Below are 72,089 nucleotides of genomic sequence, written 5' to 3' on the forward strand. Positions count from 1 at the left end.
GACATAATCCTGCCCCTGTACAAAGCATTGATCACACCACATCTGGAATATGCAGTCCAGTTTTGGGCACCAGTTCACAAAAAGGACATTGTGGAATTGGGGAGAGTGCAGAGAAGGGCAACTAAACTAATAAAAAGAATGGCGCAATGAAGAGGGATTAGCTGAACTGAATCTATTCTCCCTTGAAAAGAGAAATTTAAAGGGGGGGTATGATCACCCTGTATAAATATATAATTGGTCTATACAGAGAACTCTCTTCCAAACAATTTACTTCAAGATCATTACAAAGGACAATAGGGCACTCTTTGGGCCTGATTTAATATCTCTCCAAAACTGGAGGATACACTTTTATCAGTGATCAAAAAAACATGGAATGGATCTGTTCCAGGATTGAAATAATTTTCTAATAAAGAGTAAATTACTGTAACTTCAAGCTTCTCTAATGAGAGTGTATCCTCCCCAGCCTTGGAGAGCTTTATAGATCAGGCCCTTTGTGTCTGGAGGAAATGAAGTTTAAACTTCTATGGGTTTCTTCACTGTAACGTCTGTGAAAATGTGGAATCTGTTCCTCGGGAATTAGTTTCAGCCACTACTATAGACTGCCTTAAGAAAAATCTGGATGCTTTTCTAGAAGCACAGAATATAACTGGGTATTAAAGCTTTAAAGTAAAGATAACAAAGACTGTTGATCCAGGGAAAATCTGATTGCCTTGTGGAAATAGGAAGGATTTTTTCCCTGTTAGAGCAGATTGTACCAGGGTTTTTTGCCTTCCTCTGGATCAATTAAGTCTATATGGTATTATATCTTGAATATGTTTATTTCCCAAGTGGTTGAACTTGATGGTCTTCTTTCAACCTGACTTACTATGTAACTATCTACAGAGCACAAGAATTTATAATCATATTGAAGAACATATTACAAATACCCTTTGGCAGCAGAGCAAACAGAACAATTTCCTTTAGGACATTAACTTAACATAATATTTGATTGGCTGTCCAGGCCTGACAGGGAGGTGAGGGGAAGAAAAAAACCTACACTTTAGGCTACTGGCTAGCTCTTCTAATACTCCGGAATTTAGCATTGTTGAATATGAATGCCCTGCAAAATTAAAAAAAAAACATTGCTTGTGAAGCATGCTCAAGCTCAGGAAAGTTTTTAAATATGTACATAAATAAAGATGTATTAGAGTAGTGCCCAAAAAGACCTATGTAGGAGAAGAAAATTATATTTTTTGGGTTGGGTCCCCAAGTTTAAACTGAAAACAAAAATGCAGTGCATTGCAGACCTAGCTTGACACAACAAAGTTTGGAAAAACTGTTTGGAAAACTCCAATAATTGCAATGACTGTTCCTTAACTGTGGTTATAAAAGTCATTGCATGGCTGCTGTGAAGTATTTGTGTGCACTCTGGAACAAGGCCAAATCAGAACACTTAGGTAATGGTAAGATGTAGGGCAAATAGGAGGCAGCAGCAACAACTGCAAACTACAGGTCACAACAGTTAGTAGTGTGCTAAGTTTGTAGCATAGATATGACTAGCCAGTTAAGGCCAAGTCCAGCCACTACAGCAAATACTAGGGATCATAAGACTATGTCATTTACATGAAACCAAACTAACTAAGCAGTACTGTATACCAGCAGTAAAACTAAATAAATGAAGTATGTCAAAGGAAAACAGGAGCTTATTCAGAAAACACTGGTCACAAAATGCAAGAAAACTTCAAAAGCCCTCTCCCCATCCTTTCCCACCTCAACCCCTCATCCTTTACCCCTTGAACTGTGCTCCACCCTCTCACCTAATCATGCTGTCCCTCCATCGGTTCCTTTTACTCGCCTTGGTCTTTACTACTTATTACTCTTTGCATAAATTTAGCTGGACAGTATAATTGTCCTTTTTGGCCAGTACAACTGTCCAAAATTTAGCAACATGGACAACAAGAGCTGGCAATTAGTAAAAAGTACATGGACAATGGGAACTGCATTCAGCAAAAGCAACAACTGGCATTTAGCAACATAGACAATTGAAGCTTTGCAAAGATGAAATACATTAACTTTGCACAGCACCCCTTGCACGCATCATACTTAAAAAACATCATACTCCAAAAAAAATCAACACGTTAAGCTGAAAAATAAAATACCACTATGTGATTCCAAAAGTGTGCTATGAAGGCAAGACACCAACACATACCAGTTTGTTGAGATGGGATCACAAGCTGCATACAACAAAAAAAAAATATAATACTAAAGCTGGTATGCTGGAAAATGAATGTAAAAGCATAAGAAGTAAAAAAAGGAGCAAATACAGTTGTACTGGCCAACAAAGACATTCATACTGTTCAGCTAAATGTATGCAAAGAATAGTTAGGGGTTAAAGACAAAAGATTTGCCTGAAGCGAGGTGAGTTAAAGAAACTGAACAGAGAGACAGCATGACTAGATAAAGGGGTGGAACACAGTTCAAGGGGTAAAAGAGGGTTTGAGGTGGGGTTCATGCAGATTTCAAATAGGAGGATACAGTAACGAGCGTGGACATGGAGCTGTTCATGGATGTGGCGGGATCAACAGGATATGGGGGCCACTTCCTAGGCAGGTGGAACACAGAACACTGGGCGCCTGAGTGGGAGGCAGAAAAGTTGCTGACTAGTGTTGGTTGAATATCTCACTATTCAATTTGACAGCTATTCGATCGAATGGTGAGATTTTGTTTGGGTGATCGAATGCTGAATTCAAACACCATTGAAGTCAATGGTGGGAGAATTCGGGTTTTTTAGGGACTATTAAGGGCTACAAGAGCAAGCAGATTGCTCTTGCAGCCTTTTACTAGTTGTATGTGTTCTTATATAGAGTTTCTCTATCCAAGAACACAGGACTCCCTGAGAAACTTTATCCAGGAACAAATAATTCAGGACTGCAACAGCGATCCTGATAGCTGTTGCTAGTAGTATGTGTTCTTGGATAGAATTTCTCTATCGAAGAACACAGGGCACTAGATGTGATGAATGGGGAAACTTGTCCCCTTTCAACCTCTAGTGCCTGGAGATCGTCTGCAGTCACAGCTGTGACCACAAAGTTCCCACGATCATGTGACTGTGGGAACTGAACTTCAGATGAACTCTGCAGTTCCACTACGCTCCCCGGTGCACTACAGGTGCAATCATTGAGAAGATGCCCTGCAAGTATCTCTTACTCTGTAACACACTTTCCAGCACAGTAATATGATACATTTGTTACATTTTTCTCACAGTGGATAAAAGAAAAATGTAACAAATGTATCATAACATTTCTGTGCTGGAAAGTGTGTTACAGAGTAACATGTCATTGTAGGATAACCTGTAAAAAAAAAAAGTTAAATAAACACAAACACTTTATAAATTATTTTAACATTAGATTTTATTTTTTAACACATTTTTTTCATCTGAATTTTTGCCGTCGAATCTCGTTTTTGTTTTCAGGTAGGGTCTACCCGAATTCAAACAGCCATATTCAGATCGAATATAAGGACAACCCGAATTCGAACACCAAAACTATTGCTGAGGAACTTGGCACTGTTGGAGGTGTTCCCAATATTGGTGACCCTAGAGCTGTGGGGACCATGGCTGTTGAAAAAGAGAGTTTGATTTTCTTTGTGATAAGCCATCAATCTTTTTTATGCATCTTCACCCGCGGTTATGCGGTTAATGCTTTATTTGGATTTGCAGTGTATGAAGCCGAATATTTTTGTTTGTGATGTTCATATATACAATATCTAAAGCTAGAATTTGACAAGACAAGAAGCTGTATAAGAAAGGACAACAGAGACTGTTGATCCAGGGAACATCCGACTCACAAGATAAGGAAGAGGTTTTTTTTTTCTCCTTAAAAAATCAGGAAGGAATTTGCTCCCCTTCGAGCAAATTGAACCAGGTTTTGTAAGAGTTTTTCTTTTTCCCTTCTTTGGATCATCTATGTCTGTAGGGTTTTTATCAGGGATATGTTTATTTCCCTAGTGGTTGAACTTAATGGACTTTTGTCTTTTTTCAATCTAGTTATGTGACTATGTAATTTTAACATGTTCGAAGATCAGGGAAGTTAAAGAAAAGTAACAACTGCATACTCATTCTGAGTAAAAAGGTCAAAATTTTAGTCAGCATACAAGATTTCCTAAAAGGTAAGTTCAACATAAGCAATCTACATATTTTCACAGCACAGGCCTCCTTTAAGCTTTAAACCAATCAAAGACTTACAAATATAAGTGTTTTTCTGTTTTAATATGTATTAAACACGCTGTGAGCCATATAATAATGTAGAATAAAATTAAAAAATTTAATGATAATGTAATACGGTATAAGTGCATGCTTTATTATGTTATTGAGAGTATTACACATCTGCTCTTCCATTCTTTTCATAGACAAACTTTACAGTTTCAATGTATATCTTGTCTAGACAATACTTTTTAGTGCTGTAAAAATTAATATTATGGAGGAATTATCTGATGCCTAATGCAGCTGTGCTCAATATCAACTCTGAAAATTAAATTTACTCTACTGGGCCACTGACAGCTGGGTCTTTGACACATTTAATGGATTTGATATGGTTCTGTAGTTTGTGCCTGCAAGCAAAAATGATTATTATTTTCATAAAAATAGAGACATCTTTGTTTAAACCTAACATTAAAATGTTCCGTTTTTATGCAGAACCTTACAGAAAATGCAAGAAGAAGCATTTTTTTTTGCTGAATTGGATTATAAGAAAATATATAGCTTTTTCAAAGACTGGTAACATTTTTATTGGTTTAGTATAACAGCATTGTATTTCTGAATATATTTAAATAATAAGGCAATTTACTGTACAAAATACCAGAAGATTTATAGCAGATGATGTTTTGACTATGCATCAAAAGCTAAAATAATCAAGGTTGAAACAGCTTCATTAAGCTTTAGATAAATCAATACTAGTTTTACTACTAAAATGTATACTTGTATGTATCTAGGTATTACATATTTCCCCTTAAGGTTTTAGAAAAGTCTGTTGATCACATTTATATGCTGCATAGTAATAATACACTTACAATAATATTGTTTTGTAATATCTATTAATATACAGTATATTAATATTTTATTTATGCTTCCACATCATTTAAAATAAAATAAGGCAACATTCACGATTATTTCAAGACAATTTATAAACCCCCTCCCCTAGAGATTGTATCTTTCTTTACATTGTAAAGAAAGATATAATCAGCTAATTTTGTCTAGGTCTCTTGCCAGTACTGTTTCTGGGTGCAAGAACCACTAATTCAGTGTTGTAGATGTACCAGTACAGCCTGGTCCCCATATTCCCCTCTGTACTGCATCATTGCTGTGGCCTCCTCTGGATTCCGAAAGACCCAGGTGCTAGAAAGCCAATAGAAAGTGTCCAACACGCAGTGATGTGGACATCCAGAAGAACTTTTCTTCGTGTAAATGGAAAAGTAGAATGGTCAGATTTTGCAAAAGCCTCAACATACTAGCGTAATAATTCAGGTTCTTTGAGCCTTCTAGATACAGAATGTGCAAAATACCTAAGGAACTGTCATGGTTGGGTTTAAAGAAATTTGACATCTTCAGCCTCTAAAAATAACTTGGAGTTTATCAGATGCCAGTGATAAGATCAATAAGGATTTTGAATTGCATGATGTCTGCTCCACCTGAAGAGGATTTAAACAAATACTAAAACTATATCTTCAGCATGAACCTTGGTATTAAGCTGGCTGCTATTCACCATCATAATCCCTAAGAGTGCACATTTTTTTACACACTGCTTCTGTATTTTGACTTAGTCTTTGATAAATAAATAATAGTACAGTGCCATATGTCATTATTGTACATCTGAGATTGTTCTTATTTCATTGTAAAACCAGATGGTTTTTGTATTATGCCCTGATATGAAAACAGTGGGTGTATTTTTTTATGTTTGTAATGTTTTTTACATATAGTAGTAGTAGTACTTTTATAATGTACTACTTTGCACTTTAGTACTCTCATAATACCAAGGGGGACCTGCAGGCCATGGACATAATAACTGATAAAAGGAGGTCCTTTACCTGAAGCACATACAAAGACAAACATTCTGTTCCCCCCAACCCAATAAGCAGATAGCATATTAATTGGAACCATCAAAAAACTTTATTCTCCTAGTTCTTTTTTATACTAGAAAGATAGACAAATATCAGGATATTTTATGGGACAATGTCTAAAATATAAATTTGGAATTTTATTTAGCAACCTGTCTTTTATATGAGCTTGAAGTAGACTAAAAACACAAATTACTGTATAGTAATGTATATATACATTATATGAGCTTGAAGTAGACAAAAAACACAAATTACTGTATAGTAATATATATATATATATATATATATATATATATATATATATAAATATATGTATATATATATATATATTTACACACACACACACAGGTAAACCTGTTTGTAGAGTAGATAGATAGGACAGTTGGCCACTGTTTGTCTATTGAAAGAGACAGCATCTCTTTTGTTTAGAGGCAAACAGGTTTTGGCCAACAGAATAACCTTTTGATATGACTGACCAAGGTGCAAGACTGCCATCTAGAGTTTGCAGATAGGGCTGCTTCCCTGATAGACCAATGTTAAGTTTAAGTGGAGATTTTGTGGACCAACTAGGAGTGATCACAAATTTTCCCTGCCTGTCTGACATGGGACCACTGTGAAGCTTTAACAGACATAGGGCCTGATTATTTAAAGCTCTCCAAGGTTTGAGAGGATATTCTTTCATTTGTGAAGCTAAGTGATCCAAACCTGGAATGGATCTGCTCCAGGATTGAAAACATTTGCTAACTGACATTTAGGAATTCCATTCCAGGTTTGTGTGGTCATTCAGCTTTACTGATGAAAGTGTATCCTCTCCAGTCTTGGAGAGCTTTCATAAATCAAACCTAAAAGCTCAAAAACAAGTGCCCGGTTTGCTGAGGAAAATGTAAAAAGCTATAACCGAAGCAAAAAAACTTTTTACTTTGTCACTTTAAAAAAGAGAAAAGGACTTGACCAGTTTTATTCCAAATCTGGCCCAGGATTAAAAAACATTTGCCAAATAATAGCAAAAAATGTTAGTAAATACTTTCCAAGTTTGTATGATCGCCCAGGTTCACCCATGATAGTCTATATTCTCCAGTCTTGGAGACTTTCAATAAATTAGGCCCTATATAAGAATAGGCATTCATTTTATTTATTTAGCCTCCCCAACTATGTAAATGTTTCTTCATTCCAGTCCAAGTCTTCCTGACAGCAATTGTTTTCCTAAAGACTTACCGAATCTCAATATAGGTCTAAATGAACAAATTAGGGAAAGAAAAGGAATGAAGAACTCATCCATTTCATTTGGTTACCTCTTAATGTCATCTCGAGTTGAGAATGTAAGTGGATTCAGAACCCTATGTATGACTGATGTAATTGGAGTTTTTATATCCATATTCAGTATTCTTTTTTGGTAGGCTTTATTTCTCTGTTTACCTGGTAATCCAGGAAGTAACATGCATGAGATTGTACACACCCACTCTCCCCTCAACCCTCAATGCATATATAAACAATACATAAAATTTTAAACACAAGACACATGAATGTGGAAAAGTTTTAGGAATGCCCCTAATCGTGGTTTAAATAAAATTTAACTTGATCTTTATTAACTCATAAACCATAACCATAAACATTGTATACCCAACAAGCTTAGTCATTACCGACTCAAGCACCATAAATTAAGTAGAATTGACCATCCTAAATCATATGAACCACTGTCCACCCAAGTGGGCCACATTACCCAACAGCCGAGCTTCTCAAAATTCTGGCCCATCCTACCATTGCAGCCAAATACACCACAGACTGCAAATCAAAATGAAAAATATCCAAAATCTGTTCCAATATTTGACCAACAAAATAATTACTATTGTTCCTAATTATTATCATTAAGGGTACATTCAAATGTGGGAACTGTAAACAATGCATTTGGATCAATGAAAATCAAGTATTAAATCTCCCAAATGGCATTGTATTGAAACTCAATTACCATGTGAACTGTCTATCTCAAGGCATCATTTACCTCATTACATGTCAAGTAAGAGGGCCTTCAAAAAAGGTAAATACACACATCTACTCTATTGAAAGTGGAAAAATGATTACTCTAAACAGTTTTCATGTAGGCACGCTACATAGCTTCAATACTAACTGTATTAAATTTGCCGCTCTGGAAAAAGTTCCCCTAATTTAGGGGTGGTGATTTTGACAGAACTCTCTTACAGCGTGAGACCAAATGGATCTTTACGATTGATGCTAACAAATTCCCAGGTCTAAATTATGTTTTTAGCTTCAAACTATTTTTGCAACCTTAGTCCTGTATGTACTTCCACTATTAATCTTTTGAATCAATACATTTTACACCAATTCTATCATCCCTTGTATAACAATTGAATATACCCAATTTATTATTTTATCACACTCTACTGTGTTTATTGGTTAATGTATGAGTCGATATTCGTGTTTATTTCTTATACTATGTTATCTATATATATGACTTGTATATTACCATGTAACTATGTACTTTTCATACTTCTGTATTGTTACAATGATTAGTTATGTCTTCCACTAACAATAATTGTGTAGGATCTTTTATATTTTATTTTATTGTAACTTTATAGGCAATACCTCGAGGTTGACTATTATTCACCTTGCAAGCCGCTTATTATTACCACTGTTCTACATTGAGCACCTCTATACACACAAGGCGTTTATTATCACCACCTGTCTACATTATGTATCTCCATTCTTTTCACACTTACCACACAGTATACCATTTCTCCCCCATTACCTCTTCCCTCCCCCTGTTATATTCATCCTTCTAGGTTTTTCACTTTCTCCTTCCTCCCTCTCCCCTCCTCCCCCACTGTCTGCCTGTTCACATACGGGGGCTATAAGCACCGCCGTCTCCTATCGATCCAACTCATACCCTAGTTTGCAAGTAATCGCGGGTCCTCCACCCTGCAATCCCACTACCATTCCCCGTTACAGGAATATAGACTTGTTGCATCTAAAAATCGTGGAGTTGAAATTATCATGAGAATGGTGACGAAGCAGCCCAGAACTACACGAGGGGAACTTGTCAATGATCCCAGGGCAGCTGGAACCATAGTCACCAAGAAAACAATTGGTAACACACTGCGCCGTGAAGGCCTGAAATCTAGCAGAGCCCACAAGGTCCCCCTGCTCAAGACAGCATATGTACAGGCCTGTCTGCAGTTTGCCAATGAACATCTGAATGATCCAGAGAACTGGGTGAAAGTGTTGTGGTCAGATAAGACCAAAATTGAGCTCTTTGGCAACAACTCAACTCGCCGTGTTTGGAGGATAAATGCTGCCTATGACCCCAAGAACACCATCCCCACCGTCAAACATGGAGGTGGACAAAATTATGCTTTGGATTGTTTTACTGCTAAGGCGGCAGGATACTTTCACCTCATTGAAGGGGCAATTGATGGGGCCATGTACCGTCAAATTTTGGGTGAGCAGCTCCTTCCCTCATCCAGGGCATTGAAAATGGGTCGTGGATGGGTATTCCAGCATGACGATGACCCTAAACACACGGCCAAGGCAACAAAGGAGGGGCTAAAGAAGAAGCACATGAAGGTCCTGGAGTGGCCTAGCCAGTCTCCAGACTGGTTGATAGGGGATCAAATACTTTTTTCACTCATTACAATGCACATCAAGCTCTGACTTTTGTGCACTGGGTTTTTGAGGGTTCTTTTGGTGTTACTCTGTCTCTCACACCTACAATAAACCTACCATTACAATTTTAGACTGGTCATTTCTTTGTCAGAGGGCAAACATACAAAATCAGCAGGGGAACAAATACTTATTTCCCTTTAGCAACATTTAGATTTATCTTTTATTATTTTGGATAAATATTATCTATATTTACCCATTATTGTCTCCTATAATTAATACGGGGTGGTACCCGGCGCTAACAGATGCTCTTTTAGGAGGCACCAAATACATTTGATGGACTGCTGCCCACACATGCACATTAGATGCATCTGGTTCCAGCCATTGCGCAGTTGTGGAACAATGGCAAGTCTCTTGTCACGCTTGAGAAGACAAGGTCACTAGGGGGCACTACAGCTTGCACAGAAATGTATGAGCCCTGAGAAAGGGCTAAGCATAAGAGTCTAAGCAGTAACCAGATCTTTTCCAGAGCCTCTAGTCGTGAGGATGTTGCACTGCTGGTTACTGCCAGGTTGCCTTCCTTGGGCACACCAGGGTGGGCAGGAAGATACACGGTACCAAATCACTAAGCAGAAGAATTTAGAGAATTGTGTTTGGAAGGTAAAAGTTAATTTATGACACCACATCCCTAACTTATTGTAGCAGGTTCAAAAAGGTCCTTTTAGGTCCTCATAAAGTAATATTTACAGCTTATACAGTGAAAATATTTCTATAAAATTTTATTATATTGATACAAAAGATTTTTTAAAAAGATGAGACCATACATAACATTGAAAAAATGTCCATATTTCCTTGCTGGAGTAAATAAATATAATTTTTCAAACATAACAATTTGCATTTTACCGTTTTTGAAGCATTCACCACAAGGGCTTCATCAGAAGGATGTACTGTAGTGGATATACCGATTTATTTGTAACCTTTTCCAGAACAAACTTTTATATATTTCAATCTTTCTTGTGACAAGTGATTTTTATGAAAACCTTTGAGAGACAATCTCGCACATACTTGGTAATTGATGTCAACACCTCCGCCAAAAAAAAGAAAAATTGGATAAAAGCAACAGATTATTTATTAAAGCTGTATGACCTTAATGATCAAACCTGATTGATGTAAATTTTTTTCCGCGTACTCCAAAAATACTATGGATCAGCAGTCTCTATCACCTGCAAATGTATTTATAATATATTAGTACTAAAGAGTTTTGCCATAATAAAATGATTTTATTGGTTTGTATAGTATCAATTATGTTCACTTAATTTAATATGATCATGATTAAGATAATCAACTCTCTATTGTATAATGTTTTTATTTAAATGTCCAATGATCATGATTAACATCACCAGAATTAATAAAGGAGTGCAAGGGGCTAAAATTAACAGCCCCATTGTATGGATCTCATAATAAAAAATTGCATATTGACAAATCTCTGTTATCATTTAAATTTGGTTGCCCACAAATGCTTACTAATTGCGGTTACACTTCATCATATTATATTATTTAGTTAATATAAATCAATGATTCATGTTTTCAGTGCGAATCAAAGCACTCAAAGGTCTTCATTTTGACAAAAAAATTAATAAAATTTTAACAACACAAAATTAAATGAAATTAATGATGGGAAAAAAACATTTTTCCTTTTCCCTCTCCTTCCTCTCACTCCCCCATCCCCTCCCACTTTCCCCTCCTTCTTCATAAGAAGGGCTTAAAATTTACTTTTCTTCCCTTTGTATGAGCATTTTTGTCTGTGTCTACACCTGTTATGTCACGGATATAATTTGTGACAGTTTATGAAAATATTGATGGGTTCAATTTGAAGTGTACAAAGAGAGATAACACAAAGACTTGAATAATTATACTATTTAATAATAAAGACAGATAGATAAAACAATGCAGTTACAAAGAGTACATTTAATGATGGCCTTACAGTCCTTTGCCAGGTGTTCTGTGGAAGCACAGCATCTAAAACAAATTCCAAATTCCTTTAAAAGTTCCTTGCGCTCCTGTAGAGATTTCTTTCTGAAACCGATGCACTTCTTAAGTGGGTGTGGCTTGTTATGTATGGGACAATGGCGATTCGGATCCTCAAGTTTCTTGTTTTGTCCAGTCTTCGGAAGAACCGTAGCAAGTGTGGGTTGCACATCAGTCCTTTTCACTGACACTGGACCTCTGCGGTCTCCGTGCGTTATGCGCGTGTTTGCAAGTCCTGGAGAAGGTGGACTGAAAGGGTTACAGTCGCTGTAGAAGAAATTTGGGTCATTCTTAGAATCAGCGATTTCCTGTATGAAGGTACAGAAGTAGGAAAAGGGAGGAAAGGAAGCTCCATACCTTTTCTTGTAAGTAGATCCTTGACTAACCCATTTTTCTTGGATGCCATATGGTAGCTTAAGAAGAATAGGGTTGATGCCAAGAGGGGTGTCAAGGTAACTAAGTCCGGGTAGGCAGGTGTCAGCTTTCGCTAGTTGAAGCTCTAATAGAAGATCACTAAGTTCTTGAAGCTTTAAATTGTCTTTAGCTGTAATCCTTGGAAAGCCTTGCAACCTTTTGAGTAAGGCATTTTCGATGGCCTCGGAGCTGCCGAAGCTACGTTCAAGTCTGTCCCAAGCAGCGTTGAGACCTGCAGCAGGATTGGAAGTGTAAACTGTTTTAAGTCTCTTAATACGTTCAGCTGACTGAGGACCTAGCCACCTGATGAGTAGATCTAATTCTTCTGCTGCAGTGATATCTAGTTCGTTTATTGTGGCCTTAAAGGTGAATTTCCAGCCTCTGTAATTTTCAGGTTTGTCATCATACATGGTGAGGCCCGTCCTAGTGAGTTCTCTGCGAAGGATGTACCTGGCAAACTGCGACATGTCTGTGTTTTCAGACTTTGGATATACAATTGCAGGCGGGAAGGAGTTAGTGGCAGTAGCTGGTACATTGACGTTGAGTGGCTTCGGCACATAAGATGGTGCTAAGGCGTTTAACACTGGAGCTGGTGTACAGTCCAAAGGTGTGTTGGTTTGTAGCCGTATAATAGTGGATTGGTTGGAGGATGGCGGGTTAGTGCGATAATTGCAAATGACAGACTAATACAGACAGTGATACAGGAGGAGATGACATTATTGTATAATATGTATGACATAATAATTCTGGATTTCGATACCATTGTATGTTATGAATGCAATTAATACATAGTAAAATGAATCTCAAACCTAATGCAGAAAAACCCCTCTTTTTCTTTGTTTTCTTTATTGAATTGCATTTTGGGGAAGGCCTAATGTTGTAATTATCCAATATACCATCTACCTGTTATTTAAGTGAAGGATTCTTCAACTCAAACTAATTCTTGGATTTTCAAAATGTTATCTTAAAAATGTAATATGAAATTAAACACTTTCTCCTGTATCATTGCCGATACCACTGCTCATGCAGTCAGAAGCCTCCTGAGATGCGTGACGTAGGTATTATTTCCCTCCATTTTATATCCCCCCCTCCTATTGTGTAATACTTCCCCCACCTCCTAGATTGTAAGCTCTTCGGGGCAGGTCCTCTCCTTCTCCTGTGTAACTGCAACCCCTGTTTTTTGTACAGCATTATATAATATGTTGGCGCAAATCCTGAAGGGGAGGGGCATCACGTTTTTTTTAAAGAATAAAAAGGTAAAACAATTCATAAAAAATAAATTAATTTTTACTTGACCTTTAATTGGTATAGAATTGGTAAAGAAAATAATCATAAAATGTTTTCTGCTTATATTCTGTGTTCAGGTTCTTTATATAATACAGGTTCTCTTGCTAGAAATAATTGTACCATGAGGATAGTTTGGTCTTTTTGATGAGGCATTGTGGGGCTCTGAAGGTCAGTCAATTTCATACATTGTTCCAAGATAATTGGAACTTGTATCTCTTATTCTGTAATGTACAATGTGCAGTTTGTGCAAATTTTTGTGAATGATAAAACCCCCCTAGCGGTATTCCCGAGTGTGACTGTGGGGTGTCCAAAAACATAAAAAAAACACTTACCTTGTTCTTTTGGCATCCCCCGGCCTCCTGCTCCTCCTTGCAGGTCCTCGGGATACGTCTTCTTCCTCTGATCTTCAGCCGGCGACTGCAGAGAAGTTCTCCGTGGTTTCCCGGTGATGTCATTTTTATGCATTGGCAGGAAATTCAAATTTTGGATTGGATTTTGGATTTAATACAAAATAACACTTAAGATTCCAATACAAAGAAATCTTTATATAATATATATATAATTTTAATATATTATATTATTTTATACATGCTACTGTACATTTATATTACAGGTTTTGGTATTTTTACCCACTGTTGTTTTAACAGATTTTTTTTTTTTTAAAGTTTATTATTATTATTTTTTTTTTAAATTTTGGACATATTTCGGTGCGTTATGCCTAAGAATTATAGGCCTACAATGTAAAATAAATTTTCAATGAAAAAAAAGTAATGTTTTTTACATGAAAATACGGACAGAATTAGAACGCCAGGGTGGTAATATGTCAAGTGTTTATGCCTGGGGGCTTCTGGATGGCACTTGTCCAGCATTTTGGTTTAAATAAACCTTTACTATGGCTATCAAGTTAGATCCTCTATAACCTGCAATTGGGGTCTCCACGCGTGTTAATCTTTTGCTTTTCTATCTCTACTCTTTTACTTTGTAACATTCTCTTCTAAATAAACTTTCAAAACTTTCACTGTGAGCAGAGAATTTTGTTTTCCTTATCAGAATATAAAAATAGATTTCAACCATCCAATTTGAACATCCTGAGCAGGTCCAGCTAGGCAACTTCATTTGCTGCTTTAATTTAAAAGTGCAAAAAACCTTGCCTTATTTAGGCTACATACTGATTCCTTAGTAGCACCTTAAGCTGCAAACACATGTGCAATTATAGTCGTTGGAAAGGATCTTTCATGATCCATTCCAATGACTAAGGACTGCACAATGCATGCATGAGTGCTGTACATACAGCACCGTTCTGCTCTATGGGGAGGGAAGGGGGAGAACAACGGAGCAACACCTCTCCATCATCCGTGGATATGGCCTCTGAGGATAAGTTTCTCTACAGCTTATGAAGTAACTTACCTTTACCATTCCTTACCTTCATCAACTACAGATTAACTAGTGCATTCTTTAATACCCAATCAGACACTAAATAATGCCAAAGAAGTGCCCTGGGAAATTATTTCCTCATTGTTTCCTGTTTTTTGTTGGAGCCTGTTACAATAACAGTCTGTAACTGCTGGTGAGATGAGACATCAGAAATCAGGTTCAGTTCGCTAACACATCAGACACTTATGAACTAGTAAAAGTTGAACTAGTCCCTGAGTCAGTCACCAAGTACTGTGGGATCAGATGGACTGGTTGTGGAAGGCAAGGAAGGCTCAGTCGATATTGCCACAGCCGTGGCACACATGAGGTGACCACATCTGTCCATCTCAGGGTCTAGCATTTAGAATGGTATGCAGGTTCTCCTGCACCCTAGGTGCGCTATGCACAGCCAATACTGCTTCAGTTTGCTGCTTCTTCTGTTTCTGGCTTCTTCTGTTCTCTGTTTGTTCTGTTTTTCGATTTTTCCTTCATGGGGGTAGGTTTGTGAAGGGAGCCTCTGACTTCTTGTTGCTGCTCTGGTAAACTTTCTTCGTAATTTTCAGCAACTACATTTCAGTCCATGGCTTGTTCTATTGCTTAAATCTGCTTGTCCCTAGCAACCTCCGAACCAGACATGTTGTAAAGGTCCCAGATAGAACTCAGACAGCAGATAGGATGTTGTGGGTTCTACATCCCAGACAGAGGGGTGTTATAAAGGATTTGTGATACCAATCTTCTACACCTGAGATGGGGGCAGGCTGTATGTAGCTGCCAGCTCTGTAAATGCCACAGGGCTTAGCGATTAGATGTTGACTTTCTTGCCAAAATATCAGCAATCAATCAGTTGATCAGCTGTGGCTCACTCTGGTTTACAAAGCCTCCCTTCTCAGATTCTCCCCAGCAACTTCAGTCAGACTTCAGCCTAAAAGAGAAAAGAAGAAAGCCAGCAGACCAGTCCAAAATTCTAACTTTCTTATATACTATAGTTATAGAAAAGAAGGGGGTGAGGTGGGGGGGATTGATAATCCTATAGGACCACTTTTTTCATTTTTGTGGCCCTCGCATTTTGTATGTACGAAGACAACAATATTACCTTAGGTGGTTGGGTTCCTTCCTATTTGGATTACAAATGACCTACCCCACTCACCATTTTTAAAGGGGACCTATCACCAACATTTTTACTTTACACAAAAGGGATATTTTTACCTTTCTGTTCTTTAAAAAAAGGGTAAAGCCCCTCCCCTTTAGAATTTGCGCCAACATATTACATAATGCTGTACAATAAATAGGGGTTGCAAATGACAGACAGATAGTCAATGACACAGGAGAAGGAGAAGACTCTGCCCCGAAGAGCTTACAATCTAGGAGGTGGGGGAATTTTACACAATAGGAGGGGGAGGATATGAAATGGAGGGAAATATTACCTACGTCACGCATTCCAGGAGGCTTCCGACTGCATGGGCAGTGAGAATAGCACTGATAAAGGAGAAAGAAGATGGAGGAAGAGGGCAGTGTCAAGCTCTTACTCCGCACCGGGACGAAGGTAGATTAGAGGGCAGCATGGGACCCAAACTAATACAGCACTAGAGGAATCAGGGCTCTGTGGATGTAAACGTGAGTATGATTTTTTTTTTGTTCTGTTTTAGACAGCACATAGAAATATTTATATTAGTAAAGTAAAAACTCTATTGTGTTAGGTACATAAGACATAACTACTACACCATCTTGTAACATTATCTTGCTCTTTTTTTTGGAAAACTTTGGTTAATGGAAATTTGTGCTACTGTTTTGTTTCTTTGCTAGGAGATGAATTTGTGATCATTTTACCAAAGTCATATGCAGTCAGTGAAGGAAAGTATATAAAACTATTTTAGTTTGTTTTTGCTGTATTAATTGGCAAATTGTAACACATTTTGAAATAGGAAGTACGTGGGCTATTGACTATTATCCATAAACAATAAACCTATTGTCTTTGACCTATAGTATATCTTTGTTCTTGACTTAGTGCTAAAACTAATTTCAACCATGTTTTAAGAGAACAGTAAACACAGTATAATTTCAAAACTACAACAGTAAATCATTGTGAAAACAATTGAATAACTGACTTTGTTTATACGTTATTATTAAATGATCTATTTCTGTATAACAGTGGATGCTTTGTTATGTTTTTCTTTATTTCATGTAAAGGTTGTTGCTTATTATAATTTTTATGACTTGCTGTACCTCTGTTTTCTTTACTTTGCAGTTAACTTTACAGATTATTCTCTACTATTGTCTGTACAAAGAAGCAAAAAAACATTCTTATCTAGATATCTTTAATTCAGCCATATGCTGGATTGTCCTCAGACCCCACCACACCTATGTGTGGTGGGGTGCGAGGAGAGCAGTGTGGGGGCCAGCTTGGTTTGCCGAGAGATGTGGCTACAATGTGTTAGAATAGAGTGCCAGGGATGATGGGTGGTCCCTGAGATACATCATTTTGTGAGTTTGGACAGGTCTCCAGGGGTAGTGGTTGTTGATGCAGGGGGCAAAGACTTGGGTCAAAGTTCAATGAGGGAGTTGATTCGGGACATTAAGCTAGATTTTCTATGATTGAGGTTGGAATTTATATAAATGGTTGTTGTTTGGTCAGATATTGTTGCATACCTGCTGGAGGGGGACATGCTTAGTGAAAAAGGTGAACAAGGCTCAGATTATGGTAATAAAGGAGGTGAGTCATTTTGTTGCCAGGAATGGGGGCATAGTTATTTGGCATAGGGGGCTGTAAGACAAGACTTGGAAGTATTTGCACAGGGATGGGGTGCATTCCAATGCCTTTGGGATGGACATTATTAATATTATTATTATTTATCAGGATTTATCTAGCGCCAACATAATACGCAATGCTGTACATTAAATAGGGGTTGCAAATGATAGACAGATACAAAAAGTGACACAGAAGGAGAGGACCCTGCCCAGAAGAGCTTACAATCTAGGAGGTGGGGAAGTCTCACACAATAGGAGGGGAGATGTGGAATGATGGGAAGTAGTGAGGATTTTAAGAGACAGGAGAAGACGGGTAGGCAAGTTTAAAAAAATGGGTTTTGAGTGCTCTTTTACATGATCAGAATGTAGGAGCAAGCCAAATAAGTGAGGAAGACCATTCAAGCCAAATAAATGAGGAAGACCATTCCAGAGAGTTGGGGCGGCTCTGGAAATGTCTTTCAGAATGTGAGGGGGTTATGAGTGAGAAAGTCATTCCTAGGTCATTGGAGGAGCGAGGAGAATGGCTAGGGGAGTATTTTTCTACCAGGTCAGAAACCTGGGACAAGAACTGTGGAGGGATTTGAAAGCATAGCACAGAAGCTCTAATTTGATTCTCAGGTGAAACAGAAACCAATGAAGAGAACTACAAAGAGATGCGGCAGAGGACTGGTGGGAGGGACCTCTAGTGCCGCGGATCGCACAGCCTGGTGACCGTGGAAACTGAACTGCCGATGAACTCTCAATGGGAAAACTCCATTGAGAGTTCTTCTGCAGTTCCACTGCCCGGGGTTCGCAGTGGATTCTCAGGGCTGCAATCATTCTTGCAGCCCTGGGAATTCTGCTTGCGATCCCCGGCACTAGAGGTTTAATGGGAACAAGTTTCCCCATTCAAAACCTCTAATGCTGCCTGATTGACTGAGGAAAGCTTTCCCCAGCCAATCAGAGAACACAAGAGGTTTTGAATGGGAAGACTTGTCCCCATTTAACCTCTAGTGTCGGGGATCACACAATCAGCTGATCAATAAATGCAGCCAGCGCTGCATTTAATGATCAGCACAGCCCATAATCTTTTTCTTGCTTACAATTTCAGTAAGCGAAAACGGCCAAATTCTCAGTGAAATCGTGTTTTAAAAACTTGCTCGCTCATCCCTAATGATGAGTTCTGTTTTATCCAGGTTGAGTTTCAAAAATCTGGCAGACATCAATGATGATATGGCTGACAGGCAGCATGAAACCCTATCCAGGACTGAGGGAGACATGTCAGGGGTGGACAAATAGATCTGAGTGTCATCAGCATTAGTTGGTACTGTAAACCAAAAGAGGATATGAGACTACCAAGTGAGGAGGTGTACAGAAAAAAGAGAACCGGTCCAAGGACTGACCCTTGGGAAACACCGACAGGGAGGAGAATAGGAGAGGAGGAATTACCATTAAAAGAAACTTGAACGGACCAGTCAGACAGGTAGGGAATAAAGCAAAGGAGAGCAGTGTCACTGATACCAATAGAGAGCATAAGTTGGGTCAGAAAAGGGAGGATCGCAGAGGAAAGATCTAGGAGAAGGAGGATGGAAAAGTTGCTATGAGACTTAGCCCTGTGGAGGTCATTAGTCACTTTAGTAAGGGCTGTTTCGGTGGAATGGGCAGCTTGAACGTCAGAGCAGAGCAGAGAAGGTAGTTGTGGGTGAAGCAGGTGTGAGCTTTAGGAGGGAGTCAGTTGTTGAGAAGGGGCTGTGAGGGAAGGAAGCTTGAGAGGAGATGACCGTGGGGAAATACTTTTGCTTGGTGACAGTGATTTCAGTGTTAAAGTGTTGTAGTCTGGCTTTGTGGTCCATAAAGTCAGCGCACAGGCCAGATTTCCTCCATTGGCACTCATGAATAGCCTTTTGTGGATATTTGGTGTGATTGTTGTGCCAGGGTTGGGGGTTGGCAGGGCGGGGGTAGCGGAAAGTAGCAGGGGCAACTTTATCCAGGAGGAAAGAGAAGTAAAGAGTGTAGTTGAACTGGTAGACAGCAGCAATGGGAGGGAAGGGGGTGGAAAAGATGGACAGAATAGACTTCAAAAGAGATGTAAATGAGGGAGGACTGGGTAGGATGGACTCTGTATGTACAGTTAGGGGAGAGAATGAGTCCCACATCACCCCCTACCCTGTTGCCAGGTCTAGCGGTATGTGTGAAGTGCAGGCCTCCATTGAAGATTGCATCAGAGGCAGAGTCTGAAGAGGATAGCCAAGTTTTAGTGAGAGCCAGTAAATTTACATATTTAGAGAGGAGAAGGTTGTGGATGGAGGTTAGCTTAATACAGAAGAATTTGACATTCCATAGACTGCCGGAGAAAGGGGGTAAGAACTTATGGGTAATGGGGATTGTAGGAGGATTGTAGGAGGAGGGGGAATCGTAGTGAAGGGGGAAGGAAAAGAAAGGGGGGGGGGGGGGGGGGGGGGACCAGGGTTGGGTGAGATGTCACCAGCAAGTAGCAATAGAGAGAAAAGGTGCAGAAGGCAGGAGAGAGAAGAAGCAGTCAGACAAGGGGTTAACAGACTGGTGGGGTAGGTGAGGGAATTGAGCAAGCAAAGGGAATACTGGGTGAACAATACATAGTAACAGATAATTGCCAGTCATACATGATGCAGTGTGGCAGACTGAAGTGGATGTGAGTGGCTCCTGTAAAATGAGTTGTAGTGAAACTTGTCATCTTGTTGATTTCCAGAAGTGGGATAGCAGTCAGGGAGAAACTTGGTGGAAAAAAGTTCAGGATGGCAGCAGCAGAGGTTGTGTTGGATTACAGAATGATAGTTAATGATGTATCAGTCCAGAGGCATGAGGTGGGAGTACGAGTTTGTAAAAGTATGTCCATTTCTGTTCCAATTCCTGGTTCAATTCCCTGGATTAATTCTCAAAGCACTTATAATTTGGCACTTAGGATTTGGGCACGTGACCAGGGTCTCATGTGACCTAGCCTGATGTTTAAATAGAAGTGCTTTGGGCCTTGACTTTGAATGGACTGATGGGAGTAACACGGAATTTTGAACCTGGGTAGGGAATTGGCAGGGCAATTAAATCAATTAGCACTAAACTTGGACATAGACATGTGGTTTTTGGGTTTGCATGATGGTGTATAACATGCATTGTGGTGTCACGCATTGTGATGTCACGCTTGGGGTGCTGAAGAGGATCCTGGAGGGCAAGGGGCTTGGTGGTGATTGAGATTGAGGTTGAGGTTGCGGGAAATGTGGCTGCGCAGCCTTTGGTCTGTGAGGACTGAAGTTTAGAGGTAATGAAGACTTCTGAGATTCCCTGGTAATGCACTTCTTCCTCCTCTGGTGTCTAGGAAACAGAACATAAAATGTCTTCATTCTCTCCTCCTGCTTGGTAAGTCCTCCATCATCATTTTTTAGATCAAATGCTAAATCACTTCTTTAGACTGTTAATTATAAGTAAGTAAGCATGACAATTTTTTTCACGGAATGAAATTGAAGAAGATTGGCTCATGGCTCACCAGAAAATGTTTGATTTGTGTTTTGGAGGAAAAGAAGGTGATATTAGATGATCCATGGATGATCTACTCTACAACGTCTCTAAAAATGGGTATCTCCCTTTTCATCTTTTGTTATATTCTTTATAGTTTTCAAATGATGAAGGTGATCCTTCATTTTTATATTTTTAAAATCCCCTTTTCTTATTCTTTATGGCTTTTTAATATTTGCTGTGAGCCACCTAGAATTCAATATTAGCCTTTTAAACGTATTACCCACTGGGATTGGACAGACTATATTTCTATTTATGTCATGTGTTCTTTGAAGGCAATATTCTCTCCCAGTCACAGAGAGCCACCCTTAATGGAAAATTTGCTCTCTTAAAATTTAATGTTTTTATGATTTTGCTTTCTGTTTACAGCTTACATTAAATAAAATCATTTTATGGTCACTGCTACCCAGATTCTTTTTTATATGCACATTGGTAATAAGCTCTGCATTGTTAGAAAACACTAGGTCCAGCAGAATATCATTTCTAGTTGGGGCTCCAATAAACTGTACCATATAATTACCCTGTATTAAATTCATAAATGTCCTCCCTTTTGCTGTACCTGTAGTGCCATTACTCCATTTAATGTCTGGGTAGTTAAAATCTCCCATTATAAAAACGTTGTCAGCTTTTGCAGCCTTTTCTATCTGTGCTAGTAGTTGATTCTCTATTTCTTCCTTAGCATTGGCGGACCTATAGCACAATGGTCGCCACCCTTTTTGGACCCACGGACCACTAAATTTACTGGCTTCAGACCGCACATGCGCTGAGAGCCAAATGTCCTGGAGAAGTCGTGATGCCAGAACCCACCCAGTCTCCCATTGCAGGTCTGATCCTGCTATGGGAGAGTGGTTGGTGTGTGTCCAGAGTCATAACCCGCCCACTTCCCTAAGCCTGTGATCCATACGGGGGACGTACCCCATCACTTGCTCCATCAACAATTTCTTAATTCACATTCACTTTCAGATTACCTATCACAGAGTATAACCAAGAATATTGACAGTCTAGTCATGTGAAGACTGAAGCCAGGTTTCAGAAATACCAACTAAGTTATAATGCTCTTCATTCATTAAGGCTTCCAACTCGCCTATTTTGTTTGCCAGATATATAGCATTGCTGAACAGGCTCTTTAAACCATTGCTGAATTTACCATTTGCTGAATTTACCAGCACTGTTTGCCAAATACTTTTGTTTTTCAGTACAATTAGTACTGTGCAATCCAATGTTTGTGTGTAATATGGGAAACTCCTTATATTAGTTTATAACCACCCCCCAACTATCCCCAATCCACCCTCCACTAGTGAATGACCCCTGTCTAACCTTTCTGCCACCTTTTTCAACTGTTCCACCTCCCTCTGTCCTACATTTCCATTCCCTCTGTCCTACCGTTTACATTTCCCTCCATCATTCACCTAAAACTTTCCCCATAGCACAGCAGACTATCTTCCATTTGGGTGCAAACCATCTCTGGCATAGGTTGTACGCCAATGAAAAGTCAGCCTAGTGCTCTAAAAACCCAAACCCTTACCTTTTACACTAGGGCTTAAGCCATGAGTTTAGCTGTCTAACCTTCCTCTGCCTTTCCAGTGTTGCAAATGGCACAGGCAATATTCCAGAGAATCTAACTTTGGAGGTACTTTCCTTCAACTTGAAATCTAGTTCTTTAAACTGATCTTTAAGGATCTTCTATCTTCCATATATCTTTTTATTGGTTCCAACATAGTTACATAGTTACATAGTAGGTTAGGTTGAAAAAAGACCATCAATGAAAATAAAAGTCCATCAAGTTAAACCACTAGGGAAATAAACAAATCCCAGATAATAAACCCTATGGACATAGTTCGTACAGAGGAAGGCAAAAAAACTCTGGTACAATTTGCCTTAACAGGGAAAAAAAATTCCTTTCTAATTCCATGAGGCAATCGGATGTTCTCTGCATCAACAATATCTGTTATCTTTACTTTAAAGCCTTAATACGCAGTTATATTCTGTGCTTCCAGAAAAGCCTCCAGCTTTGTCTTTAAGCAATCTATAGTAGTTTCTGAAACTACTTCCTGAGGGAGCCCTTTCCACATTTTCACAGACCTTACAGAGCTTAAACTTCTTTTCCTCCAGATGCAAAGATTGACCTCTTGTTCTTTGTAATGATCTCATAGTAAATAATTTGGAAGAGAGTTCTCTATATGGACAATTTATACATTTACAGATTGACTTTTCTTTACCTGTTGACCCTAACTTGCATATTAACAGTCTGTGGGGTACTGTGTCAAATGTTTTAGCGAAGCCCAAGTACACTTTATCAGCTGCTATTCTACTGTCTTCCTGTTTATTTATTTTCTCATAAATAGAGAGTAAATTTATTTGACAACTTCAGTCTTTTTAGAAGCCATGTTAACTTCACCTTAATACTCCTCTATGTGGTTCTTTTTCAAACTCTCTAGGACCTTTCCAACTATGGACGTTAAACTAACCCATACTAGATGGGCTGCTCTCCTGGCTGTTAGGGGTAGGTGTAACATCTAGGGTTGCCATCACTGGGTCTGCCATCTGCACATATTCACATAGCTTTGCAAATTTGTTGGGGTGCTCAAACACAAGACTGACCTTCCTTTTCTTGGAGCCCCTACCACTCCCTCTAGCTACAGTAATCCAGCTCTCTACATGTTCATCCTGATTAACCTTTCCACCCTGCACATCTATGCCATTAACTACTTGGTCAGTGAGCAGGGCACCTTCTCAGGGTGATCCAGTGATTTCAGTGTTGCAATGCACTTCTCCAGATCTCTAATGTGAGATTCCAGAAAGGTGACTTGCTCACATCTGTCACAGCGGAATTCACCTTGGAGCTGTTACTCTATTTGTACATACATATGGCAGACTGCACTGAACAAAACCTTCTATCTTGCTGCCACTCATTTTCCCAATGACAATAATATTTCATTTCACAGAGTTATAAAATTTACTTACAGTTTGTACCTACTTTAATGACTTAACTCCTTTTGTTTTCAAACTTCTGTGTTTTCTAAATCACTTGTTTAACCAGCCAAGGGTGAGCAAGCTCATGGTGAGTTTAACCAGAACCTAAATCACCTGTGGAACCTTGACCACTCCCCCTGCATCTCCCCTATGTAATGCAGGATGCCATTAGAACACCTGCCAGGCTGCAAACACTAAATATGGAGAAATAGTGCCCTTGCTCTTCTACCAACTGCTCATCCACTACAGCATTGCATGCAAGGTGCCACAGTGACTCCGTGTCTAGCACTCTGGCAGTACCAGGGTTTCAGATTCAAATCTTGGCTAGGACACTATCTTCATGTGGAGTTTCTGTAGATTTCCTCCATGTTCTCAACTTTCTTCTCATAAAAATACTATTAGTTCGATTGGCTTCAGGCTTTTGCAGGGATGTTAAATTAGAAGCCCTTCTGAGAGCAACTTTTTTAGATGAAGTCATGTTTAGCCCAAATTTAAGAAGCAGTCGTGAGGAGGTGCTCTTTGGGCCGACAATCCCAGGCGGTGCCGACTGCAGAAGGGTGCACTCGGCCTATTGCCTCCGGCAGCTGCTCCCGTGGTTGCAGAAGAGTTGTAGGATTTAGAGATCTGCATGTTTCAGTATCCTTGTCTCTCTCTAGATGTGATTTCGGCTTCCCCCGCACTGAAACTGCCCAGCTGAGGGGAATTTGAATCTGTGCTTCAGCTGATTAGCAGGATGGTTCCTGTGTAATACCATGTGGTCATTGGGTGCTGGGACTTTATAACCTCTCTGCTTCCAGTCTTCTGTGCCTGTTGTAGCATTAGCTGGGCTATTTTGTGCTGGGGAGATTTGTGTGTCTCCTGTTGCTGACTTTTGCCTGTTCCCTGACATTTTGTTGAACTCAGCCTGGACCGACCTCTGCCTCTGACCCCGACTCTACCTGTGCCAATCCCTTGTACATTGCTTGATGGATTGAATAACCTTGGTTTGAATTTTGGATCACCTGACATTATTGTGCTGTTATCTGTGGGCTCCCGGTCTTCTGCCAGCCCATCCCCAAACACCATCCTTTGCACACTAAGTCCTGAGGGCAACCGAGTGCTATAAGAGTGGGGGCTTACTAAAAAAACAAACAGAATTTTTTTTAAATTAATATGAGTTGATCACCTGTTTAGTTCAATATTTCAATAATTGCCTGCCATATCCCCACAGTATTGTAGCAATTCAAAATATGCAGAAAAAAAGAGGACTTAATTGGCACATATAAAAAATCATATAACAAAAACTTTTTATTTAGAAAATTAAAACACCAATAAAAGATTATGCAATTTGTCTTAACATGCAAGATGGCACGATCTGAACATCAATATTGCTCATCGATTGGACCATAGTATATCAAATGATTTAACAGCTAACAGTATAGCATCTCACAACATTAGAGGGTGTCTCAATGCGTTTCATGGTCAATTGGGAGATAATTACTTATAGCATATGTTATACAGTACAGTATCTTGTCATCTTCATTCAAATGTATATAGGGCCCCAAAGGAAACCAAGAGCTCATGATGAAGGTAAGAGCAAACCGATAGGCGATAACAGAAAGGAATCCTTGTATAGATGTAGATGAATTGCCATTTCAAAAATGAGGGAGATAGACCACATGAGTGATCTGACGATGGAGTTAGGGTGCGAATATACCATACCAGAGCAGTGGAGATTTTTCATAGACTTGAGCAAAGCAAGTTTGAAAGCTGTATTACTGCATAAAGGTAACGAAAAACCTTCTGTTCCTCTTGTTCATGCTGAGGGAATGAACAATACATACGAATCCATGGAGGTCATTTTGAAATTGATTAACTATTCAAAACACAAGTAGAACGTTTGTGGTGAGCTGAAGATGGTGGCACTCCTTCTTGGCCTGCAATTGGAATATACAAAATATATGTGCTTTACGTGCCTGTGGAACAGTCGTGATGACAGCAACCATTATATAAAGTGAAAGAATGGCCACCCAGACCTAAACACACTGTTGTCAGTACAACATGAAGCATAAATCACTTATTGATCCAAAGAAAGTTTACCTTCTGCCACTTTATATTAAACTTGGATTAATAAAAAACTTTGTTGATGCAATGGATTGTGATGGTATGGGTTTTAAATATCTGAAAGACATATTTGGGAAAGGTATAACAGATGCTAAACTGAAATCAGGCATTTTTGTTGGTCCCCAAATATGCAATTTGATGCGTGATGCCACATTCCGAGACAAACTCAACCCACTTGAACTTGCTGCTTGGGATTCATTTGTGCTAGTTGCACAAAGCTTTCTGGGCAACCAGCGAGCTGAAAACCATGCTTAACTCGTGAACAACATGCTAACAGCATACCATCAACTTGCCGAATGTCACTTAAAATTCCTTTCTTACATTCCCATGTGGACTTCTTCCCACAAAATTTGGGTGATGTAGGTAATGAAGAAGAAGAAAGATTCCACCAGGACATTTCTGTTATGGAAACAGGATATCAAGGCCGATGCAACCCCAAAATGATGGGCGATTACTGCTAGTTTCTGCAACAGGAGACAGCGGAAAACCACAAACGCAAAAGCAAGTGCCTGAAACACTTCTGAAGTGTACGTGTGTTGAAAAAGGACTCAGGTGAATTATGTGTAATTGTATATGTTGTTGCAACATAAAACTTCATTTTTGTAATGTCATGGAACTTTGAGGCAAAAGTTAGTTATGTATGGAGATTACATAGTACCTGCGTAACGAGAGAATGTATAAATGCATAATTAACTTGAGATCCTGACGTCCTAGGCAGAATCAAACTTCAGATTTAGATTCAGCGCAATTGATTTAGTATAGGACACATGGATTAGACCAAGTAGCAGACAATATTTATTTTTTTGTGATGCAGTGTTATTTTTAAAAAATTCTATTGCTGATAATTGCTAAAAACAATTAGGGCTCTACTTATAAAACAGGGATGAGGGACTTATAAAACATTCCCTCAGTCATTCCCTGGTGGGAATCTTTTAGGTCAGTGTGTATCAGTGGCAGTAATTTGTTTAAATGTGTTAAAATTGTTAAAATGTGTTTAGGTAGCCCTTAAAATTCAGTCTGCTAAGTAAGCTTTGACCATAGTTACATGTTGTTGCAAGTAATGGCTTCATCATGTTACTATTATTGAATTGGTGTCCTTATATTTGATTGAGATTTATATTTTATATTCTAACAGATGTGTGCTAACTACAATTTATAAAACACATTAGTAATTTCCTAGATTTGGGCTTGGATAATAATATATTGTAATACCTAAATAAAATATTATTAATCAAATGCAAAATATACTATTAAAAAAGTAATTTCTAAAACATAAATTTATTTTAAACAACATATCCTTATTCAAGGGACATGCCAGCATATTTATTAGGATGATGATGATGATTATTATTAGCAGTTAATCAAAATAAGATTACCTAAAAAATGAATTATGGTTTGTAATAAATATATTAACTGATAAAAGCACCTATTGTATGTTTTTTCTGTCTGTGGTATACCACAGAAGGAATTCTTAGCATTTCTTATGACAAATTTTGCAATGTTTACATATCACAAAACATCTAGTAAAGTTAATCTTTGTCTCTTCTTGCTTTTTTTGGAAGACAGTTTCTTGGAAGAGGGTGTGTTGATTGTGTAGGTGTAAAACAATAGCCCCACTAAAAGATATAGAAAGAAATATTTGCCAAAGGAAAAGTCTTATTTCCTGCTAACTTTCATTCAAATATCCATAATGGCTTTTACTGCATGTCACTATTAAAGGGTTGTAGAGTTTTTTCCTAACATTTTGTTTTTTTAGGAAAACAGGTTTTGTTTAGGATAGACTGTGCAATACAGTATTTACCTTTCAGGTTATTGGGAGATTCTAGCTTACTTCTTTATTTATAAAGCCTGTACAAAAATTGGGAATGGGTTGTCACTTGGGCAAAAATTTCGATAGGAGGTATAATGAACCTCTTAACGAACTCCAGCTTGCCAAACATTAGACCCCTACCAGTAACTCCAGTTATAGTTCCTAATCCAGTCCCAGCCTCCATGACACCCTACTTCACACTCTGAATCTCTACACCATCTCGTTATTCTGTTGACCCCAAGCTCTCTCAAGGGATGGTAAGTCAATGTCAAAATCAGTCGCAGCCCTGGAACTTTCCCACTAAATAAACCAGGGTGGCTTTTTTCATCTCCCTTCTGACAGCAGAGGCCCTAGTTAGACCTCTCTCAATGTTGACCAGTAAATTGTAAGATTTTGAACTCTGCCAATAGAACTAAATTTAAACAGTGACGTTTTTGTGGCAGTGTTCTGTATTTGAGTTGACACTCACTTCCAGGAACAAGCTCGGGAGAAAGTCCCCATCAAGTTGGCTATAAATTTCCAGAACCCTACCCCTTCAGCGGTTGAGCCCATGCAAGTTGATGGGGTTCGAATATCTCCATAAGAACAAGCTCGCCGCTGAGACTAGAACCTCTGCCTATACTTCACTGAAGAGACAACTACAAGTTAACTTGCTAACAAAAGGCTCCCAAAATCCTGTCCCTAGGAAAATCCACTTCATCTCCATTTTCTAGGATTACATTTCCTGTACAGATTTCATGCAACAACCTCCAGTTCTGGTCTTAAGCTTTTTTCGGACTCTGGTGCTGCTGGAAACTTACATAGAAACTAGTCTCTCAATACAATATTCCTATGGTACCCCTATCAAAAACTCTAGTGGTCTATGTTGTAAATCAGGCAGTCTTGCCAGGCAGTGTCCACCATGCTACAAGCCCACTGACTATAAAGCCCTGGGCTTTTTCATGCAGAGACAATATTCTTCCTGGTAATTGAACCAGGAAAAGTCATTCATCCTGTTATTCTTGGGTTACCCTGGCTCAGAAAACATGCCCTTGTCATTGACTAAAGCTCTGAATACATCCTCTAATGGAGTACTACCTGCTTTCAGAAGTGCCTCCCCAGACTTCTTCCTGTACAGAAAGTTTCCACTTCTCCAAGGTCTCTGCCTGTCCCCGCTTCTGTGGACGGGTAGAGACCTTAGCATCACATCATCCTTTTGACTGCGCTATAGACCTGCTCCTTGGTTCTTTTCCCTCTTGTGGCTTCTCTCCATCCCAGAAACCAAAGCCATGTCAGAGTAAATTTGAGAGAATTTGGAGAGTGGCTTCATTCACAAGGTATTATCCTTGGGTGGAAGTGAGGTTCTTCCTTGTTCAGAAGAAGGATGGTTCCTTGTGTCCCTGTATAGATTAGAGAGACCTAAATAAAATCATTATTAAAAATAAGTATCAACTGGCTGATCTCAGAGCTGTTTGATCGACTCTAGAAAGCAGCAGTTTTCACCAAACTTGTATCCAAGAAAGTGATGAGTGGAAGCCTTAGGATGGCCATTATGAATATATGGTAATGCCAATTGGACTATGTAATGCTTCAACTGTCTTCCAGAATTTAATGAATGATGTCTTCTGGGATCCTTTTAATATCTGTGGGGTCGTTTACTTGGATGATATTCTGGTCTATTCCAGGGATCTGCCAACTCACCGTGACCATCTTAAGACTGTCCTGCAGAGACATTATGTAAAGCCAGAAAAATGGCTTTACATATGAATTTTCTAAAGTCCTATTTCTGGATTACATTGTTTCCGCTGCTGGTTTGAGGATGGACCCAGCTAAACTTTCTGCTGTGCTTGACAACCACTCAGACCTAAACTTATTCAGAGGTTTCTTGGCTTCGTCAATTATTACCAGCAATTCATCAAAGATTGTTCCTCAATTACATCCATGACCAGGAAGCGGTGTATTTGTAATGTCTGGTCACCAGAGGCACTCCAGGCGTTTCAGTCACCTAAGAAAGCTTTTGATTCAGATTCTGCTTTTTTTCACCCTGGCACCTGACAGCCTTTCTTTCTGGAGGTGAATGTCCTTCTTTAAGAGTTGGTGCAGTCCGGTCACAGAAAAATGCTTCTGGCAAGTTTATATCCTGCAGTTTTGTCTCTAAAAAATTCTCTTTTGCTGAGCAGAACTACTCCATTGGAGACTGAGTTATTCACACTAATCTTTCCTTAGAGGAATGACGCCACTTACTAGGAAAACTTTGTCATTCAGAGACCATATTTAAGAATCACTATATTCTATTGTATTCACAGAAAGCGGAGCACCTGAATCCTCACCATGCCCGATGGGTGCTCTTCTCCTCCCAATTTGATTTTTGACTCACTTATTGTTCAGGATAGTGGACCCTCTGTGACACCAGTCTGCTTGGAGACGTGTACAGGACACAGAGGCTAAGACAACAGCCTCTGGCTTTATCAGCGCACCCAACAAGGAATGATGGACTTTAGAAGGTGATGCCTACGTTGCAGCCCCCGAACACGCAGGAGCTGGTAACTGCTGTAGAACAAATGCTTAGTACAGGAGACTTATACAGTAGCATAGTCAGATGAGCCAAAGGTCAAGAAAAGTGACAATCAGGAGTAGTCGGACAAAGCCAAAGGTCAGGGAAAGTGTCAATTAGCAGTAGTCAGCCGAGGCTAGTCCACCAGAGGGTCAAAAGCAGGATCAGGGAATGCAGACAGGAATTTGGAAGCAGAGCCTCAGAGCCCAGAGCCAGATAACTTCCTGTTTCCAGTCACTTCCTTATATAGGGAAGATCATGTGATGAAAGGAGACCATGTGACATGCAGGTATCCCAACCCACCACCAGAGGAAGTGCTGGAGAAGAAGCAGTTCAGGAGGTGTTCACATTTCAACCAGCAGATACTGTGACGACCCGATGAAAGAAACCTCCCGACGTATAGACTTATCTGTAAAGATTGAAGGTAGGTATGATTTTTTTGTTTTGGCTTAGTTTTGGGTTTACTTCGACTTTAACTCATAAAATGATGGTGGACCCCCAACTGATAGCTTAAGGGGGTTACTAACCTTCCACTTTTGATATTATAAAGATGTTCATACATCTTAGAAACAGTCGTTTTGTTTTACCTACATAGTACTTTCCACAACTGCAAAATGCAAGACACATAACCTGTTCAGTGCAAAAATCAACAAATTTATTCAAATTAATTTTGACATTTTCTGGAAAATGGAAACTATCTGAACTGCAATAAATCCAATTGCATGGATTACATTTACCGCACAGATAGGTAGTTCAGGGTATATTCTTTTGCATTGCCTGATTCTGAAAGTAGTTCTTACTAACCTATCTTTTATGGAAGGTAGTTTCCAGAATGTAATGTAATGCTACACATTTCCTTATATCCAGATCTGACAAAAGTAAGGGCCAATATCATTGGCAAATTTGTTGTAACTTTTATTTTGACAAGAAAAATGTTTGATTAAATTAACTTTTCTCTTTGTATCTTGTGACCTAACATGTCCATACAGGTTTTGGGAACGAAATTTACTTTTTATCCTGTGGTAAGCTTTTTTTGAGAACAACTATATCCACGTACCAATAGTCTAGCATCTTGCATGTCCTTAACTGCCTGATCAAAATCAGGATCTTCTGAGCAATTCTGAATTCTTAAGTATTGTGAGAAGGGTCTACTGTTTTTAAAGTCTCTCGATGTGCACTTGCTGCTGATAGAATGGTTTTTCCAGGCATGGGCTTGCTGTACAATTTAGAAGACAGTGTTAATTAGGATTAACTAGAATCTCAATGTCCAAAAAGGAAAAAAGATAAACTGTATTAACAGGTACATTTAAGATTGAAAAGTTTATTTGTAATCTTCTCAAAAATTGCCTCGGTTCTAGACCATAACATGAACAAAAACATGTGGTGAAGGTAGCTTGATAAGGTGTCATCAGCAAATAACTTTTTCTCCTAAATCCCCAGGTTAATGTTTTCATCAAATGTAAACATGTTTTAATTAGAATGTACCTCAACAACAAAAACCACAAATTATTTTGTTTACAAAATTGTTGACAAATCTCCCTTTTTCAAATTCAATAATTTCCAAGTCTTTATCATGAGGAATACTGGAGTAAAGTGCCTCAAAATCAATGGCAACCAAACCCCCCCCCCAAAAAAAAAAAAAAAAAAACATCTTAGGTATGTTCAACTCATCAATTACTTTTAAAATGTCAGGTGTATCTTTCAAAAAGGATGGCAGTCCATATACAAAAGGCCTTAGATAATAATAATAATAATTCCAGATATTATTGGGCGACCAGGGTGATTATTTGTAGTGCATAAAAGTTGGTATTTTAGAGTTATGATTATTGAGAAATTCAAAGGTTTGTTTATCGTTCCTTCGGCTAGTGCTTGGTAAATCAGTGCATAAAATTCCTCATTAATCTTTCACTTTAAACAATGTATTTTCTTTGATACCATTCTTGATTATCCAGAATATTAAAACGCATTTGATTGTATTGGTTGAAATCAAGAATCACAATATTTCTGCCCTTATCCGAGGGTTTGATAATAATATCTGAGTTGGGCTGTAGATTGTTTATAGCTGCAAATTCTTTGCTAGAGCGATTTCTTACTTCAAAGGTATGATTGTCCAACTCTTTTATAGCTTGAGAGTGACCTGTTGCACAAAGGCTTGACTTTGGAGTGATTGCCAACCCTTGTGGTTGCTGACAAGCACTATTATCCTTAACAGGTGTGAGTCCTGCTTCATAACCTATTGGTTCATTTTAATGAAGTCCTTCAGTATTCTAAAATCTTCAGCCTTATAACGCCTGTAGTCGAAGGAGGAAATCACCCTCGGGTCTTCAGGACGAGAATCCTTATCAAAGAGTACCCAAAAAAATGTCTTAATAACTTTGAATCTATCATAGGTGTTTTAGGGGCAGAAGCCTAATCCTAACTTAAGTATTTCCTTTTCAGTTTCAGCTAATACATAATGCAAATGTAAATGCATAATTACAAAATTCAATTGGTGGGATTCGTTGGCATTTTGACTGATATTGGTTTATAGGTGCTATCCTTTGAGGGGCCCATTTTTCTGGTTAGGAGTGTTTCCTAAAAAAAGGGGAGGATGTTTGTGAGGAGAAAGTAGATGGGGTATTAGAAGCGTCTGTGTTGTGTCTGTGTCTGGATGCCTTTAGTGCAAGTGAAGTGTTCAGAGTAAATCCAGATTTTGGTCTCCTCCTAAATTTTGGCCTGTGCCAACCAGGATAATCATTTTTAAAATGTTTAACACCTCTTTTCCCACCTTTGCCCAGGGGGTTGTGAATTCAAAGATGCTTGAGACAGACTTTCTGGTTCCATTTTTATCTTTTACCTCTATCTGTACCTGCTCCTCGACCACCTTTAAGCCCTTCCCACCAAAAAAGACCTCCTGGTCTTTCAATATTTTTCTTCTTTATTCTGGACTAGTTGTGAATAAAACTTTTGTAAATAATTCATAATCTCTTGATTTTTTTCAATACATATTTCAGAATCAATTGTATTAGAATTCTCCATAAAAACTTCATCCAATTCTTCCTTTACAATTTAAAGTTCATTCGAATGACACTTAAGTAACAAAGACAGTAATTTCTGGGTACAGTTCTTCTTAAAATTTCTTCCCATTCCTTATTAATATATGCCCAATTTTTTACGTCAGAAAAGTTTTGGACTTGTAGTTATTATTGCTTAATATAGTGTTTATAAAGGCTGGAGGGCGGGACCATAGGGCTGGTAGGCAGGACCAGGGGGAAATTTAAAATAATGAGTATATATAAATGTACCCCTTTTACATTCAAAAATACTCATTATTTAGATGGCCAGGGAGGTTAAAGCACAATAAAAGCAACAACTGAACAACACAAATAGCAATTGGGTTGATAAGCAAATAGAAACAATGCATAGAAGAAAAGTGGAGGGCCAGATATCAATTTTCTGAGTCAAATATGCTTGTATACTGAATTTCATCTATTTCTTCTCATCTCTAAATTCAGTAGGAATGGATAAAATTACCAATTTTGTAAAATCAACAAGAGTTATCAGTTTATGACTGAAAGTTCAATTTGACTCAACAAAAGTCTTTAGCTGACAAATTTTTGGGGTAATTGCAGAGCCCCTGCATGTAATATCATCACCAAAACTGCTGCAGATGTCTGGGAGACTCTAGGAACCATGTTAAAGTATAATCGGTAATAGCTTACATGCTTGCTGCCCCTCCCCCCCATTTCCTATACAAGAGGGTCCCGGGGTCTAGGTTTTCTTTTAGCAGAATAGTAGTAACCCCATGCAGCTTTTCTAATATTAATATTATTCTGTTAATAAAATAAATAAATATTAAATTTTAAGACGTCTTACAAAAATGTTATGAATATTTGTTTGTTATGTTTTCTGTTATGCCTCTCCTAATATTCTACATGCATATATTGTATAAAGCATGGGGATGCTAAAAAGGGATTTATGGTAAGCCAATCATACATATTTCAGTAGATTTGACACTTTTTTAAGGCCCTGGTCCAGCAACAGTATTTGCTAGACACCAGTCCCCCAATCTACCGCCCCACTATAGCAAGCCCACGCTTAGCCTCGGGAGATCAAAGGGGAACAGGACTTAGGACAAGGAAGTAAAACTTGCAAATTGTAACTAAAATCAATTGGTGTAGTTTAAATCCTCTAGAGACAGAAGGTCCAAAGGAGAACCTAATCTCTACTAACCCCTCATAATGGTGGAAACAAGCCATATAAAAAGCCACATTAAAATTAAAGACTTTGGAAAATGGAAACCAAACTAAAAAATGCATACATAATTGGTTTGAATAAGCAGTAATACAAAAAAACGTTAAAACACTTGTATGCAAAGCATACAACAAAGTGTCAGTTATGTCAGTTATGTGATATTAAAAAAATAAGGGACTTGGATTTGGAAAATGTTTTGCCATTTATATTTAAAGCACTGTGGTCAATGTTTTTCTGAGGCAGCTTACTGTATATGTCTTTTTTGTAATAAAAATTTACAAGGCCGTATATGTAGCACTGTATTTCTGAACCAGAAAATAGGCTTTTTCTGCTAGGGATATACCTGTAAATCAAGGTATTCCACACAGTACAAACAGAATAGCAATCAGAAGATTGAATGCATTTCTGATGTACAGTACATTTAGGGAATTGACAGTGGGCCACAGATGTACATGTGTTGTGTTGTATATTGCAGGGATATAGCTTGTGAGAGCCTATTATAGCAGATAATCACCAACAACTAGTAAGCTGGGTAGAGGAACAATTCCATCACACATTACTTGTGCAGATGTATTAGAGAAACAAATTGCACTTGGAATTGAAAAGTCACAAGCTCATTCTGTCCTAATAAATTCCTGCCAAAAGGCTAAGTGCAATGCTGCAGATACTTCCCAAATGTTGTTACTGCATTATCATCTTTGACATTTCAAAGGCTGTTTATGGAATCATCCAGACACCTATTCAAGGTTCTCACAATAAATTTGCTCTGTTTAACCTATGTTATTTACAACCCTTTACACTTAGTCTGATTAAAAAGGTAAAATTCTTTTTTACTTCTTTTTTTTAATTAACAGTTAATGTGTACCTGTTTCAGGGGCTATTATGAGTACCAGTGGTACAAAAAACTTATTTATGTTATTATGACAGTCTCGTCAGTGTTCCATCATGGATCAGAACTGTGAACATAAGTTGTAAGAGTAGTGAAGGCAGTTATCAGCCATTACAAGAAAAATATTAAAGCTAACTACATGGAAATTGCAATCAACACTCCACAGCTATTTTAAAACAAACTATAAGCTTAACTAATCAAACAAAAATGTTAAATAAAAAATCAAATACTCATGCCCAGAAAAAAAGGTTGCTGTATCTCCATGAAGGGGCCCAAAACAGTGTATTTTATTCCCCTTTTCATTTTCAGCAAGTACATAAAATACCTATTGATCTTGCGACAACTGAAATGGCCATGTCACTTCAACTAAACCAAGAAATACATTCTAAAAATCCTATAAAAGCTACAATATATTGCATATTTCTTTTTGGGTTTGGATACATTTTAAGGGCTAAAACACACATTTAGAATGCAGCAATGAACTTGTCATGAGGTTACCTCATGTTACATGTCTTCACACACTGATGTTTTTGAGCATTTCACCCTAATGCATTAAGGCATTCTTATACATGTGTTGCAATGCACTACTATGCAAGGAAACCCAGCTACTATTTGGTGTACTAGCAGCCAATTAAAAGTTACATGCATTATCAAAACAGCCTGGTGCAAATGGGTCTAAAAATAAGCTACTCCTTCCAGCTGAGTTTTAGATACTTTTCTAGAATGTTTTTTATACAACTATTAATTTTCCCTTCATCTCTAATTCAGTCACATCACTGTTTGAAGGGAATCATTTTATTTGTCCCACTCTTCAGGTATATGCTACAATATCAATTATTTACTAAATAATACATAAAATCATGGATAATCGCAACATGCTACTTAACAGCTGGAAAAGGAATGTAGCAAGAAAGAAACATTAATTTTTCCAAAGATGCTTAACAGTCATCAATAAATACATTATACACAAACAAAGCTTCTTTGTCAAATAGCCATTCGACAGTATATTATTTTACTGTTTTGGCATGCAGTTTGCCTAGACAACAAACTAAACAGATCCTTCGATACGATAAGATGTACTTAGAACTTTTAAACTTAAAGCTGAACCATAACCAAAATTTTTACATTACATAAATGGGTAGTAGAAATGTTATTAAAAAAAGAAAAGAGGGTGAGGCCTCTTGCTTTTGTTTTATTCACCACAGTGATCAAGACTGAATAGGAGTGCAGAGCTGATCGTGAGCATGCACAGAAGGGGGATTTACCTATATTGAGGGGAGAGAAATGCCGATCTCACACATGCACAGTGAAATCTTTTTGTCCCCTTTACAGCAGGCTATGTCTCCTGACCTTGCGCCTGTGCAGTGTGAGATTGGGTAGCCAGGACAAGGAAGAAGATGAATCAAGATGGCACTTCCTCTGCGCTGGGACAAAGAAAAACTCCAGGATGGCGTGGGACTTGATCGAGGACTTCTCAAGCAGAATCGAGGGATCTGAGGAGTTAAAGGTAAGTGAGATTTTTTTAATTATCACTTTAGTTCCGCTTTTATACAAAGCCATTCTTTTTCCATCCAATAAGTTCAAAGAATAACTATGGGGTCTATTTATGAATCAGTTAATATGACATTCACTGCAACATTTCCTGGTGAAGAATTTTTCAGGTCCATTTGTTTCCATGGCAGTAATTCATTCTCCACCAGGGAATATTTCAGTAAATAATAGATTTACTGCTTTTAAATTGACTCCTAAATATTTCTTATCACTCTAGAACTCAAATGCAAATCACTAGAGATGAATCTGTACTTAGCACTGAAGTCAAAGAGTACATTTCTTAAAGTACAACAACTGTACATATGACAATTGAGGAATAGAGCAGGACAGCAGTGATCTAAAAAGGAAAAAAATCATTATATATGTGATGTACATGCCTTCCAACTACATGCATGTCTGTGTATTTGCATATTCAGTTGTACTTACTTAACCCAGGGTCATAGGGATCGTTCCCTTGACCACTGTAATCAAAGAGGAAATCAGAGATGGTAGTCAAGGACAAGGTGGGGAAGAGAAGATGCAGGGAAGTCTTAAGACATAAAGTGTAGCAACAAAACTTTGTCTTTAAAAAGAAAGCCATTTACAAGGGACTAACAAATCTGTTGCTGTACAGCAGCATATACTTTTTTATAAAATATTCTATTACATATATAAAAATATTACATTATAGTAGCAAAGAGTAACTTAAAATATTTTAAAGACTTTTATATATATATATATATATATATATATATATATATATATACACTGTATATGTAGTCCTAGAAAATCTAGGTATAAAATGTATGTGTCTGCCAGTCTACACTGGTATTTGTTTGACAGTGCATTTAGTTTCGGACACAACAGTTAATCATTCTTTGTCCACAGGGGAACAATGTACAAAGGTTATTTATGAATAATTCATGAAACTAAAGCATTCAACCATGCTTTATTAGCTGCAATGATATGCTACTTTTGGCTAATTCCGGTCCTGGTTAACTCATAGGTGTTTGACCTATGATATAAATCATGTGTCTTACCCATTCTTTTTACTCATGCAACCTACCATGCATATGATAACACTGTTAAATGAGACATTTAAAGTTCTTAATGGTATACTAAATCACTCTACTGGTAATGACAGTAGACCAGGTTTCCTTTGAATTTAATTCTTTGTTTTCACAAGCTCTTGTTCACTTTCTTTGTTATTCTAACCTTTTCTTACTACATAGTTATTTGTAATTTTTAATATGAACATTTTATGATTTGACTAATTTTATTTGCCTTAGCACTAAGTACCTGACATCTGAACATTTAAAAATCAGTTTAGAACAAGGTTCATAGGTCAGTTCACACATTCCACACATTTCCACATGCAATGTAGATTTTGCATCAAAGCCTTTTATTCTCCTAATGTGTCAGCTACACAGATGTTTATTTTAAATAAACCTGTTTAAGAGGGAAAAAAGCAACTAAACTTTTGACCAGGAAGAAAGGAAATGCATATTTTTTATCACAATATCCAAATGCAAAATAGGCTACTCATCTGTTTTAAAACTGTATGGTGTGTGGTGGCAGAGCATATTTATCTATGGATTTTTTGCTTCCTATTACAAATTGATGGGGTTTCCTCTTTTATTATTCATAAAAGAATTTGGGGGCAGCATGGAGGAGAAGCTCCGAAACCGCAGGTGAGCAAAAAGCAATATCGGATGAATTTCTGCAGAGATGGGCAAAAGTTCTAAAGAGTCTCCCTCCACAAAGCAACAGCAATAGTTATTGAGACCACAGATCCCCAACCTGCTCAGAGGCCGGAACAGGCAGACGAGCTCACAGCCAATATTTCGCCCAGTTAAGCAGCAGGGATTTGTTTTCCCTGTCAAGGGCACCAAACCAGCGGTAGAGAGATGTGAGGAGACCACTCACACTGGAAGACCTAACTACTACAGCTGCAGAAATAAAATCCACTCTCCAAACAGTGATTATGGATTATAAAAACAACTTTGCTGCACTTACTACAAAGTTAGAAGTGGCCCAAACTGGAGCAACACACGGATCTGCGATAGCTGGCCTGAAGGCAACAATGATAAATCATCACACTCACCTAGATGCACAGAAATCTCGAAGATCTTGACAACAGAGGAAGAAGCAACAACCTGGGAATCAAAAGACTTCCTGAATCTGTATTACCAGAACAACTTTCCTCAGTGGTGAGATTTATATTTATTAATTTATTGGATAGAACCCTATGTGGCTCACAAATGTTAAGAAATTGTTAAAATAGCCATAAGGAATAAGAAAAGGGCACAGAATGTAAAAACTTAACAAAAGATATGAAAAAGGAGATAAAATGTGCAAAACTTCAAAATGAAAGACAGATTGCAAAGGAAAGGAATGCAAACCCCCCAAATTTATTTAAATAAAATATTAGCAAAAAGATCAGATCAGAGTATGTAGGCCCCTTAAAGGATGTCTCAGAGTTGGTAACTAGGGATAAAGAAAATGCAGATTATTAAACTATTTTTTTTTTACCTCTGTGTCCACAAAGGAAAATGGCAGAGCTGAAGTCTAAATTGCTAATAGTAATGTCACTGCCATAAATTAGACACAATGACTGAAAATTGATATGATTGAAAAACAGCAAAATGAAGGTTGACAAAGCACCAGGACCTGATGGAGTACATCCACGTGTCCTCAAAGAGCTGATCTCAGGTATTTTAAATCCATTGTTTTTAATTTTAGAGACTCTTTAATCACTGGCATTGCACCAATGGATAGGCATATAGCCAATGTGGTTCCTATCTTCAAAAAAGTAGCAAAGTCATAACCAAGTAACTACAGACCAGTAGGTTTAACGTCCATAATTTTAAAGGTCCTAGAGAGTTTGATAAAGAACCACATGGAGGAGTTTCTGCTAGAAAATATTATTATAAGTGATAATCAGCATGTGTTCAAGAAAGACAGAGGTTGTCAAACAAATTTACTCTCTTTTTATGAGGAAGTAAGTAAACAGGTAGATATTGGAGTAGCAGTTGATATAGTTTACTTGGACTTTGCTAAAGCATTTCACACAGTACACCACAGAAGGCTAATATGTAAGTTAGGGTCAATAGGCTTAGAAAAGCCTGTCTGTAAATGGATAGAGAACTTGTTTAATGACCATAGTTAGCAGATGACACCAAACTATGTAATGGAATCGAATTAGGTCCATATAGGATGTCCACAATCTACAAGCAGACCTGGATGTACTGTTTTATTGGGCAACCAAGTGGCATATGACATTTATTATTGAGAAATGCAAAGTTATGCACTTGGGGGCTAACATCATGCTTCATACTGTCTAGAGGGAATACATTTAGGGGAGTCAAAAATAAAAAAGGGTCTGGAGTTCTGGTAGATCATAGACCTAATAACAACATGCAATGCAAAGCTGCAATATCTCAAGCAAATTCTTTCTTGTATTAAAAGAGGAATAGACTGCAGATTTCGAGAAGTAATCCTGCCCCTGTACAAGGCATTGCTCAAACCACATTTGGAGAATACAGTCCAGTTTTGGGCACCATTTCAAAAAAGGGATTAAAAAAGGGATATTGTGGAATTGGAGAGATGCAGAGAAGGGCAACTAAACTAACAAAAGGAATGGAGGATTCCAGGATCACCTATACCAGAAGGGCAGTAAAGCCACTACTATTTGTTTTGAGAAAAAAGGGTTTCATGTACAGACGGAGATTTTCAGTCTTCAAGCCAACTGGAATGGAAAGTTTGCTTATCTGCATACACAATCTAATTTACGTACTTTTTGCACAACACCTAAAATCCCACTGCTGGTGGTACCAGAATGGTACCAGGAATTCAACATTAAAGAATGGGTGCTAAAGAATCCCAGCCTTCTCCAGTGGGGAGTTCTCTACTTAAACGCAGTCGAATTCCAGAGGAAAGACAAAGGGTTATCATTCTACTTATTCACAAAACAGAGCAGACTCCAGATCCTCTTCAAGAACCCTGTGAGATTAACCCAATCCTGTTTGTTGGTTTTAGACATGTTAAGAGGTGATTTCAGATTTTTGTTTATTGTACAATTCGCAGACTTGATATGCGTCCATTGGTTTAGGAGGTCACAAAATAGGTGATCTAAAGTGATTTAATAACCCATCACATTACATCTCTACATGTGTTTAGGCCTGATTACTTTATTTTAAATGTCAGGAGCTATTATGGTCCCCTAGTGGCGTCGACTGTATACAAATACCATTAAGTAATCGTAATAAGTAATTGTATTATGGCCTCTTTAGCTAGCCAACTGAAAAGCATAGGACAATACAATAAAGGAGATTAACATACTACATTGGGCAGAAACAAGGAAAGTAGAAGGGCTTTTCTTATTAACCGATGCCAAGAAGGCTTTTGATAGGGTAGCATGGGGATATGTGGGTTTTTGAAGGCATATGATCTCCCAACAGCCAGGGTCAAGATTCATGGGATATTTTTTAATTAATTAATTAAATGTACACATGAATGTCTTTTATCACCTTTACTATTCATCTTGAATCTGGAGCCTTATTAGAGCAATAATAAGTTTGGTAGAGCTGTCATAGTAAAAGTGAATGTTTTTACGAGACTGTTATATATTTTCCAAATGATACCCATTAAAGTTTCAACTACTTTCTTTACTAAATTACAATATCTTTTATCAAGAATGGCAAGGATGCCCACTGAGGATAAGCTATGCTTATGCAGCATATGCAGTACTCCTTGACAGGGTCAATAAGTTTTCTGCAACCTGGGATGTTTGGATTTTATTTAAATTATCATTCTTATAAAACCTTAAAAGAGTGAATGGTGTACTAAGTTATAAGTGTGAATATATCATCATCCATCACTTTTCCCTACCCCCTTTTTTTTCTGCCTAAATCTATTAAATTAGGATATTTTACTCCTTTATGTATTATACCAAATGTTTAGATGAGTGTGGTTTACATAAAAGCATAGAGTTTTTTATTGCAAATATTTTGCAGATTGTTATTTACTGAGTGATAGTATCACTGAAGTTGATGTATCTGTAAGAGTTTTTTCTGTAATGCACTTGTATGTCAAAATATACTATTGCTGTTTTTTTTACGATTTATTGAATAAAGCTTTGAAGGTGAAAAAATGGGGTATACATTTGTCTGAATGTTTTCTTCATTTGTTTTTATTAGGGCCATTTTTAGCGTGATTAGTTATTGCTAAAGCACATAAATTGTGTGTCCCTGCCCTTTGTTCCCAGCATGTTTTTGTTGTTATTTCCTTTGTTGCATGCTGTTGCACTTACATCGGTTGGCGTGTTTTATATGTGCTTTAATATGTCCTGTATGTATAGCAAAGGTAGTAGGGTGGTCAGAACACACCATACCTTATTTTAAAAAGGCTGTGAACTCTGCGTAATGGCAGACAACAGTCCATCCCTGCTATCTTCATGTAGGTAACAATACTACGATGTGGGGGGAGGGCTAGAGCAGGTACCATTGTTGCAAGTTTATTCTAATGAAACAATAGTGACTGGACAAGATTTTCTGTCCAATCTGCTATTCCTCAGTCATGGAATATTATATTTGCTACCATTACCATGGTAAAGCATTTATTGAGATTGTTCATCATAAATTTTATTTTTTAACCTATACAAAGTTCTTTCATATTTATTATTATTTTTAAACAGGATTTTTATAGCGCCAACATATTATGCAATGCTGTACATTAAATAGGGGGTTGCACATGACAGACAAAGACAGTGACACAGGCGGAGGAGGTCCTGCCCCGAAGAGCTTACAGACTACGAGGTGGGGAAAGTAACACACAATAGTAGGGTAGATATGTAGCGGTGGAGAGTAGTGAGGGTTTTAAAAGACAGAAGAACACGATAGGCAAGTTTAAAAATGTGTTTTCTAAGCCTATAGAGTAGACCACCCCTTGTTACTATCTGTGGGGTATTGTGTCAACACTTTTGCAATGTCCAAGTATACTATATGCATAGCTACTACTTTGTTTGGGTTTTTGCTTTGCAGCTGCTGTCAGCTTTAAACAAAAAAAATAGCTATCCAAAAGTATTGTAAATCAAGTTATGTTGAAAAAGAACTTGATGTTGAATATTTGAGATGAAATTTCTGCAAAATACTTCTAACGTTCAAATAATAAAAGCATAAATATAAAAAGCAGGTGTCACTGTGTCATGGCCTCCTGTGTCATGGCCCCTTTCTCCTTTGAGCAACCACACACACATACATAATTATATATATACCCTTATCACCAGAATAGCCCTGTCATGCTCAGTAAGATCAGCCAATCATACCTTTTGAAAGGCATTCAAACACCTCTACTGTGATCCCAACTTGAATAAATGGTATGCCTACTGTAAGTTTTTAACACTTTATTCACATTTTCTTTTAGGTCTTCTATTATCAGATGTCACCTGCCATTATTGTCTGCTGACATTAAATTCCTCAGACTTCTGAGTCTGGAACTGAGTTTCACTTTGCTGGTAGCAGTGGCCGAAGTACTAATGGCATTATCTCTAGCCTCTACAAGACTTGAGATGCCTCTAAAACAGTTGATTCTTTTAGTCAGAGACAAATCAATAGCACATAATGCCCACCACATGTTAATATACTAACTTATAAAGTTTTTCTAATTTATTTTGTCTATAGCATCCTTTCTCTACCATTTCTATTGAGGGGGGAGCCTTAAAAGTAACTTCCCGGTCCTAGGGAATATTTGTTTTAATTGGTATAATTATTACAAATATTACAGGTATATTATATATAGTATTACAATTATTTAATTGTTATAATTACTTTATCCACAGCTGACAGTACATTTGTGTGGTAATTGGGAAAATGCCTCTTACATTGCTGGCCAGTGGAAAAAATGTCACCCTTACAGATAGCCAAAATGTGTCAATTAAACTGACCTGAGAGGAGCAAATTAATCATGACTCAAGGAATTCCTTGTAACCTCTGGAGGAACCCTGGGTCTCTATGGAACCCTGGTTGAGAAACACTGGTCTATAGTCTATATTCTATGTAATCACTAAATAAAATGGGCCTAATGTATTACCATTCTTTAAGATTAAAGAAGATAGACTATCATGGGAGAACCTGGGTGATCCAACAAATCATGCCAATTCTCCCATGATGGTTTATCTTCTCCATACTTGGAGAGCTTTAAAAAATCCAAATCAATGAGTCTACAGTGTTATCTGATCCAGTAAATTTACTTGTAAAATATAAGTCACAAAAATAAACCTAATCTTGCATATTCCTTTTTAATATAAATGTAACATGAAGTTTATAGAACAGTATAGAAATATAACCACTGTTCTTCTTTCTCTTTCTCCTACTCAAAAGGGAAAAAAAAATTTGTAATTTAAAATAAAAATTCATGCAACTTATAAAATTCTGCTTTAGGGCTATCAATTGGTTGTATCCTCTCATATATAGCTAACTTGATTATTTCCTCTATTTTTTGCTGCAATATACACATTTATTCCAGAAATTAGAAAAATAGCTATTTTTTCTAAAAATAAATATTCTTAGTCTGGCCAGCATCATTCGACCCATGATGCACAGATTATTCTGATCTCCTCCATCCAAAAAGCCTGTGATTGGACAGTAAAAAAAAAATTTTTTATTCAAATAAATTCAATTTATCCATGCTATAAACGTTTTGGAGAATTGAAAAATCCTTTTTATTTTAGAAATTAGCAAGTATAAGACAGAATGAAATACTGCATGTTTTATGCTTTGTAAATTGATGTTAAATTTTCATAAGTCAATCTGTGTTTTCCTCAAACTGGTAAACACAAGACTGATCAAATTTTGAGCAGTGATGGGCTTTAACCCTGAAGGAATACCATAAAATTTACACCTGGTTGAAAATGTTGTCCTTAACTTTAAAGTATAGTGGTGGGTGCAGGAGCAGGCATTGGCCAAGCATCAACACTGACACATGGGCCAAGGTAGAGTGAATATGCTTTTGCCTTATCTGGAAGTGTTGGGAATTTGTATTACTCCTGGTGACCAAATGGTGCAGAACTGAAAAAAGGAGAATAAATTCTATTAGTTTACCATAACTGGGCAAAGCGAAGGTTTACTTTAAAGCAAAAAGCTGCAGCCAGAACCAGTAGAAAAACCCACACCAGTAAATGGTATTTCAAAATTCAATGTTATTTTTTTGGGCAGCATTACCAGAAAACTGTAGACCTTCCAATTTTTACTTTGGGTCTGCTTCCAATTTTAAACTTTATTTTTTGCTCCGTCTGTCTAAAACCTCTTTCCACTCAGAACCATTCTAAAAATGCATAACTGAAAATTCCATGCTTTCTCCAAAGGCGGAATTGTTGGTCTAAAAGACCTGGTTGAAACCCTGGGTGGCCCAGGACGGGCGACAGTGGCAAGGAGTATGTAATCAGATTCAATGATTTAAAATAACCATAAACTATACGTAAGGTTGGCCCTAATAAAGGATGACCAAGTTCCGCTGCCTATGCCTCCGGGGGAGATCAAACTGCACCTACAAGTGGTATTGAGGATATGGCCCCCTCCGAGGCCACCCAGGGTTTCTGTAGTTCATTTCTGAAGTTCATTTCTACACCAGTCAATCACTCTCGCCAGATCCATTGCCTCATAGTACAGTAAGGAATCTGATAAAGCAATCCCACCTTTCAGTTTGGGCAAACATAGGATTTGCTTTTGTATCCGAAGGCTGTCCCCTCCCCAGACAAAGCAAAGGAACTCCTGCCTAAATCTGGTTAATACAGAGTATGGTATCATTACTGGCAGCATTTGTAGCAGATACAGTACACTTGGCATAACATTCATCTTAAGTATATTGCACCTGCCAAACCAAGAGAATGCACTTTGTCTCTAACGCTGTTAAGTAACTTCTTATGGAGCTTAAGAGAGGTAAGAAATTAGGCTGCACTAGCGAGAACAAATCTCTAGGAATCATGGTGCCTAAATAAGAAATGGCAGATTTGGCCCATTTAAATGGGAAAAAAGGAGACAATGAGTGGACCACCTTTGAAGATATAAATATAGCTAATGCCTCATGATTGCCTAATGATTTTTGTAAGTTAACCTTGTATTTAGATAACAAAGAAAAAACTTTTTTTAAATAGTAGGTCAAAGACCTGGGACTTTAGAGGCATTAAATTTGAATATAGCCATTAAAATAAATTCACATAGATTTTTTATTTATACAAAATTGATATTTAAACATCAAAAAACCAATTGTGAGATCAATCATTTTGATCAAATCTACATCATTTTAAATTTGTTTGAATCACTAGATATTGCAAATTATAGCATATATTAGTATATAGCCCTATCTCAGAAAGGGCAAATTATCTCAGTGTGTATAATACAAACAATTGACTTGTTTCGCATGTGCTCCACAACTGTGATGATACATCCCTATCAGCATGATTGTATGGCCATTCAGCAGGCTGGACCAACATCACAATGAAATATTACCCTACATACCAAACTATAAGCTTTTAAAACATCACTTATTCTATAAATCCAGTTTTTCCATTAATCTCACAACATAGGCAACATCAGGTCATCTAATCCATTATCAATTAAACACTTACTGTTCATCACAGGTATTTATCCATAAAAAGGGTATGCAAGAGCAACTACCCATGCAGAAGCTGCGGGAACGTTGCTCACTCGAATCCAATTTCCTTTTAAACAGTTTAATTTCTGCCCAAGGCGTTCCTTGTGGCTACGTGAATCCACTCCCCCACACATGGTGCTCCATTAACTTTGATGCAAGCCAGACAGCACCACCAAGATTTCCATTTACCGGCGCACCTGGGATGAAAAATGAGGCTGAATGCGATGACCCCCTGGCATACCTGAAATTGTTTTTGACCAATAAAGTTATCAAAAACACTGTTACGGAGACAAACAGGTAAGCTGCTCTGTGTTTGCTAACTTTTTGAAATTTTTTTGCAAATTTTTTTATTTTATGCAAACATGTATGCTGCTCTGTGTTTGCTAATATATTACCTGCAACCTTCACCACACTATAAAAGAACATATCCTAAAATACCTTTTCTATTTTGTTTTATGCAGGTACACCTGACAACAACAAGGTGCTCCACACCTGAGGTTTGCACGAAGCAGAAAGTGGAACCTGTGGCCAAGGATGACATTAGGCTAATTTTGGGCTTGGTGATCCAGCAGGGAGTTGTGGGCAAACCCGTGCAGAAGTGGTACTGGTCTAAGAACAAAATGCTTGCCACTCTATTCTTTGGTACAGTCATGCCAGAATACCAAATTTCCCTCATCATGAAGTACCTGCACTTCACAAACAATTACGAATTTGATGAGACTACCCATCCTGCATCAAAACTGAAGAAAATTTTGGACGTTTCTCAAATAATTCTAAAAAATTTCCAGGAGACCTATGTGCCAGACAGAGATGTCAGTATTGATGAAAGTCTAATGGCTTACAAGGGGAGGCTCAGCTGGGTGCAGTACATTGCGTCAAAGAATGCACAATTTGGCCGGCTTTTTCTTCTAAGCCAGCCGGCTTTTTCTTCTAAGCCGGCCGGTTTAGAAGAAGAAGCCGGCCGGCTTCTTCTTCCCGGAGAGGACACCCGACGCTGGAGGACGAGGCCGGAACACGACGGATGGACGATCGCAGCGGGACCAGGTAAGTGATCCATAAACCCGAACTTTTCTTACTGTATTTACATACAATGAGAAAAGTTCAGGCTTATGGAAAATAGTAACTTTTTTTAGCCCGTACCAAGGTCGGGCTTATCGATCAGGTGGTTAATATACCTGGGAGCTGATCATAAGAATTACAGGCCCACAATATAAACACAAATTCCTATGCAAAAAAAATAGGATCACTTTTTGCATAAAAAAACGGACAGAATTAGAACGCTAGGGGGGTTATTCGCTATAAACCAATTTAATGCCTCTAAAGTCCCAGGTCTTTGACCTTTTATTTGAAAATTTTTCTTCTTTGATGTGTTGGTTGGGATGTGGCATTAGTTGATTGTGGGGAATGATCCTTAACTATAAATTCAACTTGTATTTAGATAAGGTGGAATACGCCTTGATTTTCTCTAGTAAATTTGGTATTCTAGGGGATGAGATGTAAAAAAGAAGGTCGTTTGCATAAGCGGACACTTTGTGTTCCCCCTTCTGGATTCTGACACCTTGTATATTGGTATTGTTTCGTACAATACCACGAGTATGTCTTAGAAATGGTTCTAGTATCAGGATAAAGGGCAATAAAGAATAAAGGCGATAAAGGGCACCCCTGTCTATTTCCATTGCATATGTTAAAGAGCCGCAACAATGAACAATTAATCTTGATTTGCGCTGTTAGGGCAGAGTAAAGGGACAGAATCCATTTAAAAAAATTGTGTGGTAGACCCTTCTGTCCCAGGGTTAGTTCTAAAAAATCCCAGTCTACCCTATTGAACACTTTTTCTGTGTCAGCTGCTAGAAACATTACCGGGATCTTTTTAGTACGAACATAATCAATGCGCACCGTATTATATCGTTTGCCTCCCACCCAGGTAAAAAACCTCTCTGATCAGCATGGATAATTGTCTGTAATAGTGGCGTGAGGCGTCTGGCAAGAATAGAGCTAAAAAGATTTAGGTCACAGTTCTAAAGCGAGATCGGCTCGTACTGGAGCATGAGGTCTTTATCGGGCTTGAGGATCAGTGAAATTTGGGCAGTCAAGGTGTCTCTAGGGAGCGTGTTCCTGTAAGGTAGGTTGGTAAAGGCCTCCAGGTATTTCTGAGATAGTACGGGGAGGAAGTTTTTATAATAGCGAAGAGTCAGGCCATCTGGCCCAGGAGCCTTGCCACTAGATGCACTTGAAATGGCAGAAGCCAATTCCTCTGACGTGATTGGAGCATCTAGGGATTCAACGACCTCTTCTGGGAAAGAGGGCAGACCAGAAGTGTATATATTTTTGAGAATTAAGTCTGTTTTAGTTTGGTCAGGATCAATAGAATGATTGTCACCTAGGTTATACAGGTTCTCATAGAAGATCCTGAAAGCCTCTGCCCATAAAAAAAAAACTACTCTGGTACACAATGCTACAGGCTTCCAGCACCTGAACCCCAATTTCTCTGGAACAGTGTGGTGCAGGTGAACAAAACTAAAGGTGCAAGTGGAAGACACTTGTAGATAACACCCCCCAAAATTTCATCAATAGGTCATCGCCAGAACAGGTGGAACCCTGCCGTTAAAAAAACTACCCCGTTACACAATGTTGTAGGCTTCAATCACCTGAAGCCCAATTTCCCATGAACGGTGCAGTGCAGCTAAATAAAATCATAGGTGCAAGCAAGAGATACCGTATTTTTTGCCGTATAAGACGCACTTTTTCTTTCCGAAAACTGGGGGGGGGGGAAATTTGGTGCGTCCTATACGACAAATGTGTTATAAAATAATTAAAATAAGATACTCAGCCGATACCCGATCCTGCGTGTATCTCTTCTCCTCGCTGGCTGCATGCAGCGTGTGTCTCCTCTCCTCTCTGGCAGCAGCATGTGTCTTCTCCTGGCTGCAGTGAAAGAAGCCGGCACAGCGCCCCCTGCTGTTCCCTGTCCTAACTGCCGTACAGAGGAAAATAAGCACAGAGTGATCAGAAGGGGAATTTGAATGACACAGAGTGATCAGAAAGGGAATTTGAATGGCACATGAGTGATCAGAAGGGGAATACCGGTATGAATGGCAGATGAGTGTTCAGAAGGGGAATAATCTTTCAGAATCTTTTTTTTCTAGATTTTCCTCCTTTAAAATTGGATGCGTCTTATACGGCGAAAAATACAGTACTTGTGGCTAACACCCCCTTAAATTTCATCAATATGCCATCGCCAAAACAGGTGGGACTCCACCCATAAAAAAACTACCCTGTTACACATTGCTGGAAGCTTCCATCACCTGAAGCCCAATTTTCCATAAACGGAGCGGTGAAGGTGAAAAAAATCATAGGTGCATGTGGGGTACACGTGTGTCTAACACCTCCTAAAATGTAATCAAAAGGCCATCGCCAAGACAGGTAGAATTCCACCCATTAAAAAAAACTACCCTGTTACACAATGCTGCAGGCTTACAGCACCTGAACCCCAATTTCCCTGGAACAGTGCGGTGAAGGTGAACAAAATTAGATGTGCAAGTGGGGGATACTTGTGGCTAACACCCCCTAAAATTTCATCAATATGCCATAGCCAGAACAGGTGGAACTCTGCCCATAAATAAAACCACCCTGTTACAAAAGGCTGCAGGCTTCCAGCACCTGAACCCCAATTTCCCAGGAACAGTGTAGTGAAGGTGAACAAAATTAGAAGTGCAAGTGGAGGACGCCTGTGGCTAACATCCCCCAAAATTTCATCAATAGGTCATCACCAGAGCAGGTGGATCTTTGCCCAAAAAAAAACTACCTTGTTACCAATCCACAAAGAGCAAGCAAGTCTATTTTAAAGCCGCGGTGCTCCTGACCAGAATACAGATCCTTTCCAATCTTTGTCATCCTATGATCACCCATTGTACTGTGAATGAGGCCGGTGAGTCATATTATATTCAGTGTATGCCAGTTATTGTAGTCACGGTTTTCTTCATTTAAAACTGCTTTGTGATTTTAACTGGAAGAATGGGCTTTTAAGGAACATTATCAGTTCTTGTATGAAATTACAGGAGGTTGTCTAGAACTTTTTACTACACAAAGCAGCAAATCTATATTTTCTACTCCTGATTGGAAATTTAACCTTGCTAAAGCCAAGAATTAACTGGACATAATATCTTACATGTCGGTAGTGTTCTGAAGAGCTCTCATAGATATTCATTTGCATTTTTTTATAGGCTTAACGGTCGCCATGATGTCACACTAAATAGAGACATAGACACCCCAAGGGAACTTTGGTTTTATCTCCATCACAGGTCACCATCAACCCAGGAACATAATATAGGAGATTCCCAAGTGCTTTTACCTGCTTCCTTATCTACAGAACCAATGCTGACCTTTATGAGTCAACTTCCTCAGTGCACAGATCTTCAAACTTTAACTTCTAAAATCAAAAACACCACAGCAGCTATTTCTCATTTAAAAGAAGATATCGGATCTGTTGCTGCAAGACTTGCAGATGTGGACCAAGCTTGTGCCAGTAGGGATACTGATATCCAAGAACTACGCTCGATTACTGGCCAACACTCAACATAACTTATTGCGATGCGTCGCCACATAGAGGATCTTGACAATAGAGGTAGACGCAGGAATATCTGTATTAGGCCTACTGGAAACAATTAAACCTTAATTCATTAAACAATTAAACCAACTTTTGATGGCATTATATTTCAGTATTCAATGAAATTTTACATTGCCCGGCTGAGTCGCCAATCCAAATAGAAAGAGTACACAGTTCCCCCTGAAGGAAGAAATTATGAGGCACACTCGCTCCATAGACTGTGTTATCTATAATGGTAAGGAAATTCACCTATATCAAGATCTATCCTCCATCACACTTCAAGGGCACTTCAATCCTTACTTACAGCCCTAAGAGAACGCCGTATACCATATCGCTGGAGATTTCCATTCTGTCTCTCAGCTATTGTTGATGGAAGATCATATTACCTTTCCACTCCAGAAGACTTGCCGAGATTTTTTCAACAACTTCGACTGCCTGAAATTGACTTGCCAGATTGGTTTCTAGAGATTTCTACATCTGGACAAGGACACTTGCCCCAAGAGGAAGATCCAGATCCCAGAAAAGATGGCCAGGACTGGGTTTGTAGCCCCGGAAGAGTTGCAAGAGATAATTCTATTCTATTGATAAGTGTTATAGAAATCAAAATGGACCATTGCTAAAGCAAGCAAAATTGTTTTCCTTTTTTCCCTCTTTTTAGTCCTATTATTTTATTGTTAGACTGGGATGTGTCTTTTTTCTACTACCACCCTCTTCCTAGATCCAATCACTTTTTCAAGGATATTGTTTAAATAGGCACAACTCAAATCTTCAGATAAGTGATGTTAAGAAAATAAGATTTTACTGATAACAATGGTTACTAGGTAACTTGTCCCAACGTTTGTTTGTCCACTCATCAGGATTTGTTCATCTCCAGCTCAGCACTTACCTTTTCAGAGAACAATTTGTGTTTTCCATATACGAACATGAAAGTATTTTACTACATTTTACTTATATTTCGCTAGGAAGGAGATGGTCAGATAGCTCTTGTATTCTTGCAGTACTGAAAGTTATACCATATAATCTATATGGGTCTTTAAGGTTATACAATTCAAGGTAGACCTGCTACAGGAATTTTCTGTGTATTAATTTCAGAAGCCTTATATGAGACATACATGCCCTTTACACATGCAATCACCATCACCCAAAGTCAAAACTCTAATCCCCCCCATATACATCTCAAACAAATCCATGATAGAGGTCCTCCTTTGGTCCTATTGTTGTACTAGTTTTACCCACATTAGTTAGGCAATGGACTCCCTCCCCAACTCTTCTCAAAACATTCTTATGGCAAATACAACCAGGTCTTGGAAGTTTCTATCACTGAACACCAAAGGCCTTACCATACCTGAAAAGGGATCTTCAACCTTAAGTATGATTTATAGATATAAACCCCAGATGGTGTTTTTTCAGGAGACCCATTTTCTCAACAAGTTCATTCAGAAACTAACCTCTAATAAATACCAAGCATTGTAATTGCAACCAGCCCTATTTCAAAATCCAAAGGTGTTTTAATATTACTTTCTAACCAAGTTATTTTAAATTGGAAGAACAGATAACTGATTCTGATGGCTGGTATTTCTTCTTAATCTTGACCATAGACCAGTTTATTTGGCTAACATATACAGTTCATATGTTGGCCAAACCAGATTTCTCCAGGAAAATTACGAGAATTTACAAGGCTTTTCCAAAGGCATGCTTATTCTAGGCGGTGACTTTAATGTTCCCCTTAACCCAACTTTGGACTCCTCTATGGGTGCTGCTACTTTGACCTTTAAAGCACTCTGTAACATCAAAGCTTCCCTATCTGCTCTAATGGTACATGACACATACAATTTAGAATACCAAAGATTATACATTTTTCTCCCCTCCCCACAATCCCCACTCACATTTGGTTAATTTTTTTCTATCCCAGAGAGATCTTGAGTACCTTGCTAAAGCAACCATAGAGCCAATAACTACATCAGATCACACCCCGAACACTTATACTATTTGCCTACCGGAAGGTAGTAACAGACAAACATTTTGGAAACATAACCCATCCCTATTGGGTGACATTGCTGTAATTAGTGATGTCCAGGCAAAACTGTAAGAATACTTCACACACAAACCTGACCACTGACACTGCCGTAATATAGGCAGCAACACTAACAGAACTGACAGATTTAAGACATAAGCTGAAAGAGGTCCTTTTTTTCTCAAGTTACAATCGCTTGCCTTATCTTCCAAATTTTTCTATTAACATGCTAATAAAAGTGGCAGATATCTAGCCAGAGCGCCAAGGGTGGAATAGACCCTTAACACTATTAGGCAGGTAAGAGGTAAGAATGGCCAAATATATCTAAAATTGGATGAGAAAGCCAACCAATTCTAGGCCTAATATACACAATCTTATAATATAAATCCGCCAAAACAACCTGAAGGAGAATTTAATGACAGGCAAATGGTTACACGTACCTTTCTAACCAGATATGGCCCACGCAGAGTTCGGAGATACTAGGAGGTCTAATCTTAGACCTTGAAATCCAGCAGGCACTCAAACAATAAAGCCAGGGAAAAGCCCGGGACCAGATGGCCTGACCACCCAATACTATGAATCCCCTGCCTCTCTATTTTCCTCACATTTTCTATCCGTCTTTAACTCGTTTTGGGAGGAAAAAACTCCACCCTCAGAATTTCTAGAAGGTCAAATAACGGTTATACCTAAAGATGGCAAAGATGCGACCTGTTGTAGCAACTATAGGCCCATATCATGCTGAATGTTGACCTAAGGACATTTGCGAAGATCTTGTCGAACTGTCTAATTCCACTTATTCCACAATTGATAGATCTAGACCAGGTAGGATTTATCACAGGCAGAGAATCCAGAGACAATACCATTAAGGCACCTAATTTGGAGCACTCGGCTCCAAAATCAAATCAACAATGTTTTCTCCTATCTACAGATGCGGAAAAAGCATTTCATAGGTTAGCATAGAATTACATGTCTGGGTTTCTGGACTCCATAGGAATGTACTCTAACCCATCAGCGAGATCATAGTAAACGGTCTTCTTTCAGCACCAGTCTCCGTTAGAAATGGCACCAGACATGTGTCCCCTCTTTCACCCTTGATTTTTCTTTTGGAACTAGAACCTCTATTAATCAAATCAGATCAGATAAAGATATCCCAGAGTTGTGTGTTGGTAACAAAAATATAAACTGGGCGCATTTGCAGATGATATTCTCCTTACCCTAAGACAACCCAAATCCTCCATTCCAGCACTACTTAACACACTCAAATCATTTCAGCTCCTTTCTTTTTTAAAAATCTATTCAAAATCTTCAGCACTAAACATTGCACTATCCCCACAAGAAGTCAAAGATTGTCAACTAAAGTTCCCTATTACATGGCATACAAATCCTTCACATACCTAGGTATACAACTGGCCTTTTTAGTTTCTGAAATGTACAATTTAAATGTCCCACTTCTTTCAAAACTTTCAGTGGATCTAAAAAAAACTGGGATAAATCAGCATTCTCCTGGTTTGGAAGGGCAGCAGTACTGAAAAGTGAACGTCTTGCCGAGAATCTTATATCTGATGCAAACAATCCGAATATACTTACCAGATTCTCTCTTTAAAACTATATTTTCAGAACATTCCCCTGGGGACAGAAAACCCCTAGGATAGCATTTCACCTTCTCTCGGCTCCAAAATATAGTGGAGGCATGGGATGACCAGACATTAGATAATATTATTGGGGCTCACTCTTGGCTGGTGAAACAAGTGGCTTGGAATCAAGTGGAGTTAAAAAACACCATTGTTTTCTGATATTGTGCATTTGGGAGTTGTGTCTGTTTGACTGTTGGGTTGTGTCTGTTTGTGTCAGTTTTTTGTAACTTTTTTTCCTCTTTCCTTGCTGACTTCTAAGGGGGTGTGGTCAAGGTTTCACAGATGATTTAAGTTCTGGGGAGACTCACCTTGAGCTTGCTCACTCCTGGCTGGTGAACAAATGGAGTTAAAAAACACAGTTGTTTTCTGATATTGTGCATTTGAGAGTTGTGTCTGTTTGACTGTCAGTTTTTTTAAATAGCTTTTTTTTCTTTACTTGATGACCTCTAAGGGGGAGTGGTCAAAGTTTCACAGGTGATTTAAGTTCTGGGTAGACTGGCATTGAGCTTGCTCACTCTTGGCTGGTGAAACAAGTGGCTTGGAATAAAGTGGCATTAGAAAACAGGAGTTTGAAAACAAAAGGAGTTGAATCCCTATAGTAACTACAAACTTTAAGTAAACTTTTATAACTCCTTGAAAACAAACATTGTAACTGGGAAAATGAGTGGTAGCAAGGTGGAAGGTTTCGTTCAGTGCACAGTCTGCCAAAAATATGCACAAATGGAGCAACAGCTCCTCGTGAATACCTTGAAAGGGAACTCCTGCTCACTGAGCAGGTAGTTAATGGCATAGATGTGGAGGTTAAAGAGGTTAATCAGGATGAACATGTAGGGAGCTGAGTTACTGCAGTTAGAGGGAGTGGTAAGGGCTCCCAGAAAAGGAAGACCAGCCCTGTGTTTGAGCACCCTAACTAATTTGCAAAGTTATTTTAAGATGTGCAGGTGGCAGACCCAGTGGTGGGCATGACCCAGCTGTCTTGATCCATGTTGGAACCAATGACAGAATAAATGGAACATGGAGGATCCTTAAAAATCAGTTTAAAGAATTATGTTACAAGTTGAAGGAAAGGACCTCCAAGGTTATATTCTCTGGAGTATTGCTTGTGCCATGCGCAACACAGAAAAGGCAGAGGGAGCTTAGACACCTAAACCCATGGCTTAAGTCCTGATGTAATAGAGAAGGGTTTGTGCTCCTAGAGCACTGGGCTGACTTTTCATTGGGGTACAACCTGTATGCCAGAGATGGTTTGCACCTAAATAAAGGGGGTCTGCTGTGCTAGGGGAAAGATTTAGGAGAATGTTGGAGGAATGTTTAAACTAGGAATAAGGGGGGGCAGTTAAGTTAGGGGGCAGAGAGGTCAGATAGGGGTCAGCGACTAGTGGAGGGTGAATTGGGGATGGTTTGGGGGAGGGGTATGGATAAATATAAGGCGCTTCCCATGTTACACACAAACATTGGATTGTGCAGTACTATTTGTACTGAAAAAAACAAAGGATTTGACAAACAGTGCTGATAAATGCAACAATGATTTAACCCCCCTAGTGTGACTCGGGGTGGAATTTACCTGCAAAGAGCGGTAATCCCGAGAAAATCGCAACTTACCTGCACCCCGCGATCCAGCGGCACCCCAATCAATCGTCGGCCGGCTTTTGCATCATCTCTTCCGGGTGCAGATAGCGTCGGTACGTTCGGGGGGTGTGGCCGGGCGGGAAATTTAAAAGCATTACAATGTACAATGTCTCCTAGAAATGCAATTTTTTTTCTAAAATCGACATTTAATTTATATTTTTATTTATTAATAATATTGCACCCTTGTTTGGATAAATTTCAAGGAAAATTTTTGAATAAATTCTTTCTTTTGATAAATTGCATTCATTGTTGTGGTCTATTATTTCATTATTTTTATAATTATTCATTATAATATAGTTTACGATTATAATATAATAAAGAAATATAATTATCATGCCAGGGGTTATTCCTAAAAATTACAGGCCCACAATAAGAAACAACAAATTTCAATGCAAAAAATTGTATCACTTTTTGCACAGAAATACAGACAGAATTAGAACGCTAGGGGGGTTAATGAGCCTGTTCATCAATGCTAGAGGTCTGACAAACAAAATAGGGGAGTTGGAAGCCTTAATGAATGAAGAGCATTATGACTTAGTTGGTGTTGCGGAATCCTGTCTTTGTTCTTTACATGACTGGGCTTTCAACATTCCTCTCAAAAACAGGAAAGATAAAAACATTTATTTTAAGAGAGCAAATTTTACATTATTAAGGGCGGCTCTCTGTGACTTAGACTGAGAGACAATATTGTCCTCAAAGAATGTAAGGAAAGGGAATGTTTTAAGTCTGTTCTACACAAGCACACTGAAAAATATATTCCAATAGGTAATAGGTTTAGGGGGCTAAAATTAAAACCTTTGTGGCTCACAGCTGATGTCAAAAACGCCATAAAGAACAAGAAAAGGGCATTCCAAAAATATAAAAATGAAGGATCACCTTCATCATTTGAAAACTATAAAGAATATAACAAAAGATGTAAAAAGGAGATAAAATGAGCAACACTTTAAATGTGAAAACCCCAAAATATTTTTTAAACGTATTAATAGCAAAAAGATCAGATCGAAGTATGTAGGCCCCTTAAAGGATGCTTCTGGGTTGGTAACTGGGGATAAGGAAAAAGCGGATTTACTAAACACTTTTTTTAGCTCTGTGTACACAAAAGAAAATGGCAGAGCTCAAGTCAAAATTCATAATAGCAATGTCACTGCCTTAAATGAGTCAAAGTGGCTCAAAATTGATATGATTGAAAAACAGTTGGGCAAAAATTAGGTTGACAAAGCAAAAGGACCCGATGGACTACATCCAAGTGTCCTCAAAGAGCTGAGTTAGGTTATTACAAAGCCAATTATTTATAATTTTTAGAGACTCTTTTGTCACTGGCATTGTACCAATAAATTGGCGTAAGGCCAGTGTGGTTCCTATCTTCAAAAAGGGAACAAAGTCATTACCAGGTAACTACAGACCTGTTAGTTTAAAGCCTTAGTTGGAAAGGTCCTAGAAAGTTTGATAAAAAACCACATAGAGGAGTTTCTGCTAGAAAATAATATTATAAGTGATAGTCAGCATGGCTTCAAGAAAGACCGAAGTTGTCAAACAAATTTACGCTCTTTTTATGAGGAACTAAGTAAACAGGTAGACAGTTGAATAGCAATCGATATAGTGTACTTGGACTTCGCTTAAGCATTTGACATGGTTCCCCACAGTTAAGCTCCCTGGTGGTAACCCCGAGTATGGTTCGGGGTAAAAAAAAACTTGCTGAAAGTGGTAACCCCAAGACACACTCGGGGTAGCTAAAAACATAAAAAAATAAACACTTACCTGTTCCCAACGGCATCCTCCTGTGTCCTGGCCGTGGGAACCCATTGGGCTGCGTGCTGTCCCTCCGATCTGCCCCCTGGCAATGTGTGCTGACATTCCCCGAGACTACCTGGTGACATTGTTGCATGCAAGGTAGCGTGGCAGGAAATTCAAATTATTTTGTATTAGATTCAATACAAAATACCTGTATTGAATCCAATTCAAAATAATCATTATAATATATATATTGTAACAGCTGGCCAACAAAGACCCAGAGTTTCATCCAGGATGATAGGTACATTTTCCCCAGATACAGGTTATATGTAGAGTATTTTCCTGTGGAAAGTTTTCCTTTTGACTTGAAGGGGGTGCTGAAGTACCAGGCTGAATGACAATGAGCTTTTTGGCCAGATGGGGGAGCTAAAGAGGCCTGGGTATGATCAAGTGTAATTGTCCCAGCTGAAACCTATCCTGGAAATTAGACTGTGGATATAAACTCCAAGCCTGCTCTTTCCTGGGTCACTGTTCTTGGCTTGTGAGCTAGGAGGTGGTCCAAGGTGAACTGTTAGTAAAGACACAGCACTAGGTTGGGCAGGATTGTTAGTAAAGGGATCTAACAGTTAGTTAGAGGCCAAATGGCCAGGCTTTATTTTGCTCTTTTTTTGAATAAAACCCTTGATGCACTGATAAACTGGCCTTGTTTCCTGTTTGAAACACCCCCCTTTGCTACGGGCGATCTCAGAATATATATATATATATATATATATATATTGTGAGGGGTTACGCTCAGGATTGCCTTTGCTGGGGTCAAAGGACACTTGTCTGGTTCATCCCACTCAGATCACACACCGAGGTATCAGCCTTAAACTGGCTTACAGCCAGGTTTATTGAAGGTTGCAGATAAAATAACAAAACAGCAAAAGAAAACCTTGCGTGTCTGGCACTTACTATACATCAGACGTCCCTGTCTATCAGCTGTAGGGCTTCTCCCTGTCAGCTCAAAACCAAGCTTCCAGCAACCTTCTACTCACTTTTGAGCTCACTTACACAGACCAACATGAGCTCACTCACCCAGACCGACTTTCTGTGTCTCCAAGCAGAGCTCCTCACACAGCACCCCTGTCTGTGTCTCTACAAGCAGAGCTCTCTCACACAGACCCCTGTCTGTGTCTCCAAACACAGCTTCACTCACACAGACCCCTGTTTGGGTCTCCAAACAGAGCTGACCCCACACAGACCCCTGTCTGTGTCTCCAAACAGGGCTGAACTACTGACTGAGCTCCTGGCTCTTGTTATATCTCCACCCTCAGTGCTCTTTCATTTATTATCTCACAAGAGAGTCTTCCACCTGCTACTTCACACAGGAGAGGAATCATGGGCAAATATACCTCCCTTCCACCTCCAATCCTGCCTTGGTGTCACAATATGTATATGTATAATTTATATGCTACTGTGCAGTTATATTAGAGGTTTCAGTATTTTTTTGCACCCTTGTTTAAACAGATTTTTGTGTTTTTTGTTTTTAATTATTAAATTTACTAAATATTGGACATATTTCGGTGAGTTATGCCTAGGAATTATAGGCCTACAATGTAAAATAAATTTTCATGAAAAACAATATACCGCTTCTATACATGTAAATCCATATAAAGTTAATATGCAAGTTATAATCTATATGTTTAGAAAAGTCAATCTGTAAATGGATAGAAAACTGGTATAAAGATGGCATCTGGAGAGTAGTGATTAATGGTTCATAATCTGAACGGTCCAAGGTTATTAGTTGTGTACCCCAGGGTTCAGTGTTGGGACCTTTACTGTTTACCATCTTTATAAATGATATAGAGTTTGGGATTAAAAGTACCATTTCTGTGTTTGCAGATGACACCAAACTATGTAATGGAATATCATAAGTCTATACAGGATGTCTATAATCTACAAGCAGACCTGGATGTACTGTTTGATTGGACAGACTAGTTGCAAATTACATTTAAAATGGATAAATTTAAAGTTATGCACTTGGGGGCTAACAACAGGCATGCTTCATACTGTCTAAGGGGTATTACATTTGGGGTAGTCAGAAATTGAAAAAGATCTGGGGGTTCTGGTGGATCATAGACTTAATAACAGCATGCAATGCCAAGCTGCAATATGTAAAGCTAGTAAAGTACTTTCTTGTATCAAAAGAGAAATAGACTGCAGATGGAGACATTATCCTGCATTGGTCAGACCTCACCTGGAATATGCAGTCCAGTTTTGGGTACCAGTTCACAAAAAGGACACTGTGGAATTGGAGAGGGTGCAGAGAAGGGCAACTAAATTAATAAAAGGAATGGAGGAGCTCAGCTATGAGGAGAGATTAGCTGAACTGAATCTATTCTCCCTTGAGAAGAGACGTTTAAGGAGGGATATGATCACCCTGTATAAATATATAATTGGTCCATATAGAGAACTCTTTTCCCAATTATTCACTTTGAGATCATTGCGAAGAATGATGGGGCACTCTTTACATCTAGGAAAAAGATGAGGAAAAGAAGTTTAAGCTCTGGATAAGGAAGGGATTCTTCACTGTAAGGTCTGTGAAAATGTGGAATAGGCTCCCTCAGGAAGTAGTTTCAGCAACTACTATAGATTGCTTTAAGAAAAAGCTGGATGCTTTTCTAGAAGCACAGATTATAACTGGGTAATAAGGCTTTAAAGTGAAGATCACAAAGACTGTTGATCCAGGGAACATCCGACTGCCTCATGGAATCAGGAAGGAAATTTGTTTTTCCCTGTTGAAGCAAATTGTACCAGGGTTTTTTTTTGGCTTTCTCTGGGCCAACTATGTCCATAGGGTTTTATATCTGGGATATGTTCATTTCCCTAGTGGTTGAACTTGATGGACTTTTTTCAACCTAACCTACTATGTAACTATGTGTCATCTTGCTAGAATCGTTGATTGGTGTGACAAATATCAGTCTAAGGATTGGGTTAATCTGGAGTAAGTCCATTCCAAAGTACCCATGAATTCAGTACCATGGATTTTGAGAAGGAACTCAGACCCAGGGGTACTACCTCACCCTTTCATTGGCACATCATCAAGGATTTCTATGATGATGATTTGCAGATTTAACATCTTATCTACTTCAGCTCTCTTACCCCGGTATGGCTCAACCCTGCATTTCCGGGGTTTGTCCAATGATTTTCTAAAAACTTGTGATGACATAAAGCTTTCGGCTGGCCATTTTTTTTTGCTGGGGGTAAATTCAAAGACATACAACTTTTCCAGGATGAAAATGAAGAGACTTTAATACCTGAGTGGTCCTTTTTAAAATTAAGACATTTTCTACACAATTCAGACATGAAAGGTCAATGCTCCAGGCATCTTACCCCTTTTGAAAAATTATGCTCCTCCACAGGCCACTGTAAGACACACAATTTCATCAATATACAACATACTCTGTGTACCTCCTGATAACCCTGTGGACCGCTGTTGAAAACATTAGGAGTCAGATTTGAATATACATTTTTTAGATAAGGAATGGGAAAACGTCAACATAATTACTGTCAAAGGCTCAAAGAATGTGAACATACAAGAAAACAGCTTTAAAATACACACAAGATGATATAGGGTCCCACAGAATTTGCATAAAGTAAAACCTCAGTATGACCCAAAATGGTGAAGCTGTAAATCAGAGGTAGGATCATTCCTACATATGTGGTGGAACTGCTCAGATATTCAAACCTTCTAGTCTGAAGTAACGCCCTGCTCCCGAAAATCACATGGGAAAATAATATCATATCCCCCACACAAATTTTGTTACACCAAACTTATAGCCCACCAAGGAATTACAAAAAGTTCTTTCTTTTTCATGTTTTAAACGCGGCCAAGTTGTTGATTCCTAGATTGTCGAAATCAACAAGACCTACTATGCCTGATTGGTTCACACAAATTGACCATATTGCAGAAATTGAGGAAATGATTTATTCATCCCGAGACACAATAACAAAATATTATAGTATTTGGGCTTCTTGGTGGGACTTCCAAGATTCTCAAAAATATCGCAATGTGTGAAATGTAAATCAATAGGTGTATTATGTCAATGAGAGAGTCCAGTTCATTTAATTCCTTACTTACCTCCTCCTGTATAACCTCCCCTTTCTTTTGCTTCTTTTTTTTCCTACCTTAAAAGTGTGGTTAAAAAGATCCAAGGGTATATAGGTGGAATCACACGTTGTTACACATCTATTAACCCTTATACGTGTTATTGTCTACCCTTTATAAGGTTTTTCATATTCTCTTAATGCATATTAAATTATTTTGTTTTTATTTTGTTTATATCCCCTGAATTACAAATATATGTGATTACAAACACAATTTAAATTTTTTTATTGTTAACGTTATTTTGTAACACTTGCATACTTATTTTAATTGTATTGTTATATACAATTTCGTATTTCAGCTCAATAAAGCTTTTTTTTTGGAAAAATAAATAAAATAAATGTGAAGTTAGCACAGGCCCGAGAGTTTGATATTATATAAATCAGTAAATATGACCCCTAGAACATGTAACTGACAAAATGTAGTCTTTCATCATACAAAAAATAATTTTAAGCATAATAATTTAGCATTCAGATTCTCCAATCTCGCCACATTTATTGCATTCTCTGCTGCCTTTTTGAAAAAAAAACTTTGCATGTATACCTTTTTTTTCCTTCTTCATACCATGTGTATGTGCATGTCATCTTCCTCATTTTCTTCCTCCAGCAGTGGACAGGAACTGATTGCTACAAAGAATGCTAGCAGAATGATGACCCCCCACCCATCCTTTGGAAAACTTCTTGATGCCCTGGGGCCCACAGAAAGTGGTCATATAATACAGGGTCAGAAGAAGACCAACTCTGAACAAGAAAGACTGTATGTGCAGGACAGTGCTAGAGGTGAGTATTGCAGCCAGAGCTGATTTTGTTTTCTTCTTTTCAACTTTGTAGGGCAGTACATTTGATTTATTTATTTTGCAGTCATAAACTGCTTTTTACATTAAAGGTTGAATCAGATTGGTGGTAAAAAAACACCTTTGCAAGCAACTGCTTAAAAAAAGCTTTACCTTTCCTTTCCAAGTGGTACCACTGATAATGATACTGAATTGTGTCATGTGAAACAAACACTAGTCTGTATTCAAAAAGTTCTGGAGACGTTTTCCTATTAACAGTGTGATATGTTAATATGCCTATTTCTACAAAATGTTCTGATTGTTATAATATCTTTAAGGTTACACTAATGAAGCTGAAGTTAATAAATTCCCCTCAAAGATTTTCAAATGGATGGATGGATGATAGCAATATGAAGGGATAGTTAGATGTGTGAATAGACAAATGTAAAACCTATGTGTTGCTTAAAATAAACAGAAACCAGGTGTTACATATCCCCTACTGTCTAATTTATCAATGAACACATAAGACTTAAAATGAGATCCTTGAAAATATTTATTTAGGCATAGTGGTATGTAATGTACATGCAAATAATGCAATCTAGTTTAATATAAAATACAATGATGCATTGCAGTTGCAATATTTTCACATGTAAGCATGTATTATTTCTAATTTGCTACTGCTGAAGTATACCTCAAAAATATTCTTTCAAAGGCTGATTGCACATAAAGAAACTAAAAAATATGTTAGTATTTTGCCCGTATTTGAATCCAATTTATTACAGAGTCCAAGAAAAAATAGGAATTCGTATCTGCAAAGCTAGTAAAATACATATATGTTCTTTCTATTTCCACTTTACATGTTATTGTATTTATATGGTATTATATGTAGAATACGTTATTTGAGATTTCATGTTTAGTTTCTTACTATTATTAAACACAAATTAATAATTTTTAAAACACAAATATAAACATATAAAACAGTAAAATAATACATCAGGCACTATATAGTAATTATTAACTATGCACATATGTTTTACATACTTCCAGTCATTGTTAAAAGCAAAGCATGTGTGAAGGAAGAATGTTCTGTCATGCAGACTGTGTAGCATAAGAAAAACAAACAGCAAAAACATATTTCAGGAAAGTCACCAAGAGAGCAAGAAATCTCCAATTACTGCATTGAGTCATAGATAATGCTTGGGAGTGGAATAAGTGACTTACACCTAATGGCACTCACTGGGAGTTACAAATGTATAAAAGGTGAGGGAACCTTTATATGTAAAACTTGTGGGAATTATGTTTGTCTGTCACACAGCACACAAACATGCAAGTCCCTTGGCAATGCTGCCATCTGATGGTTAAACATATTATATAAACTGCACATTTTCCCTTCAAACATATTTAATAGTCTTTCTAATAGCAATTCTTTTGTATCCAGCACTTTATATATTTACTGTTTAAGGCCAGCTTGATCATGTAAACAGAAAAATATAAACATTTTTGAGCTTTAAATATTGTTTCACATATATTGTAGCTCTACTTGTAACATCAAACTTAGTGGTGATGTAAAATGTGTGATGTTTAATATTTTTCAAAATATTTATTATTGAACTTATTCAGAAATGCCAGCAGACCGTAAATCAAATCTATAAATATACTTCTTTCATGCACACATAAAAAACAGCATAACCTTTTCTCATGCCTTGCAACCATAAAGTCTTGGTCATGGCAAAAGGCAAGTAAATAGAAATTGCAATATATATATATATATATATATATATATAACTATATATATATATATATATATATATACATACTGCACCCTCTCCAAAAATACAATGCTCAGATATATGCTCAGGTTCCAATATATGAAATAAAAGTGCCAAAACTAACAAAACATTATATAATAAGCAAAAGGCTGAAGTAAATATATAATTAACATCTAAAAATGTGCTTATAACACATACAGTTAATTTGCAATTTTAAATACAAGATTGCTGACATACCTCATAGGACAACATGTAGAGTTTGTTCAACCATGTTTTAATTTACTACAATCCATACTAAAGCGAGTTCATATTTTACATATATATTTTTTAGCCCATGTAAGTAATAATATCCAGAAGAGCTTTAAAGCTAATCTCTAGGCAGGTATAAAAAAAAACAAATATCTAAATGCAAAAATAATGTAAATAAGAAAAAAAGTGAGAAGAAAATGAAAGAGAACATTGAGGGGTTAGAACCTCATTCATTCTGTATGTGTTCACACTTGTCTGTTTACACCCAGGAATTTACCTTAAAGTAAATTTAACATTTTAAGTTTGCACCAGAACAGAATTAGAGGGTTAGTTTACCTATAGAGACACTTGTTCAAGCAGTGACAAAAGTCTAAGTGGGGCACAACCAGGACTCTTCCAAGAGCTGGTCTCCTGGCCAGAGAGAGCAATTGAGGAAAAAAAGACAAGAAAAAGGTAACCACGGTCACCTGAGTGAGCTCCACAGATCCTATGTGGAGATGGAACTATGTTCTGGAAAGACAGCGATAACTGCAGCCTTCTATTGACCTGGGACGAGTGGCTAGACCAAAGCACAAAACACATGAAAGATCACTTTTAGTTTGCAAAGAAGCACCTGAAGGATTTTCAGACTATGAGGAACAAAATTTGCTTTTTATGAAAACAAGAGTAAATTGTTTGGCCTCAACTCTAAATGTTATGTCTGGAGGAACAAGGAACATCTAGTGAACAATAAAGCATAGTGGTGGCAACATTGTGTTATGGGGGTGTTTTTCAGCAGTGAGGACTTGAAGGCTGATCAGGATTGAGGGGAAGCAGAATTGAGCAAAGCACAGACATATCTTGAATAAAAACATAGTCCCTACTGCACAGGACCTCAGATTGTGCTGAACCTTCAACTTTCAACATTACAATGACCCAAAGCACACAGGGAAGACAACACTGGTGTCAGGAAGCACACAGTTGTTAATGCGACCTGCTGGTGGCACTATGGTTTGGCACATCTTACATGTGTTTTTATTAGGGGAGGCACATGTTTAGTAGGCTTTTATATATATATTCTGAATCACATACCTTTCATTGCCTTAGCACTGGGTCTATATCTTTAAACCATGCTGGTGCTTTGGCCTCTTGCTCTCTGAAATCATGTCATAGCCATGTTCCTGCTTCTGATATTCTTGCTCATTGTATATAGCCTATTGTCTCTGTATGTTTAGTGTGTTTGATATTCATTGTTGTTTACTGTGCTGTGTTTGCATTTACCTATGATAAACACATTTAAGTTATCTCTGACTGGTGGCTATTCAGTGGTTGCAGCAAGCCTATCTGCTGGTTTCCAGTGGAAGCACATGTAAGATGTGGTAAACCATGGTGCCACCAGCAGGTCGCATTGGTAACTTCAGGTTTGCTGACAACTGGAGTGGCTTGTGTACAACTCTGTGAATGTCGTAAAGTGGCCCACCCAGAGCTCTTACTTGAACTCGTATCGATCATCTCTGAAGAGACCTGAAAACTGGATGTCCACCAATTGTTCTCATCCAACCTGGCTGAGCTTAAGAGGATTTGCAAGGAAGAATGGCAGAAAATTCCCCAATCTATGTGTGCAAAGCGTGTTGCTTCACACCCAAAAAGGCTTCAACTAAACACCACGTAACAGGGTGTAAATTTGATATTTTATTTTTTTCTTTTAAATACATTTCCACATATGTCTAAAATTCTGTCAATTTGGGGAAATGAGTGTACATTAATAAGAAAAAAAGAATTTTAACAACTGTAGCATCAGGCTACAACATAAAACTGAAAAAAAGTTACTGAATACTTTAATATTCAGAATTAATACATTTGTACTGTAGTTAGAGGAATACAGAAGCACAAGTAATTGCATGAGTGAAGTAAACAGGCTCTAATGTTGATATATTTGATCACATAGTCCGTACTCTGCTGCTGGCAAAGTCAATACAGCATATAAAAAGTTGTATAGGGTGTAAACTGTAATTCTAATGTGTATAAATGTAATGTAACTGTTTTCATTTAGTTTATGTTATTAAGAGAGAAGTAAGAGGTAAAGAAAGAGAGGCTTTTGAGGCAAAGTTGTAATTACTGATACAACAAAAATTTTTTTTATACACAATTAGGTTTCTTAAAAGAATATTAAGGAACACAATACACGTTCATAATAAGTTTGTTTTTACAAACATCCAGTTGCACATACGTAAAGTGACCAATTTTGTCAATTAGGTCTACTACCCGACGCATTTCGCCTATTTGGCTTTCTTAGGGAATACGGAAAACCTGTGCAATGACTACAAAATGAAGGGAACAGTATTCTTAAGCTTGGTTTTGTATATGCGAGGAACAGTTTTCATGGACAAAAAAGAACACCTCATTTCAAAAGTTCTGACATTGAACTATGAAAATAACAATTATAACCTAAAACAAAATATATGTGGTTCATTTGAAAGACCAGGTCAAAGGTCCAAACTCTCTGTACCATAGTAAAGTACCATATAAACTATAGTTATATACAAAAACCATAATAATAATTAATTCTTGCATGTGAAAAAATAGGGCTTTAAATAGTGTCATTTTAATGTTACTAAAATAATGCTTTATGAAAGAATGTATATAATAATAATAATAATGAATATATGAGTGTCTTACAGTATCAGCTCACAATGGTTCAGATTGGTGATTCCAAGATATTTAAACAAAAAACAAGTGGAAGGCCTAGGTCCTGACTGCGTTGAAAGAGGTCTGAAGTAGAAGTAAAAATAAATATTTATGAAAGAGAAAACGATTTTTGTTGATCCTATTATTAAAGTAGTAACACTTACTTTTGATGAAATCAGAAAACTGATGGGTAGAGAGGTAATCTTGAATTTATATTGTATTCTAAGGGTGAAGTGGCATGGTTATTCTGATTATTGTTTATTAGAAAATATATAAAAGTAATTAAGGTATAAATCCTACCGTTCAATATAGTGAAATGGATTTGACATAATACTACATGATGTTGTAATTGGTTAGTGGGAGATATCCAATCTATAAATAGAATAGGAATAAAAATAATGAATCCTTTTAACAAATTTCCCCATGATTGGTTGGTCCATTAAAAGAATAAATCATGTGGGGGGGTGGTGGCTTGGCGCACGTGAGATGGCTGCCAGATCTCGGAGCTCTGTCGGCACCAGCTACTATCTGTTGCATCCCGGTCTTCTGTTACACCATCCATGGGCAAGGCAAGAGTGGGGAAGCTTCCCCCCACCCCAGCATCGCAGCCTTTACTGGATCAGCTGTCCATATGGGATTTTATCCTGGATTCTTTATCGGGTCCCTTGCTGGGCTCCAAGATGGCACCAGCTTACTCTCCTAAAACATGGCAGCAGGCTGGCAGAGAACGAGATGCGGACACATCGGGTCCCCGCACGCAAGCGGCTACTCATCTCTTCAGGCAGAGGGATCCCTCATCCTCGTTTACCCGGGCTCCAGGCTCTCTAGCGTCCCCGAGCTCCTTCACTGTGGAACCAGTGAGTCACAAGGCCTTCTCCTATGGGTCCTCTTTCCCTGCTACTTCTCCTCACATAGGCCTCACGCGGTCTCCAGTTCTGCAGCCCACTCCATTGCATGAGAGGATCCCAGAAGCTTTTAGGCAAGGAGTAACCTTCCCAGCTCAAGGCACTCTGGCCCAGGTGTCCCGCTGGTCTCCTACTTCAGGCCCACCTCTCTATGCTACAGTGGTCTCCTCTCTGGCAGGATCATCAGAAGCCCCTAACATTACAGTGGAGGCGGAATCTGCTCCCATGACCTTGGGGACTCTGAATTCATCTAGGCAGCATATCAAGGGGCACTCTTCTCTGGATGACACTCCTCATCTCCCCTAGCAACAGTAGATGCGGCTTTTACCTACTAAGGCAGATTTTCAAGATTAGTAGCTGAAGTTCAGGCGACTTGTCGCTCAGAAATTGGATCCTTGCAAGCTGATTTACAGTCCCTGGCGGGCAGAGATGATGAATTGGGTGAAAATGTCCAGCAAACCAAAAGTGATATTGAGGCTCTCCCTCACAAATCTATTGTAAGCTCTTAAAAGTTTAGGTATCTCTATCGCATGTTTGAGGACCTGGACAATAAAAGAAATAATATTAGAGTCAGAGGCCTACCCAAGGCCACTCTAGATGCAGATTTGAAACTGGTTCTGCAGGCATTTTTTAATTGAGTTCTGGGGCGTCCCTCTTCTTGGGAGATTAAAATCATCAGAGCCTTCAGAGCCTCCAGACAACCTCGCACAGCGTCCAGGCCACTTGATGTTTTATGTCAATTGGAAAATGCTGATCTAAAGGATGAGATTATCACTACTGCCAGGAATATGTGTAACCTTGAATTCGATGGTGCACCCCTTCAGCTTTACCAGGATCTGTTGTGGCATACGTTTTAGGAGCGCCCCTTATTGCAACCGCTTTTGACTGTGCTCAGGAACAATCGTATCCCATACAGATGGGGCTTTCCTTTTAGCCTTTCCGCTCGCCGAGATGGGAAAACCTCTGCACTTTTCTACCCGGGGGATCTCTTGGCCTTTTGCAGATATTTGGGTATTGACCTTCCGAAACTGCCAGGCTGGGAACTCTCCACCATCACTGGAATATCCCTCTGAATCACAACACTAATGCTTTCTCCTGTGCCTGCTGGTCCCTCATGCGGACCTCCTCATTACCTCATACCTGAATTTTGATATGAGATGCATACCTTTTCTTTGGATTATATGCTGTTTCCTGTTTGCCTTGTAATGTATAACAGAATGCTACTGTGTTGCCTTTTCCTTAAATGATATCCTATGTTGGATGCTATATGCTTGGTTTCTATAGTGGCCCCGGGGGGGCTTGGCGCTGAGCCCGGCTTGGGTCTGACGGGGTGGCAAGCTCTCCCTGGTGCTGAGACACTGCCGGTGGTCGGCGCTGACCATTCCAGTAATTACTTGTTTACAGTTTAATGGTTTCTCTCTCGTGCCCCCTCGGGCTTTTTGCCCCTTTAGAAGGGAATGCTCACCCACCAGGGGATATTGTTCCCTTCAACCCCTCAAGGGTTGGCAGGGACCAATGGGTGTCAGGCCCTCCCTGGTAGCTGTTAGGCAACTTGCGGTTTGCTGGTTAGTTCTCCTTGTCTGGTTTCCTTGTGGATTTCTTTCCCTCTTGCACCCCTTGGTTCCCTCCCTGTTTTCTGTTTTTGTTTGTGGAGTGTGACTATTGCCTTGCTTTGTTATGGGTCAGGCCTGGGCCTGAAGTACCCATACGCGAGTATGCTGCTTCATTGAGGGTGTTGTTGTCACCTCCTGGAACCCCTATAGTTTCCATGGCTGCTGGGGTTTTGTCTTTCAATGTTAAAGGACTGAACTCTAATACAAAACGGAAGTTGGCCTTTAGGGAGTTTAAACGGCTGGCTCCAGAGTTCATTTTCCTCCAAGAAACTCATTTTGATCAGTTCAGGCTCTTTTAGCGTTGCTTCTAAACTCTACTCTCAGGTTTTTATGGCCAATTCGCCCAATAGGAAAAGAGATGTTGTGGCTATATCTCTGAAATCTTCATTTAAATTCAGTTTGTCCAGCTGCGTTTTGGACCCCGAGGGTAAATAGCTAATTTTACATGGAACTCTTCATGTTTCATAATCTTTATGCCCCAAATACAGGACAGAATCAGTTCCTCTCCAAAACATTATCCTCCATTATCCTCGATAAGTTTGACTACACCTTTTTAGGTGTTGGCTGGGATTTTACTTAACGTTCTCCCCTACGCAAGATAGAATTAAGCTACGTACACACTTCCAATTATTATCGTTGTAAAACGAATGACGAACGATCCTGCACGATATCTACGAACGATCGTATAGCACCGACCCTGCACATAGAGATAACGACACGATCGTTCGTAGATATTGTACACACAATAGATACGATCGTTTGAGCGATAGAGGAACTATGTGCACGACAGGAAAGTGAACGAACGTTCGTTCATTACGCATGCTCAGCCCATGGACGATCAACGAACGACCGTACACACGAACGATGTTCAACGATCGTCGTCCAATCCGATCCGCCGGTCCGGTCGTTCGTTTCCAACGACTTTCCTCGTTCGTCGGCGTCGTTGGTTACTTTTTTACGATCGATTTTTTGCCCAATCGATCGTTCGTCGTTCGATTGGAACGATAAAAATTGGAAGTGTGTACGCACCTTAACTCTTCTCAATGCCTCTCCTCCTCTGTATGTGGTACAACAATCTCGACTTTTTAGACAAATAATTTGAAGGCACCAACTCTACCATAATTGGTAAATCCATCATGCTACAGGGAGGCAGTTTTCTTTCTATTCCCTCACTCACTGCACCCACTCACGAATTGATTATATTTTTACTAACCTTCCGTTGTTACGGAACAGTGTGTCTTCCAAGATCCACTCTACTACCAGGACGGATCATGCCCCGCTCACGCTAGATGTTACTTTTTCCCCTACAACCGTTAGAGTCTGCCATTGGAGGATGGATGATTTCCTGCCTAAAAATTAAAATACCAGATCAGCTCTTGCTACAGGTGTTCAACAATGTTTTCATGAAAATGTGGGCTCAGTGACACATGAATCTACACTTTGGGAGCCCTATAAGGTGGTTTAGTGGGGGCATTGCATATCCCTGAGTTTCAGCCTTAAGCGGGACTCCAACT

Source organism: Pyxicephalus adspersus, chromosome 5, assembly GCF_032062135.1.
Source record: "Pyxicephalus adspersus chromosome 5, UCB_Pads_2.0, whole genome shotgun sequence".
Lineage (NCBI taxonomy): Eukaryota > Metazoa > Chordata > Amphibia > Anura > Pyxicephalidae > Pyxicephalus > Pyxicephalus adspersus.